The sequence below is a fragment of the Labeo rohita genome, chromosome 21, assembly GCF_022985175.1.
Source record: "Labeo rohita strain BAU-BD-2019 chromosome 21, IGBB_LRoh.1.0, whole genome shotgun sequence".
Classification (NCBI taxonomy): domain Eukaryota; kingdom Metazoa; phylum Chordata; class Actinopteri; order Cypriniformes; family Cyprinidae; genus Labeo; species Labeo rohita.
The window spans coordinates 21,088,882-21,141,563 of NC_066889.1; the positions used below are offsets into that span (position 1 = coordinate 21,088,882).

General features: G+C 36.2%; 3 protein-coding genes across 4 annotated transcripts; all 3 read right to left on the reverse strand.

Moving 5' to 3' along the window:
• Positions 1-3,394: 3,394 nt before the first annotated feature.
• LOC127152203 (beta-1,3-galactosyl-O-glycosyl-glycoprotein beta-1,6-N-acetylglucosaminyltransferase 4) lies at positions 3,395-9,359 on the reverse strand. Of its 2 annotated transcripts, XM_051092701.1 has the most exons (5): positions 9,196-9,359; positions 8,905-8,952; positions 8,443-8,599; positions 7,391-7,494; positions 3,395-7,292 (listed from the first exon to the last, which is right to left on the reverse strand). In XM_051092701.1, exon 5 carries the CDS (start codon positions 7,289-7,291, stop codon positions 6,041-6,043), a length of 1,251 nt encoding a protein of 416 aa, XP_050948658.1. In that variant the 5' UTR covers position 7,292; positions 7,391-7,494; positions 8,443-8,599; positions 8,905-8,952; positions 9,196-9,359; the 3' UTR covers positions 3,395-6,040. The 2 variants fall into 2 exon arrangements, with proteins under 2 accessions (XP_050948658.1, XP_050948659.1); XM_051092702.1 differs by lacking the exon at positions 8,443-8,599.
• A 1,707-nt stretch (positions 9,360-11,066) lies between these two features.
• gnrh2 (gonadotropin-releasing hormone 2) lies at positions 11,067-12,435 on the reverse strand. The gene is made up of 4 exons (XM_051092703.1): positions 12,291-12,435; positions 11,913-12,052; positions 11,474-11,557; positions 11,067-11,334 (listed from the first exon to the last, which is right to left on the reverse strand). Exons 2-4 carry the CDS (start codon positions 12,048-12,050, stop codon positions 11,296-11,298), a joined length of 261 nt encoding a protein of 86 aa, XP_050948660.1. The 5' UTR covers positions 12,051-12,052; positions 12,291-12,435; the 3' UTR covers positions 11,067-11,295.
• A 3,625-nt stretch (positions 12,436-16,060) lies between these two features.
• ptpra (protein tyrosine phosphatase receptor type A) lies at positions 16,061-52,291 on the reverse strand. The gene is made up of 23 exons (XM_051092699.1): positions 51,913-52,291; positions 38,324-38,370; positions 34,190-34,277; positions 33,015-33,404; positions 32,855-32,866; positions 30,533-30,617; positions 30,204-30,277; positions 29,748-29,884; positions 29,462-29,552; positions 29,205-29,281; positions 27,856-27,892; positions 27,660-27,757; positions 27,341-27,460; positions 26,647-26,813; positions 25,384-25,519; positions 25,128-25,277; positions 24,491-24,584; positions 23,701-23,777; positions 20,965-21,099; positions 20,334-20,459; positions 20,067-20,218; positions 19,149-19,284; positions 16,061-18,263 (listed from the first exon to the last, which is right to left on the reverse strand). The coding sequence occupies exons 2-23, from the start codon at positions 38,342-38,344 to the stop codon at positions 18,189-18,191; spliced, it is 2,478 nt and encodes an 825-aa protein (XP_050948656.1). The 5' UTR covers positions 38,345-38,370; positions 51,913-52,291; the 3' UTR covers positions 16,061-18,188.
• Between the last annotated feature and the right edge of the window lie 391 nt (positions 52,292-52,682).

The following is a 52,682-nucleotide window of genomic DNA, read 5'->3' on the forward strand; positions in this document are numbered from 1 at the left end:
AATGATTAACATTTTGCAGATTCTGTAAGGGGTATGTAAACTTCTGACCTCAACTTTATGGTTAAATGAAGGAACTTTAACATCCATGGAACCTAATATTACACAAAATTGAAGCAAGAAGAGTGGAGAGTAGTGTGAAAATCAGCAAAATAATTTCCATCTTAGTCAAGTGGAAGCATAAAAGAGAAGTAGAGAAGATTGCCAAAGCATCTTATACCTTCCCCTTTTTTGTCAAAGTTTTTCTAAAAGCTTCTTCTCCAAACATTCCATAAGAACAGAATTTACGTTATTAGCAAACCTGTGGCCATAGTTTAGGACCATCTGAGCTCAGCACCATTTGGCTTTCAGCCTATTGGCTGACAAGTCAATGTTTTAATTGCAGGGCTAATCAAATTCTGGGAGTGCTATAATAAATTATAGGAAGCCTGCATCATCATATTTGTTGAAGGCAGTTGTGGCAGAATTGGCTGTTCATTGGGATGTGCCCACTGGCACTCCTTTGCGATCATGTCTGCTTATACTTTGTCTGAAGAGACTCCTATCCTATAGTCATACTTATGGAATGTGGCCATGCCCGCCTCTTTATTCGTTTACTCTTATCATTTAGTCATGTTGAGTGGCATAAAACTTGACAAACTTGCCTGACAGCAACTTTCTGAATAAATGTCCCCGTGTGGGTTAATCCTGATTTGCTGATTTGTTTCAGAGAAACTGTAGTGTTTTGATTGGCTGATTTGCTTAGAGCCATAAAAAGAAACCTGTTTGACAGCCACTTTTTTGTGGTAACGATATCTCTTGGTAACTACACTATAAAAAATAAAAAACACAATTTGTTGAATCAGCTTGAAATAATTTGTTACCCCGCTGCCTTAAAATTTTAGGTTCAGTCAACTAAAATAAACTTAGTCAACTTGAAATGTTAAGTTGTACTAAGTAACAACTTAGATATTTGTGTTCGCTAAACTTAACAGATGGGTAAGTAACCCAGCTGCCTTAAAATTTTAGGTTGATTCAACTCAAATATCTAAGTTGTCACTTAGTATAATTTAACATTAAAACTTAGAACTTAAAAAAGTTTAAGGCAGCCAGGTTACTAATTATTTTAAGTTGACTCAACAAATTGTTTTTTACAGTGTTTGAAAACTTGGGTATCAAATCATTTTATTAGTTTGCGCTTGTGAAGTGTAACTTTTCTTCTTCTTTCTTCATACTACAGACACAAATGCCTCAAAATGTTGAGGAAAGGTATGCTATGACCAGTGCTGGGGGTAACGCATTACAAGTAACGCGAGTTACGTAATAATATTACTTTTTTTTGAGTAACTAGTAAAGTAACGCATTATTTTTGAATTTATAAAAAAAATATCTGAGTTACTTTTTCAAATAAGTAACGCCAGTTACTTTTTTCCCCATTTATTGATTGACAAGTCTCCTGTCGGGAACTTGGAAGTAAACATGATGTTACTGTATTCTAGACTAAATGTGAACATGCATTAATTCATCTCACTTACAAAAAACAGATTCAGTATTCCTCAAAATGAATAAACAGTGAAATGCAAATTCAGAATATGATGCAACGCTGCAATAATTAAATATGTTAAATAAAACAAATATCCTTTATGTATGTAATTTCACTTTTTATTAACCAGTGTCTTTGCTGCTGACCTTAGATGATGCAATTTAACCATATTAATAAGCAAAAATTACTTTAGATAAATTAACATTTGTGCTTAATTTTTTTCATAGCTGAACAGTGATCTCCTGCATAAATGTACATTTTTTTCAGCCTGAGGTGAATTCATTTCACCTTTGGTGTAAAAGGGCTTTTACATTAGAATTGTTTTATATTAAAAACAAAGAAGCAAACCCTGCCCAGATTTAAAAAGTAACGCAAAAGTAACGTAACACATTACTTTCGATAAAAAGTAACTAAGTAACGTAATTAGTTACTTTTTCAGGGAGTAACGCAAAATTGTAATGCATTACTTTTAAAAGTAACTTTCCCCAACACTGGCTATTACTGTCCTAATCAATCCAAGTCCAATGTAGTCTAATGTAAACATTATTTCAGGCTCCGTTGCCACCTGCTTTCAGTCGAAAGTAGCTAGAACCGGTTTGAAAAGTCACTAAACGTCAATAGATGATGTCAAACATTCAGAAAAAAAGTCACTAAAGAAGTCTGAAAAGCGGGGCCCATGGCACACCTTTTAAAGGCTATTTTTAAGAGGCTCTGTAACGCACACTGTTTCAGCTACAGTCACAAAAATTTATACACATACAGATCTCATTAGGCTTAACAACTTTCACACTGACAGTCAGTGCTCCGCCGAACAGGAAGTCAGCTATTCAGGGTTTTGTGAAAAACACATGCTGTAGAATGTGATGTATTCCTTCTGGGTTTTTCACCCGTTGCCAACAAACTTTGTCAACATGATCTCAAGACAAGGCAATAAACGTACGCTGAAAAATGAGAAACAGGAAGTGGGTAATAACTTTTGTGTGCAGTGACTGATTTTGATCAAACTTCAGAGGCTTGTGCAGTAAGGCAGTCTGATCACAAAGATGTGACTATGAGTCAAAGTTACTGCAAAACCAGCTGGTAGTAGGAAGTTTCATTTTCAAAATTATTTGAAATCACCCTCTTATTTTTACATGATTTGACTTCATCAGAATGATCTCAAGACACAGGCGATGTAAAACCGTTAAGGGATTCTTGATAGCTTGAATAGTGAGGCCATGGCAATGTGTCACATTTTAAGATTCTTTTCAAGAGTTCAGAAAAGTTTAAAGCACTTAATATGCTATCAGTATTAATAATGACATTGGCAAAAGCTCAAAATTGAGAGTGGAGGGAGGGGCTCTATAGCACAACCTTTTGACAAAATTTGGGGGGTTAATTTTAGCTAAAGTCACCAAACTTGGTACATATATTGTTCTCATCAAGCCAGACAACTTTCTACTTTACAGTTATTAGCTATGACCAACAGGAAGTCTGCTATTTTGGTTCAAAATGAAAATTTTGAAAATTATTTTTTGAAAATTCAGGTTGTGAATTATTACATTTTCCTCCTAAGGGATTCATGCAATTTACCAAACTTTATCAATCTAATGTCAAGACATTGAGGATGCTAAATTGCAAACTAGTTTTGGATATCTCAAACACTTTTGCCATGGCAAATTATTAAAGTAATGGAAAACAAGTCATTTTGATGGAACATGCTTAGTTTCGTGAATTTCTAATCTAAAGACTAATCCTTTACTAATCAGTTTCCATCAGTTAGAAAACTAAGACTACCAGATGGTTAAATGCATGTTTTAGCTGTACACGGTTGTCCTGTAGCAACAATAGAAAGAACAAAAAGGAGAAGTATAAAAAAGAAACTAAAATCTCAGCAAGTCTTAAAACATTTTATTTAGACACAGATCACACATGACTGGTGTGGCTGTGAATGGTTTAACAAGTGAGTTGCAACCCCAAAAAATTAGTTGCACGTTTACAGACAGCAGGTAAAACACAGTCTGCAAATAATGCAATGCAACCAACTATAGCAAAACAAACAGACTTACCAATGTTAAAAAGGGAGAAATGGCATTGCTTAGTTTGTGTTGCCAGAGATTTTGCATTGATAATACACATTTGGTTCACATTCATGTAAACAAATGCCTACATGGACAGGTTGACTTCGTAAAAAAAGATTAATGTTAATGTATATATGTCGGTCACAAACCTGGAATCGCTCTTCTCATGTAACCCTATTGCTCTTAATAATCTGTGTAATCACACCATACAACAACAAACTGAAGTGTATCTTCCCTCTTTGATGCTGAGTGTCATTAGCATCTAGAATTCAGGCCTTAACAATACATATATTTATTCAGTAAATGTATTGATAAATGAAATGGAATAAAGTGCATGTCTTTTCTCTGAAGCCAGCCAAAACAGTTACTGCATTTCAGGTACCACTCAAAAACACACATTACATGAACAATAAACTGAAAGCATGGCATTTGACAAAAAAAATTAATGCACTGTGAAAGTGTTATATTAAAAAAAGACTATATGAAATACGAAGGAATCAACACGTCAATAACCCACAAATGATTATTAAGTGGATTCAAAAGTTGGGAATTGTAAACCCACCCCTTCACTTTGTGTGTAAAAATAGGTATAAAATGTACAAAAATATGTGTGAGAAAAAAAGAATAAACTTTTTTACTCTGCAAAAGGAAGTTCCTAAGTATTTACATTCTGATACAATCATCAAAAATGCTCAGGGGTGAATTCTCAAGAGTTTGCATATGGTTTTTCAGGTTTTTCAACAAAACCTGGGACTAACTAACAACCCTTAATCCAGTTTAACCATTAAGTTATTCATCAAATACTAGTTAAGCAAACTTTCGAAATGTTAAAAAGCTATTTATTTTATATGCCTGGATTGCTAGGTGGGGCAATGCTGTATAACCTCAGAGTAGATCACGGGGCATTTGTTGCAATCTTAAAAGCCTTCAAAACTGGCCTGTAAGATGAGAAATTGCAACATGTAAATGTTGTCTTTTTGCCTTGTTGTTTTATGGGGTTTGTTTACTTGATTTGCATGATTCCTTCTGTAAAATCTAGCACAGTGGCAACCCAGACAACAAGCGTCGCCACACATGCAAATTCATTTTTTCAGTGACTTAAGTCGTTGCTCTGAGCCAACATAAGGTCTTCTTCATTTAAGAAGGACATGTGAAAGATCCAGTGATTTTTAAAAGCTTGAAAATAAACATATTTTTCCCTGCCATTCTAGAATAGTTTTTAAAGGATTAGCTCACATAAAAATGAACATTTGTGAGTGAGTTAGTTTGCTTCTTCATCAGAACAGATTTAAAGAAATTTAGCATTTTCACAGAATCCGCTGCGGTGAATGGGTGCCATCAGAGTGAGAGTTTAAACAGCTGATAACAAGTCTCACAACAACCATCAATAACCACAATAACCTTGTGAAGCAAAAAGCTGCATGTTTAAAATATATATCCATCATTAAGATGTTTTTTACTTCAAACTGTTGTTTTCAGTTTAAATTCATCTGTAAAAAACAATTTGTTGAGTCAACTTAAAATAATTTGTTACCTGGCTGCCTTAAAAGGTTCAGTCAACTCAAAAAAAGTTTATTCAATTTGAAATGTTAAATTATACTAAGTGACAACTTATATGTTTGAGTTGATTCAACTTAAAATTTTAAGGCAGCTGGGTTACTTACCCATCTATTAAGTTTAACAAACACAAATATCTAAGTTGTTACTTAGTACAACTTAACATTTCAAGTTGACAAAACTTATTTGAGTTGACTGAACTTATAATTTTAAAGCAGCAGGGTAACAAATTATTTTAAGCTGACTCAACAAATTGTGCTTTTCAGTTAAAAGTCCCCTATACATAATATTGCTTTTTCCAGGGAAAAAGTCACCTCATCTGAATCAGGAGAGAAATATGCACCTATCAAGCAAGCCAAAAACAGTCCAAAAAAGCTCTAAACAAATATAACAGTGGTTTTTGATGTGGGAAGACTTTTTAGTGGAGGAAACATTATTATGGATAACAGAAGCGACTGTTTCAGGTTAAGAATTTTTGGATTTGTTTCTTACAAAAACTCACCTTTTCACTTCATAAGAGGTTAACTGAAGGATTGGAGTTACATGAATTACTTGTTATCAGCTGTTTGGACCCTCATTCTGACGGCACCTATTCACTGAAGCAGATCCATTGAAGATTAAGTGAAGTAATGCTAACTTTTTCCAAATCTACATCTTGATGACCTGAGGGTGAGCACAGTCTCAGCTAATTTGTTTTTCTTTTTGTGAACTATTCCTTTAAATCTTTTGCGCAGAAAGGTAAAATAGATCACATAACTAAATCACAGATACATACATTTAAAACAAATGCATTTTCTAAATATTTTTACCAGAAACCCCAAATAAATTACTCAACCCCATAAAAAAGTATTGCGTTTTTTAAACACCAATCCAAAGTTTCACCAGTAAAAAATAAAAGTCCTTTTTACTGCACTTTCGGCCTCAGTTGTTTTTCTGAAAGTATCTCCTCTAAACATTCAATAAGAATGGGATCCACTTTTGGATCCACTTTATTAGCAAACCAGTGGCCGTAGTTTAGTAGCCATCTGAGCTCAGCAGCACCATAAATACACACAGCTCGTATACTGACTCCAGTGCATTGTGGGTAGAGATACCCTTCTAAATACGACCACTTCACCAGGTGGGTTTTACTTATTAGTTCTGAGATCTCAGGATCAGATCTTGGCACTTCCCCTGGCACCCCAGGCACACGAACCATAGTCGCCCAGAAATGTTCATCAGGTGAGTATGTGTCCTCAGACCATGCCAGGAAATCTCTGGCTAGGGAACTCTGGTTAACAAAAACCACAAATTCCCTTGAGAGTGTAAAGTATGCGCTGCCCACAAACATTTCGATGTTGTGAGGAGGTGGAGATTTCATCTCAGAAGTGCTTACAGGAGCCTCATAGTACACTGAATTACTATCTTTCAGTGAATGCTGGTAAGTCCATCGGCTTGACTTTCCTCCAGGGAACTTGCTCTCCACCATGTTCTTGCCTTTCAGCTCTTTTAGATCTGACACCAGCTCAGCGTTTGTCCGCAGTGGAAAGTCCTGACCACACAGGTTGATAACGTACTTCCACTTGACTTCAGAATCTAGGAGGTCAGACAGGCAATTGAGATCCGCTTTGAGTCGTGAGATGCCTGCGTACTGCACCCTCTCCAGCTTTGAGGCAATGAAGACGTTGGGGATGCAGCGGGCCAGACCTTTCATTGCTGAAATGAAATCATTTGAAGACTTCAGATCATAATGTATGCAGTAAATGTTATGCGGCATATAAATGGCCCTTAGCATCCTCTCCACAAGAGCCGCATCCTGGTGAACGACCAAAGAATAAGCAAGGGGAAATTCACGCTCAAACTCAGAGCCTTTAATCGCACCATAACCTTGTGAGAAAAATTGCTCACAGTCAAACGTGGCATTCACAACAGCATCGTCGGTTGGCCCTACGTAGGTTTTTTCCTTGCGAATAACTAACGTTTTACCCAGTTCCACTGGTTCCATTTCATATATTGCTGCGCAACTGATGCCATATCGCACTGTCAGCCGCGGGCTCTCAGACAGTAATATTTCATTGACTACTAAAATTGTGATCAGGCAGCAACATACAAAAAGCAGTGCAAAAAAGAGATATATCACAATTCTTTGTTTGCGATGGAGCCGCAATCGTATCATTCTGTAGGGAAAAATGATAGCTTATGTTAATATTTCACATAACTCCAATGTATCAAAAAATTTGATGTTGAGTAAGCCATACTGGAAGCGCAGCCATACCTTCACAATGATTTGAGGTATTAAGAAGAAACTTTTTCAGCAGCATTGGTGTTACACTCTGAATTAACATGAGAATGAGTTCGGGTGAGCATGTGCACCACCACCTATGGTCATAAAAACAGACAAAAATGTTACTTTAGTCTAAATTCAATCAAGTTTTCAAATATTCCAGAATGCTTAATGAATATTATGTTCTGTTCAAAAACATATATAGTAACTGTATTTTACTGTATAAGTGAACCTGCATATTTTTGTCACCAGATTACACACATTAAAACCAGTAGTTAGACACTATATGTGACCCTGGACCACAAAACCAGTCTTAAGTTGCTGGGGTATATTTGTAGCAATAGCCAAAATACATTGTATGGGCCAAAATTATAGATTTTTCTTTTATGGCAAAAATAATTAGCTTTAACAGCAAAAAACTTAATTTTTGATTAGTAATATATATTGTTAAGAACTTTATTTAGACAACTTTAAAGGCAATTTTCTCAATATTTTGATTTTTTTGCACCCTCAGATTCCAGGTTTTCAAATAGTTGTATCTCGACCATACATCAATGGAAAGCTTATTTATTCAGCTTTCAGATGATGTATAAATCTCAATATTGACTGGTTTTGTGATCCAGGGTCACATATTGTTTCCTAATAAAGAAGTGAATGCGTTAAGAACAAAAACAAGAGATTAACAATCGCAAATTATTTCTGTAAACTACAAGAGCCCTAATTAATTATTAATTAATTAATAATAACAAGTAGCTAGCCTAATCTTAGGCTAATGTAAGTCTTTTTTAAATTACCACACATTCTATCAGTTGCTTTTCTCAAACGGAAGTGAATGCGTTAAGATAAAAACAAGATTAACAATCGCAATTTATAAGCCTACTGTAAACTATAAGAGCTCTATTATAACAAGTATTTTATGAGTCAATAATTTAAGTCTTAAGTCTTTTTTTTTTTTTTAAGTTAGACACTATATCGTTTTTTCTCAAAAGTAAGTGAATGCGTTAAGAAAGCGTTTAATCTTAATGTAAGTATTTTTAAGTTACCAAACATTCGCTCATCATGAGTTGGAGCCTGTGAGAATCCATGCATTTTGTTCGAGTCCGGTTTTATAATTTGACAGTGTAGTCCAGATCGGGTTAGTTTGTCCAGAAATGAAACTTCTGTCATCTTTCTTCAAACCCCGTCTGACTTGGTTTCGTTCTTCCGTAGAATCAAAATGAGAAGACAGTCATCATTCACTTCTTATGTAAATCAGGTCAGTGGCGTCTGTCAGTATGTCATTCCTGAAAATCCTTCCTTTTGTGCTGCAGGATGAAGGTCGTATGGGCTTGGAACTACACGAGGGTGTGAACATGCTGACAGAATTCCTCGTTCTTGGTTAATTATTTCCTTAAATGCTCGTGCTAAACCCTATGACAACCCTACGACGTTTTTACAAGTCGCGATATAAATTACTCAGTTATGTCTTACGCATAACTTTAGCAGTTTCATGTGGTTGTAATTACCTCGTTGACGTAATATCGGTCTGTTCTCCCATTACAACTCCAAAGTCCCTTTGGGAAAAATCAAAGTGCTTCATTAGAAAGAAAACGAAAGCACTGTCAGTATTGGCTACATTTGTTCGAATTCGAACTTTTGAGTATCATTTAAAAATGCAGTGTAAATGGAGAATACTCTTTTTTTGCACATTAATGTTGTATAATCATAACCTACATTTCTTTACATTAAACGTTGGCGTATTTGTTTCAGTCGTGTAAATACAAGGAAACTAAACTACACCACTTAGTGAAACTCACAGTTATGTCGTTACATGGTCATCCGAAGAGAAATCTGGAGATTTATGGTTAAAACTGATTACAAAAAAATGTATTCCGCTTCGGAATATGACAAAGTTAACAAAGGCTTTACGTAAATCCAAAAAAAAAAGACAGTGCAGCTCAAGGAGACGTATTCAAGTGAACCAAGGGTACTAGATGTGCTGACATCTCACACAAACCTTCCCCTTTCCAAATCTATTTAAAACACAGCGCTAAATGCAGAAACAAATTCCTCACCGGTGACATACACTTAGTTTAGAATAGCTTTGCTATATGAAAATATTAGGACAACATTAATTATTTTAGTTTGATGTTTTCCTCAAAGGTAAGCATTTAGAAGTTACACTGTATGAATACACTGTGTCTATAACCAAGATTCAGCAAGCTGAAAAATGTGCGGCCAAGAAAATCTCTGACCTTACAGCTCACCTCTTTCGTAAAAGCTATAGGAAGAATACAGGCTATCAAATGACAGTTATTAAATTTCAATTAATGGTGTTAATAGCACGTAGAACAATAAGTGAAATTATATAAGAATTTGAACAGGTAATTCTTGTGTCATTGCTTTCTGGTCCCTCCTACTTCCTGTCTTAGATTAACCACATAATCTTATCTAGATAAACATCTGATTCACAGAATTTATTAAACCATAAATAATGGGATATGGTTCAAGAGGTTCAAACCATTATTTCCAGCTTAAATACAAGATCTTCTTTTATTTGGTTGAACTATTTCTTTAACTGTGCAATAGTGAAACCCCAAATCCCAATATATATACACACAACAGAAGAAAAAACAGAAAAGTCATATGTGTTATTGCAGTAAATATTCTGGTTACTAGTAGTGAACAAAACGCTCTGTTATTTTTCAAGGTCTGTGCCTGCAGCAAGCAGAAATGAAAGTTGGGTGCTTGCCATGTTTTATTTCATTTTTCATTCTGGCACACCATTACATTTGTATTACAAAAATAATGATTGTGATTGTACTGTTATTTGATGAATAAGAAATTGTGCACTTTTTGTATTTTGTGCATGTCTTTCTACTGCATGATCTTTATTTCTTTAGGGAATGTCAACAGTTGCTGGAACCATTGGTTGGAGAACTGTCTAAGCAGACATTTATGTACACTTAAAATGAAAACTACACATGTGAATGCAATGCCTTTGTCCAAGTTGTGTTCAGTGCTGTTTTTCATATGAATGTGGGTCTTGTAAACTGTCACAGATTACTGTGTGTGTGTGCTTGAGAGAGAGAGAGGACATGATGGCAAATAACGGCTTCAGTGTGCTTTCACGCTCAGAATAACCCAGGGAATTGACTGAGGTCTCAGCCATCTCCTTCTCTGAGGGGAACTTGTCTGGATCAGCGGATGTTTTTTCCTGCAAACCGCTACACAGTCCTTGACTATCTCGTAATAGCAACAACCTCAGTACCAGGGTCATTTGAGAATTAATAGGTTGTATTGTCTACATTATTTCAATTCTATTTACTGGTGATGGCAAGGTGGTATCTGAGATCAGTATGTAGTAAAAGAGCTGTAGTGAACATAAAACCCAGCTGGACTTGAATATTAATTTCACAGCATACTACATAACCATATTTGCTTTAGCCAAATAAGTACATGTCTTGCATTGGATTGAATTTAGTTTTTACAATATTTGCTAGGCCTAATGAATTTTGATAAGTATGTACTTTGACGCCATCTGCTGGCTATACAAAAAAAAAAAAAAAAAAAAAAAAAAAAAAAAATACTTACGAATCAAACGAAATGTGTAAGTTTAAAGTCTTGTGCAAAAAATTGGTAAACGTGCCTAGTACGACTAATTAAAAAAGACACTGCACAATTAAAACAAAATACCAAAATAAAGCATTTATTGTAGGAACTGCTGCAAATGGTTACATAGTGTTGGCAGTATAGGTTTACTCACAATGGATATGAGAACAGAACAAAATACAGAACATTAAAAAAAAAAAAAAAAATCACATAATAACAAAATATAATTTGGAAGGAAATGCAGGTCTAATGTGTTTGCTGGAAATGATGTTTCTTTGGACACAGGCTGTTGCGTCATCTTGGTGTCACTTTCTCTTCTGGAAATCCCGTATGATGGCATCCAGCTGTTAATGCCATTAAGTTAGTAAAGCAAGTCAAGTTTTAGTGAAATATTCACAATATCCCGTCATGACTAGCTTATGTACCGACGAGGCTATTTGCTGACGGAAAAATAGAGCCAAAACACGCGTGTAAGTTACTCACCAGTATTGTCTTCAGGATGTTTCTTCCCTGGGGTCTCAGGTAGCTGCATTTTCCTGCCTCACAGAGTTTAATTTCCTCTGAAACCTGATTTTAAAGTAAAATAGAAAGTTACACGACGGCTTAAAGTTATCAAAATAGGCCTTTTCATGAACAAATGCTAATAAACATGTAAAAACAGTACGTGCTACTACGCAAATACAACGTTAACGTAAGACACACGACGCTAAAAAAGCGCAATACACATTATTATTATAAAAATCATAACCTAAGTGACAGTTAAGACATTTATAATGTTAAAAACAATTTCTGTTTCAAATAAATGCTATTGTTTTGAAACATTTTTTACATTGTGCAACACAGCAAAAACACAGTGCTCTGGCAGTATTGTTCTTTCTGACAGATTTAATTTGGTTTTTTTTAGTAGCTAATATTCACACACCTCTGAGGTATCGTAAACGTCTATCTCTCTCTTTCCTCCAGGGTACCAGCCATGAGACCAGTGTTGAGAGCTGGCAAACTGGGCACTTAGACACAGCAACATCCCCATCACCAAAAACAGCCTGCAGATGTGCACCATAACTGAGGGAACAGGACAGAGAGCTGATGAGACCAACAGAGTTTGGTAGGTACACTGACATGTTTCAAAGTCAGTCATGTCTACAATTTCAGGACAAACGTTTGACTGAAAAGCATGATCGTGATGATGTTTAAGAGACAATCAAGCACAATGGAAACCATAAAGTCTAATCTCTCTGAATTACTGTTAATGCATTAATTTTAACAAAATCAACTAAACAAATCAAATCATTGTTATTACCTTGTATCTATTGGCACGTCTTCTCTCGACTGATCTTCTGTAGTATTTCCTCTACTGTGAAGTCCTGGTCTTGTTAATCCTGATGTGGTCTCCTTTCCCTCAAGTGAACGGTTCAGTGAGCTTCTGAGATACGTCTGCCACTCATTCTCTGGAATCTTCCTCCTCCTCTTCCTCACAATTTATGTCTCACACCAGATCTCCCCTCCCTGCCTAAACACACACACACACACACACACACACAGACTGACCTCCCCAATCCTCAAACACTTCGCCTGGTCATTGCAGTTCCATTGGGAGCAGAGCATGTAGAAGATGAGCTCAATTCCAATTATCATCTCCAAACACTGTTGACCCCCACGGGACAGTGTCCTCTTTCTCCAAAAAAACACTGATGTAGATTTACACATCATGAGTTACACCCAGACACATTTGGCAACTACGTCACATGTGCGTAATTTGACGCTATTCAGGTTTTCAACTTCAAAATAACAACCAAGCATGTGCCGAAAGTGCTAATTAAAGAAAAGACAATAAGCACTAAATAAGTGATTGTATATATTTATTTTCCCCAAATGAATTATATCTCATGTTTAACCACTATATAGACATCAAAGCCAGCGGCAAATTACAGAAGATCTGGCCGAGGTAAGGCTGCTCTCGGCGGGTTCATGAGAGCTGAACGCCTGCTAACGCCCTGGAGCTCACATCTCCAAAAACATCAAAGCAAAATACGTTAAAACAGAATTATTTATAAAATTATAGTGGATTTTGGTGTCCACCATGACACTTACTGTAAGATACACTGCAAGCGATACAAACATTGAAACGGGGTTCTGATATCAGTAGAATATCACACACCTCTCAGCCAATCGATTCAAGGACCAGAAAGAACTGTTGTATAAACTAAAATAATGCATATCTATTTAAATTTTCAAGGAACTATACATTGGATCATTGTCGATATTTATTGTACATGTATACAATGTTCTGTCATTTTTCTTTTTTTCGCCAAACATGTCAACTCCAGTGACCCCAATATCACACATTCCTGATGAGCATGTTTTATTAAAAAAGCAAATGTCTTGCTCATTTCCTCTAAGCTGTAAAAAGTAGCCAGCGTGACCTCACATCTGTCGTTTTTGACCCCCTGACCCGCATGAAACGCACACTGGCCCAGAGAGAACAACACTGTGCAAACACTCCATCCTGACTGTGGTCTTAATTACACAAAAGTTCTCCCTCGGGGTGATCGGAGCAGAGAATGTGACGGACGGCGTACAACTGACTCATCGCAGAGATTCAAGTTCTGATTGAGTTCCTGTCAAATGGTGTTTAAACACGCACAGGGGTCTCCGGTGATAATCCATCCACATCTCAGGTCTGACACCGGGTCTAAAGGGGCAGGAAGGATGGGAGACAAGGTGACACAATGAGACGTGACTCTCTCCCTGAATTTCTAACCAAGAAGAAGTCTCAACAAAGCTGCATTTGTTTAAAATACAGCTGAAACAGTAATATTGTAAAATATTGTAAGAGTTTAAAATAACTGTTTTCTATTTAAATATATTTAGAAACCCTATTGTGATTGTTAGAATGGCCAAGGATCAGCAATCTCCATGTAAAACTGATTATACAGACCAAACTGTAAGTTGTAGAGACTTGAAACTTGGAGGGATGGTAGTACTCACGCCGCCTACAACGTGACCAAGGCTCACCCCAATTGGCCTGCCGGGGGTGCTACAGTGAACAAAAGTACGAAATCACTCATAACGTCAGTTGAAGGCTCGAGTGTCTTATGTTGTTGGAATCCTTGGCTCACGTTGGACAAAACGCATGTCTCAGACTTGATCATGAGGTATTTTGGATTTTGTGGAAAAGCTACTTTTAGGAACTAGTCCTAGTTTTTTCACCCGACTGGAGCCAAACCAGTGCAGACAGATTCTCTGGAGATTGAGTATCAATAATTATCAAAAAAAGTTTAAATTTCGATCCTCTGTCGCAAAGGGACGCCAAAGCGTTCGAAAGGGGCACGGCCACTTTTAGTAAAATGCCTATACTGAACGGAATGAGGTATCTTTGCCAAACTCGGAACACATATGCAAGAGCTGAATCTGAGGACATAAAACAAAAATCGTGGAGCTTGGCCACTTGGTGGTGCTACAAGAGGGGGAAAAAACATAAAAATAGCTATAACTGCACAATCATTTGTTCTTTCAACATAAAAATCACTGAGCACGGTCTTGGTCCAAAGTGCCACAAATGCCTATGAGGATATTTGGATGTCTCAAAAAAACATGGCCGCCATTGGCCGATGAAGTTTGAACACCTATTAGACAAGGTTTAAAGGAGGCTGATCGGAAAGAAACTTGATTCAACTCACGGCCCCAAAGGTCTGAGAAATTTGAAAGACATTGGCCACCGGGGGGCGATATCCATTTTTTAAAGGGCGTAAACGATTGTACATAGCGTGGTTTTTCGCACATGTACGCAACACTCGTATCATACGATAGAACTCCTCATTCTGGACAACTTTGCCTCTAGAACCCCTGCTGTCAATCAAATCTTTTGTTAAATTACTGAGATGTTAAAAACCTTCTTTTGTGAACTAGTCCTAGGTTTTTTGCTCAATCTGGAAAAAAACACTGCAGTACAAATCTCTGAAAGGTCAATAATTATCAAAAAAAAAAAAAAACCCTGAAATTTACCCTTTGGGAAGCTATAACATGGTTGTTTAGAAAAGGGGCCTGTCCAAATATACCCAAAATCCTATAAAGCCTGAAGGAAAACTCAACACTTCACCTAACCTTGTGTGCACATGCAACAGGTGATTCTAAACAAGCTTGCAGAGTTTTAAGAAGATCGGACCACAGCTGGCGCTATAACAGTCACAAACGTAAAACAACATAATATTTCTATGGTAAATTACCTGGATTTGCCAAAAATTCTTTTTTTTTTTTTTTAAATCATTGATTTAGGTGGTTACAGGCTTGCTAAATAATGTGTTTTTTCATATGTGCTTAAATGTCTTAAAGTGCTCAAACCCTGCAATCACTGCTTGCAGCTATATTTTAAAACGTAATTTATTTCTGTGATGGCAAAGCTGAATTTTCAGCAGGAATTACTCAAGTCTTCAGTGTCACATAATTCTTCAGAAATCATTCTAATATGCTGATTTAGTGCTCAAGCAACATTTTGCTTCAGGATTAAAGAATTTGAATATATGTAAAAGCTTTTACTGTCACTATAGATGATACCTCAAACTATTCAGACATACATATACACACATATATAAGATTCACAAAGTAAAATGACTGCAGATAAAATCTCAAGCACTTTTATTAGGTTTGAACAGTATCTTGTTTAGAAAGGCCGTTTGGCATTATATAATTATATATAATTTGCATCATATATATAATTATATATACATATATATATTCAAATTTGAATAACAAAACACTAGGAAAAAACAGATGTAAATTAAAAAATAAGATTTTAAGACAATAATACCGAATTAAAACAGGAAAAAAAAACTAATACATTTCAAAATGGTCCCAGTACAGTTTAATATACAAGTATTAAAAAAAGCGAGAGAAAGATAAAAATAAAATAAAAGCAAGGCAACAGATAGGAATGAAATATAAATAACCTTACATTATGTACAGAAGGGTGCATAAACAGAAAGGGGAACGTTTTTAGGACTTATGGAACGGAAAACAGGCCGTAGTCTGAAATTTAGAAATGATCAGATCGAAGAGAGAAGTTTCAGATGAAATCCTCAATTTTTTTTTTTTTTTTTTTTTTAGGAGAGCAGAATCTTTTACTTTTCAGTCTTTGACCTTTCGCTTATCCAAGTGGGCCTATTAAAAGTCACATTCGACAGTAAAATGAGCCTCCAGACACAAGGCTTCCCTTCTTGACCAGATGAACTAGACTGCTCTCCAAACATTAAGAGCTTGGGTTTTGAGGGACTTGACCTGAAGTCTGGTGCTTCCTCCAGTATGCTTTTATATGGTATGTAAGCAAAAAAAAAAATAAAAGTTTGAACACACTAAAAACAGAAAAGCAACCAACCAGTAACCATTTGTGTTCCATTACAGATTATCATACGCCATACAGGCCACGATGTCCAATGTCCCATTGACTGGGAGAACATGGGCTACAAAAGAGCAGGCGGGAATATGCTTGAAGCTACAGGAACGTGATGAGGCACTTTCCCACCTCTGAAGAAGGATCCTGCCCCTGAGAGGCTGCTATTGGCACAGTGTCTCATGTGGAAAGGGTTAGTGTGACTTGAAGCAAATCACAAGAGTCGACTCGCACAATATTCAAGCAAATCCGTCAGCATTTTATGGAATATCTTAAAATGAAGCTGTAATCCGTAATTCATAATTCAGAACATCATGGATCTAAAATAATATTAAAAAAAGAGTTTCCATCGAGAACCCTGTTAACGTGGAATGACACATGGGTGAGCGATTTGAAACAACACCTATTGGGTTTACATACATTTCATAAAACTTACATTTCCTAACACAAGGCAGTGTGGAATGAGGGCTTAAATTACATAAAACATTCGTTTTCCACTGACAATCAGCTTCAGTTGTTTTCACTAGTTGAAATGACAATGTCCTTATTTATACTATAATTTGAAAGTACTCACTGCTAAAGGCTGAAAGCGTCAAATATATAGATCTAACTGGCTCAGTGGAGCTGGAAAGGGCTCGGTGACTTCGGCACAATGGCTGAAGTCCTTTACACGGGCAGGAACAGATGATCAGGTGATCATGTGTCAATCTACTAGACCTTTCTGGATCAACTTTGCATCAGTACCTTGCAAGCAAACGGACCGGCGGGATAATTGATCTTCAAATTAAGGAAAAGTAACAGCCTGTACATTATGAAACCTTATTGTCAAGCACAGTTTTTAAGGCCAATTATCAGACATCCAGATAAGTAAACACATCACTTGCTTGGTTACAATCGCAAATACAGAAGGTGCTATTAGAACAATCTTGAAAAGAAAAGACGTTTGGGGAAAAAGCATGGAATGAAACTTTGTGGGATTCAAAAAGGGTCTTTTACACTCAGGGTTTTCTTTTGTTGGACTTTTTAGGTCTTCTCTTTCTCTACCATTGCCTCGTTTGGACCTATACCACAACGACACACTTAACATCTTCTAAGGAATTCTAAAGTCACGCCCCCAAAAATGGACTTAATATGAGTGTTCAAACACTCTAAATTAAATCTGTCACTCCAGTAAACACAATCGAAAGCACAGTGAAGTGTTTCCTGCGAACGCACACGTTTTTAGTCGCCGATGCACCACAAACGGTTGATTTTGCCACGTTGTGCGTTATGTAGCTACAAGCAACAGCATAATGGGATTGAGCTGCCATTCAAAAAGGTTTCAGTCACTCAACTGCAGAGAAAGAAGGAAGTTCTTGTTAAAACACCCAATAAAAAGCACCCTCATCTTGCTACTGATCTTTCATGTCTGCTTCTATAGCGCCATTCATGTATGCATTTATATGCCAGTAAACTATATTAAGGTCACTCTAAAAACCGCAACAGAACGGCTTCTAAAACCAAACAAATGAAACAAAACAAAACAGAAAAAAAATACAAGAGCATATTTACACTGAGAGAAATGGGTAAGGGCCTTATTAACAAGAGCAATATTACAAAATATTCAAGAAGGCATCTCTAATGGTGTTTTCTTTGTTTGTTTTCTTTCCGTCTTCGGCACCAAACGTGTTCTCGTGCTTGCCGGCCAAAGGATTTTCATTCCCTTTTGCTTTGCGCTGGCAGTCCGTCTCCTTTAGCTGTGTTTTTGTGAAAATGTGGACGTGAGTGCATGACTGGGAAAGTCTGTCTGATCTTCTACAGGTGGGCGTGGCTTTATTTGAAGTTGGCGTAGTCAGAGAAGGCATCGATGTATTCCTGGACCACTTTGTAGCAGAACTCATACTGCTCCTGTGGAGAAAAGCAAGATGCATATAAATGTGTCTTAGCAGTGCTAAAACAATGATAAAGATCCATTAGAATATGTGACCCTGGATCACAAAACCAGTCATAAGGTTCAATATTTCAGAATTGAGATTTATACATTTATCATCTGAAAGCTGAATAAATAAGCTTTCCATTGATGTAAGGTTTGTTAGGATAGGACAATATTTGGTCGAGATACAACTATTCGAAAATCTGGAATCTGAGGGTGCAAAAATATCTAAATATTGAGAAAATTGCCTTTAAAATTGTCCAAATAAAGTTCTTAACAATGTATATTACTAATCAAAAATTAAGTTTTCATATATTTACAATAGGAATTTTACAAAATGCCTTCATGGAACACAATCGTTACTTAATTTCCTAATGATTTTTGCCATTAAAAAAAAATCAATAATTTTGACCCATACAATGTATTTTTGGCTATTGCTACAAATATACCCCAGCGACTTAAGACTGGTTTTGTGGTGCAGGGTCACATATAGAAAATAGAATTAATTCTCTGAATTGCTTTATTAAAAGTAATAAGCCCCAAGAAGCAATGGTTTACAGTGAATTTATAACAGCCCCTTAGCTGTTATAAATTCACTGTAAACCACGGCTTCATGTTATTCCATATACGTAGTAAGGTTTCACAAAATACAAAAAGTTCCTCAGAAACGGTTGCAGCTGCAACAAAGTGGTTGCCAAGCAACACACAGATGTAAACAAAAGTGTATGTTTGTAGAGTAATTTACCACAGCTTCAAACGCAGCTCAGCCAATCAGAGTCAAGGACCGGAACTATCCGTTTTATAAACAGACTTTGAAATCAGTAGGTCAACAATGCATCGTGAGCGACGTATTTTCTCACCAGTGTCTGCACCATGTGCGGTCTCTGTAGTCTTAGACTCTTCACCGTCTGAAAAACGTCCAGAATGCCCTCCGCCTTCACCCGCTCCAGGACCGTGCTCAGAGCACAGAATGTCCCCGTGCGCCCTGCTCCGGCACTGTTAACACACAAACATCAATTACCCACCGCTCTGAGGACTAATGAGTCTGTTTCAGCTTTCCTTAATTGGCTGACCCTGAAATCCCAATGGACACAGCAACTCTATCTCCGTTTGATCATTACCGAGTGCTTTGGAGATGTAATTATGGACAGGTTTTGGTTATACCAAGTACCCGTGGATGCCTTCCAGCATTACAAAACCACTAAACCTTACTTGAGCTGCCAAACCAGTGAAACCTATTAAAGTTGGCATTCCTGTCTAACCAATATGTCCTGTGTACACACTAGAAGATTTATGGTAAGGCTGAAAACTCGTTATGCAATAAGCTGTGTAGTACACTGCTGTAACAACCACAAAAGCATTAAATAACTTATTTCCTGTTTTTGTTTTATGAGTTCCTTTTGGAGCAAAAAAAGGACCTTCAAGTTAAAAATACACTACAAGAGGGTCATTCAGATTTAAATCCACTAAATGTATTTTCTTAACTTATGGATTAACCACTGATGTCACATGGACTATGTCCTTACTACCTTTCTGAGCCTTGAATGTGTCAGTTGCGTTTCTGTCTGTGCAGGGTCAGAAAGCTCTTGGATTTCATTAAAAATATCCTAATTTGTGTTTTGAGGATGAACGAAGGTCTTATGGGTTTGGAACGATATGAGGGTGAGTAATTAATGACAGAATTGTCATTTTAGGGTGAACTGTATTAATACAAATAATGCAAAATTAAGTTTTATGTTTCAGGTTCCTGACTAGCTGGAAGAGTAGGTGGGGCTTACCTGCAGTGCACAGTGATTGGGTGGTTTCCAGACTGCTGCTGTTGTTTCTGAACTGCAGCGATGATGTTGATCATACCCTTCCCGTCAGACGGGATTCCCACCTCTGGCCAGCCGTGGAAATGAAACTGCCTCACAGCGCGAGACTTATTTTCCTGCAGACAGAAAGAGAAAGAGAAAGGTAAATGCCTATTACAATGGCAAACATTAAAGTACAGTGCTAAAATACACATAAATCATGTTTCAGGAGATCTTCTGAAGTGGACTCACTCTGTTATTGGTGACGAGAAGGTCTCTAACAGTGTAGCTTTCATTTTCCTCCTCCCTCTTCAACTCAATGGACATGTCCCCACAAACCATCACACCATCACTAGGCCAATACTGAGCACACTTCTCCTGCAGAGAATGGGGAAGAGAGATTTGTGTCTCTTACTAGCTCAGATCTTTAACTATAAGGCTACACCAGAAAAAGACAACTCTAAAAGTAGGGCTGTCAACGATTAATCGTGATTAATTGCATACAAAATAAAAGTTTGCCTAATATATGTGTGTGTACTGTGTGTTATTATCATGTATATATAAATACACACAAATTAATGTGTATATATGTGAGAAATATGTTATTAATATACAAAACGATTTTATTTATATATAAAATAAATTATATAAAAATTATAATAAATACATATGCTTGTAAATATTTCTTAAATATATACATGAATGTGTTTGTATTTATATATACATAATAATTATACACAGTACACACACATATATTAGGCAAACTTAAACTTTTATTTTGTATGCAATTAATCGCGATTAATCGTTGACAGCCCTATCTAAAAGTAGGGTTAGCATGTTCACAGATGCTATAAACAAAGAGACAGGAGGCAGGTGAACTTACCTGTCCTCTCTCCTCCAGCTCGGTCAGCATAACGATAGAGCAGCTCCTCCACTCCCAGATCATTCTCCAGAAGTCCTCAATGGTGTGCTGCAGTGGCCCCTGACATGCCATGTATGAGTCCTTTTGTCTATAACCCTGCACAAACAAACAAAGTATGTTTACATTTCAGTGGTGCTCTCAGTTTTTTTTTTAAATCAAAAGTAAATTCATGTCCAGTCACATTTTTTGGTTAATTAACCATTACTTATACCATCAGAAAATTGGGGAAAAGTGTATTTTGTATTTTTACATTACCAATGTAATCAATATTTTATTTATTAAACCCAAGTATGAATCTCATCAAGTGTTTTTAAGCATTTTACATTTATTCCAAAATACTAACTCAAGGCATTAACAATTTAAACAATATATTTGATTTGTGAACGTATGTTCAGTTATTCTTTTTAATAGTTTTAACTATTTTTTGAATTATTTGGATCATCAAAGCATGACATAAAGTGGTTATATCTAAGTGTGTGAGTTGTATACTTACTTTTTAAAATTAGTCTTCCCATTAATGTCATTATATTGTTCCTTCAGGCTGATTTGCAAATGCACACGAACACAAAAGGCGGGATTTATCACATGAACCAATCACAACTAAACATAACCAGTCATATCCAATCATATCGCAATGGAGCATTGCCTCCTCTCATGTGACTTCCCCCCATTCATTCTCAATTACCCACCCACCAAACTCACCTCATGACTCAGTGGGCTCAGAAGAGGTGAGAGAGAAATTGACTCCTGCTGCAACTTTATCTGCTGGTGTCGCTGTGTAATGTTTCTTTAGAAAAACGAGTGATTTTTATACACTTTAAAGGGTTACTCCACCCCAAAATGAAAAATTTGTCATTAATCACTTACCCTCATGTCGTTCTAAACCAGTAAAAGCTTCGTTCGTCTTCGGAACACAATTTAAGATATTTTGGATGAAAACCGGGAGGCTTTTAACTGTCCCATTGACTGCCAAGTAAATACCACTGTCGAGGCCCATAAAAGTATGAAAGACATCGTCAGAATAGTCCATTTGTCATCAGTGGTTCGTACGCAGTTTGCGTCCAGCGGATATTTTCCAAAATGGCGCTACGGTGACACAGATGAGACGAATTGTTAAATAAAGTCGTTATTTTTATTTTCTTTGCGTACAAAAAGTATTCTCGTAACTTCATAAAATTCAGATTGAACCACCGATGGCAGAAGGATTATTTTGTCGATGTCTTTCATACTTTTCTGACAGTGGTATTTAACGTAACGTTACTTGGCAGTCAATGGGACAATCAAAAGCCTCCCGGTTTTCATCCAAAATATCTTAAATTGTGTTCCGAAGACGAACGAAGCTTTTATTGGTTTGGAACGACATGAGGGTAAGTGTTTAATGACAAAAATGTTCATTTTGGGATAGAGTAACCCTTTAATGTTATATTTTGTAATACTGGCGTTGTTTTATTGGTGAATTACAAATTTTTCTCATCCAATATTTTGAGGAGGCACTGCCTCCCTTGTTTCTTTGAAGGATTTTAATGTTTAAAAATGTTTTTGAATGAAGTCTATTATTCTCAAGGTTGCATTTATTTGATAAAAAATACAGTGTATGGTGAAAAAACTGTAGTATGATGGAGTATTATTGCAATTCAAAGTAACTGTTTTTTATTTTTATGTATTTTATGTAATTTATTCCAGTGATGCTATTAATCATCACTAACATCTATTATTATCAGTGTTGGAAACAGTTTCAACTCTGATACATTGTTTTCAAAACGGATACATTTTGAATGATTTTTGATGAACAAAGTTCAAAAGAACAGAATTTATTTGAAATAGAGATCTTTTGTAACATTATAAATGCTTTGAAGTCACTTTTGATCAACTTGATGCATCCTTTCTGAATAAAAGTAATATTTTATATGAAAAAATATGGAAATGAATGTACATGATGACTATATTAACCATTATTAAAAGCAATCATAGACCACACTGCTGCATTTTGTAGATTTCTAGCAGTCTTTGGTACTAAGTATTGGTACTTCAGTACTAAGAGGATCTATTCATGTCTGCAGGCACGTACAGTAAGAAAATGTACAACAAAACAGCCTTTTGTTCATCATCTCCCAGAGTGCAAAGTGACTTTGGTTTCCATTATAGCAGCACTGGAGAAGTTTTCCTCTGTTTGATTACCTTCTGATTAAGTGCTTCAGCCACACAAAAAGAGAAGGAAGTGAAAGGGCATTTAGCCAAAACAAAGCTGCCCCCACTCTCAGTGATCTGCGATGGGGAGCTGAACAAATGAGGTCTGTCTCAAAACCTAGTGAACTGCTTCACTGCCTACTGCTTTACAGCTGCCTTCTAAGGCAACATCCTAATCGTCATGCAATCTCATAAGTGATAGAACTTAGTCTAGAATGAAAACAAATATATTTATAATCATTTAATTTAATTGTATTTTTCAGTGAACTGGTCACTAGGTTTTGGAACAGAGAAATGGCTACCGTCCCAAGCTCCTAATCTCAGCATGGGTGTCCATATAACTTCATGACAGAAAAATGTGTTTAAACCACTCCCGAAAGAAAAGAAAAGAACATTGTGTGGTCTCTCAACAGAGCGTGGAATATCGTAGCATTACCTCCAGGCTTCACTGAGCGATATCTTGGCTAGTTGGGAGTAAATGTTGGCTGAGGTCAGACGGGTTTTACTCACATCTATAAAAGAGGCGTTGATGTAGTCTGTGTTCTCCTCCCCTCGTTTTACAGGAATGATCACTCTGTTAAACTCATCTGGAAGAAACAGGGAAAGAATGCATATGCTGATAAATGTACACCTTCAATTTAAAGTCACTTTAGATAAAAGCAGCTGCCAAATAACATGTAAAAGCATAGGAAAGAAATTATATTCTAGAAAAAGTATAAACTAGATAAATGCGTTTTTCCAGCAGAGAACATGTTAGAAACAATTACACTGTTGTTCCAAAATTTGGCGTCAGTAAGATATTTAAAATGCTTTTTTAAAAATTATTCTTATACTCATCAAGGCTGCATTTATGTAAGCAAAATACAGTAATAAAACAGTAATATTGTGAAATATTTTTACAATTTAAAATAAAGAATTTCTATTTTAATAAATGTTTAAAATGTAATTTATTCCTGTGATAGAAGAGCTAAATTTTCAATGTCACATGATCATTTAGAAATCATTTTAATATGCTGATTTGATGCTCAAAACCTTTAGTTGAAAATAACTTGCTGCTTAATTTGTGAAAACAGTGATAAATGTCTTTTTTAGGCTCTTTTGAAAAAGTAAAAATTGACAGCATTTATATGAAACAAGAATCCTGTCACTTTTAATGAATTAAAAGATCCTTGATGAATAAAAGTTTCATTAAAAAAATAAGTTACTAACCTCTAACACATTAATGGTAGCATGTTTTTGATTATATAAAAGATGTTCTCACAATTCACAATCTGGTATTAAACATTGATACACAACTCACATGGAATGATTTGCAAAACACGATTTTTCTTCATGTTGGCAGGCAGGTTCCCTGTTCTCATCTTGTCATTCTGGATTTTAATGGAGGTAAGTTTCTAAAGAGAGTAAAGGATAGTGAATAAAACAGAACATAAGAAAACATTTACTTCACTTTAAGATGGTCTCAGAATAATACGTGACCTTGGACCACAAAACCAGTCACAAGGGTAGTTTTTTTGGAAATTAAGATTTATACATCAGCTGAAAGCTGAATAAAGAAGCTTTCCACTCATGTATAGTTTGTTAGGATATGACAATATTTGAAAATCTGGAATCTGAGGGTGCAAATATTGAGAAAATCACCTTTAAAGTTGTCCAAATGAAGTTCTTAGCAATGCATATTACTAATCAAAAAATAATTTTTGATACAGTTACGGTAGGAAATTTACAAAATATCTTCATGGAACATGATCTTTACTAAATATCCTAATGATTTTTGGCATATAAGAAAAATCGATACTTTTGACCCATGCAATGTTTTTTTTGGCTATCGCTACAAATATAGGCCTATCCGTGCTACTGGTTTTCTGGTCCAGGGTCACATATCATTTCCAAAAAATCCAAAAAGCAGGAAAAAAAAAAAAAACGGTTTGTGCTACCTTGAATTCTGCCTCCAGGCCTCCACAGCCGGCTCCAGGTAAAGGAGCGTACAGCTTATTCAGGTGAGACTCCAGAGACGTCACTTCTAACTCCGTGTCCCCGTACAGGTAGTGCTCTAGCAAAGCTTGGAATATAAACACATACTGCATCTGTAGGGAGAAGGGAAGGGTGGAAGATTAGTATTTTGAGACAAATACTTCATTATTAAAATACAGTTTTATAATGACTTCAATGAGAAGTTTTGTATGAGCTCACATCGGTCTGGACCATCTGACAGCGCTGGGCTCTGATCCGTGTGACAAATCCGAAGACGTCGACCTTTCTCTCTGCCCCCATCATGTCCAGCATAGCATCTATCACGATGAAGGTCCCTGTCCTGCCGACACCCGCACTGAGATGAACAGACAAAAATCAGTTAGTAGAAATCATAACCCTTCAGAAAAAACTTCACATATGCTACTGTTTAAAAGCTTGGGGTCTTTAAATGTTTTTAAAAAGTTTCATGTGCTCACTAAGGCTGCATTTATTTGATCAAAAACACAGAAGCAGTAAAAACAGTAAAATTGTAAAATATTATTAGCATTTAAATAACTATTTTGCATATTTGAACCCTTTTCAGCAGTGACTGTATGATTTTAAGATCCTTCTTTTCACACTTAGGCGATTCATATGCAACTATTACAGAAGGTTCAAGTGCTCACTGATGCTCCAGAAAGAAAACATGATGCATTAAGAGACGGGGGGTGAAAACTTTTTGAATATGAAGATCAAGGTAAATTGTACTTAATTTGTCTTCTGGGAAACATGTAAATACGAAATGAAAATAAAAAATATATATATTTCAACAAAATAAGAAAAATTTGGACATCTTCATCCTGTTCAAAAGTTTTTACCCCTGCCTCTTAATGCATCATGTTTGCGTCAGTGAATGTTTGAACCTTTTTTAATAGTTGTGTTTGAGTCCCTCAACTGTCCTCAGTGTGAAAAGATGGATTTCAATATCATGAAGTCACTGCTGGAAAGGGTTCAAACATGCAAAAGATACTGGCAAACTGAAAAATCTGTGGGACCTGGAGGTTTTTTCTGAAAAACAGTGCTCAGTTTAACTGTTTAGAACAAACAAGGGACTCATGAACAACCATCACAAAACAAAAAAACAGTCGCAGATCATCCAGGTAACCACACACGGTATTAAGAACCATGGGTTCCCAAACTTTTTAAGCAATTTTTTTGTCTCGTGGACTATAAACATCTTTTATGTAAAATATCTTACTCAGGACAGTACTAAATAAAAAATAACATGCATTTTGTATGATCTGTCTTATTTTGTTAAAATTATTCACATTTTCACAGATCCTGCAAGGGGTTCCCAAACTTTTGCACACCACTGATAAATGTCTATAGTCAATTTTTTGATTATTTTAAAGCATCCTTGTTGAATTCAAGTAAAACCCCCAAACGTTTGAATGGCAGTGTACTCTGTCATGCACATACACAAAAGATAATGAAGCTCCTTACCTGCAGTGAACCACAATGGGTCCAGCATACTGTGGATTGCAGGTCTTGACCTTCTTAAGAAACTTCAGCATGCCAATGGGAGTGAAAGGAACCCCGAAATCAGGCCAGCTGGTGAAGTGAAACTGTGTGACCAGCCTCTGGGGCTTCTTACCAGATACATCACCCACCTGAACACACAAACAGACACAAATAAGTTTGTAATCAACAAAATTTCAACAATATTTTTTTTTAAATAACTGCCTTCTCTTCAGTTACACTGCAAAAAATGCTTTTCTTACTTAGATTTTTTTGTCTTGTTTCCAACCAAAATATCTAAAAATTCTTGAATCAAGAAGGATTCTCTAGACAAGAAAAAATATTGTCTTGTTTTCAGAAAAAAGACATCAAATTTAAGTGAGTTTTTGCTTAAAACAAGCAAAATAATCTGCCAATGGGGTAAGCAAAATAATCTTATTTCAAGCAGAAAACAAGATTATTTTGCTTACCCCACTGGCAGATTATTTTGCTTGTTTCATGCAAAAACTCACTTAATATAGACTTGTTTTTTCGGAAAAAGGGGAAAGGGAGCTACCACTTCTTTTCATTGGCCAAATGAGCCCAGTTCAAATTATAAAAAAAAAAAAACCAATTAATCAGCCTGTCCAATATACTGGTCAATCATTAACAATTGCAGAGAAACTTTTGAGCTTCCTACCTGCTGAATGCAGAACTTGCGGATGGTATAGTCCACCAGAACCATCGTGTCCTCCACTGACACGCGGATATTTCCGTAAGTCCAGCATCCTTGATCGGGCCAGTACTGAGCGCATTTACACTGCGGATATGGAGCACAATCTATTATAATCATCATCGCCGCAGTGATCATACATCTTTATTAATGGCCATCTTCCTCAAAGTTGCACTCTAAATCCATTATGTGAGACCGCGATAAGAGCTGAGGCTGTAAAATCAAAGATCAGCTTACTTCTCCTATGACACCAGACTACATCTAATAGATTCCTTTTGGCATTTACCTCTTTCCTCTCTTTGAGATTGGTTACCATGACGATGGTGGCAGTGTTCTGTTCCCAGATCATCCTCCAGAAGTCATTGACCGTTTCCTCTTTTGGTCCTGCAATGAGAAATCTTGAGTTTAGCTTTGTTGTTGGTTAATAAAGTTGCATAAAGTATTTGGATATTTATGAAAGTCATTATTAAAGACATTTTTACCTTGAGCGGCAATAAATTTGTTTTTCTCCTGGTATCCCTGAAAGATTAAAAAATAGTGAAAAGTAGTGAAAAGGTAGTGAAAAAGTCCCAGTCATTTGAGTATCGACGCTTCTTATATAATAACGCATGTTAAATTATTTAAGCAAGAATTTAAGCAAGATTAATTTTTTTTTTTTTAAGAATTCTCTTCTTCTCACCAAGCCTACATTTATTTGACCCAAAATACAGCAAAAGCAGTAATATTGTAAAATATTTTTACTATTTAAAATAACTGCTTTTTTTTATTCTAATATATTTTAAAATGTAATTTATTCCTGTGATCAAACAACATTTTTAGCATCATTACTCCAGTCTTCAGTGCCACATGATCCTCCAGAAATCATTCTAATATGCTGATTTGCTGTTCAAGAAACATTTTTTATTATTATCAATATTAAAACTGTACATTTTTTCAGGCTTCTTCGATGCATAGAAAGATCCAAAGATCAGCATTTATCTGAAATAAAAAGCTTTTGTAACATTATACACTATACCTTTCAAAAGCTTGGAGTCAGTATAATTTTTTTGTGAAAGAAATCATACAAATTAATATTTCTATTTAGCAAGGATACTTTAAATTGACCAAAAGTCATGATAAAGACATTTATAATGCTACAAAAGTTTCCTTGGCTTGGTGAGCAGAAGAGACTTAAAAAAAAAAAAAAAAACATTAAAAAAAAAATCAAAACACTTTTGACTGACTAGTGTACTTGCTCATATCGCCTATTTTTTTTTAAATACATTTTAATGACCTTTCATCTAACACTCACTTAAAATAATCTTTAAAAACACTAAAAGCTAGGGGGAAAAATTCATTGTAATCTTTTACAAAATTACAAATATAAATTTTTCATACAGTAATGTTGTGATGCCCACATTCAATGTTGTTATCAACTAAACTAAAAGCTAAAATGATCAAAATGATTTTTGGCAATTGAAAAATAAAATAAAATAAAATGAGAACATTACAAATGTGTTAAACTTTAAGATAAAATGAAAATTAAAACACTAAATAGACCAAAAAAAACAAATAAACCAAAATTCAATTCAAACTATTAATAAATACTGTAACAGTATATATAATAAAAATAAAGTAAAAGTTTTCCTTTTAAGGTTTTACTGCAAAACCAATAAAACATTGCCTTGTTCTAAAATGTATTAGTTTAAAAAAATAATTTTATGTTTCAGGGATTTATTTTTCTTAACAAAATTATATCAAATCTTAATATTGACAATAACATTTAAATGATCATCCATCATTTTAGTAACAGTGCACTCCTACGTCTTATGACTAGTGTTTGAAGTCTTACATTTATGTAGGAAGCGTTGATGTAGTCTGAGTCGGGAACCCCCTCCAAAGGAGTCAAATGCACCCTAGAATGATCATCTGAGAAAACATGCAAAAGAGAGGTGTAAAATGACAGATAAACTATGAAAAAAAGACAACATTATTGTAATGTTTACTACAGCTATTTTCATATAATGAACTCCTTTGTAGGCCTTGTAGCTCTGATAAAAGCATGCTTTATCAGCTCTGGTTTGGAGATAAGTTGTGGGAAAGCCTTACAGGGCAGGATGTTGACATATCTGTTCTTCTCCTTATTCTCCTCCTTCGAGGCAGCATCACATGAGGCCTGAATGGGACATACAGGCAACGCCTGCAGAGCAAAGAAACAGTCAATCCTATGTTCACATGGGCTGAGAGTAAGACGATGACAAACACACCTACAACACAAATGTATCTGCCTAAATGCGCTCATTTTGGGATATTTTATGCATTTTAGATGCCGTATTTTTTGCGTTATTCTAAAGACTCATGAGCACCACAGCTGTGTGTCTGCTTGTGCACATACGTTGAATTCTTCCCGGAAGAGTTTATTGTCATCGGCCATTCTGCGGTTCATTTCCTCCTCCAGTTTGTCGACAGGAAGAGGCGGGTACTTCCTGTTGGTACTGGGAGAGCGAGCCAATAGCGGCACACTCTGAAGTTCTATGAGATGGGGAAAAAACGGAGTAGAAAAAAAGAACTATTAGAATCTGATAAAAAGTTTTTAATTATTATTTTTTAAGAATGACTTGCAATTTGCCCTTTATCCATGTTGTGTTCCGGACAACCAGTAGGGGGCAACACAGTACAATTTAAGGTAAAAGCTCTGGTGATTTACAATTCACTCAGTCAAGATGTATAATAAAAAGCTGATACTACAATGTCTTTTAATGTTAACTTTAATATATTTGCTACTTTTAAGGACCAAAAATCCTGAGAACGGTCACAGAAAGACACACGTCTCCACGTCTCTTATTCCTACCTGTGTCGTCAGCTCTGCCATTGGTCAGGCGGAAGGAATTGGAGTGGCTCCCTGCCTGCTTGTACTTCTTAAACCTGCCACAACGGAGCGGAACAAAAAGCCAATCATTACCATGGTAACTGGACAATTCAGGCCCGTGGCCCCCTGCTGCCGTTGTAGGTTTCCTGATGAATGGAGCTTTCTGAATGCTTTTTCTCATCTGTTCTATTATGAGTGTGCTTGTGTTTGCTGGTTCTTCTATGCTTTGCTTGTAACTTGCAACTTTGTCTTGATGTAGCTCTTCTGAGCTGGAATCTATGTCGTGAGCACTTCTGAATACTGGGACTCACCTGAGCATATACAGGACAATGATGATGAAGGCAATGACCAGCAGAGAGGACAGGGCAACCAACACTGCCATGACCGCAGTGTCATCTGAGATGAGGACAAAATGAGTTGTTACAAATGTACAAATATATTTAGTAATTTTATTTATTTTATTCAATTCGCAATACTTTTGAATAGTAATATATAAGCAACTCCTAACAGGTTGTGTAATTATGGAAGCTTGTTTCCGGCACTGAAAAAAATTTTATATCACAGAATTCTGACTTTTTTTTCTCAGAACTGAGAGACAAACTCGCAATTGATTTGCCTGATATGAACTCACAGTTTTGACTTTTCTTCCTCAAAACTGCATGATATAAACTCAATCATGAGAAATGAAGTCAGAAATCAGAATTTAAGATGTAAACTCACAATTTTTTGAGTTCTAAAGTCCAGTTTTGAGGGGGAAAAAAAAGACTGATGTTCTCAGAATTGCATTGCGAGTTTATATCTCACAATTCTGACTTAACTTGCAATTGTATGTTATAAAGTCAGAATTGTGAGATATAAAGGCACAATTCTGAGTTTATATCTCGCAATTCTAACTTAATAACATGCAATTGTGAGTCAAGTCAGAATTTGCGAGATATAAACTCACATAAAAAACACTTCAGTCTTGATCCCCCTCAAAATTGGACTTTATAACTCACAATAGTGACTTTATTTCTTAGAATTGCCAGTTTATATCTCACAATTCATATCACACAATTTTTTCTCAGAACTGTGAAACAAACACGCAATTGCGAGTTATATAGCCAGATTTCACTTTTTTTTTTTTTGTTTCAAAATTGCAAGATATAAACTCAGTTGTGAGAGATAAAGTCAGAATTGTGAGATAAAAACTCGCAATATCTACTTTTTCTCAGAATTTAAGATAAACTCGCAATTGTGAGTTATATAGTCAGATTTGCAAGATATGAACTCACAATTCTGACTTTTTTTCTCAAAATTACATGATATAAACTCAACTTAGAGAAATAAAGTCAGAATTGCGAGATAAAAATGGGCAATTCATACTTTTTTTTTTTCAAAATTGTAAGATATAAATATATGTGAGTATATCTCACAATTCTGACTTAATTTCCAATTGCATGTTATAAAGTCAAAACAGTGAGATATATTTCTCAAAATTGCGAGTTTATATCTCACACTTCGTATCACACAATTCTAACTTTTTTTTCTCAGAACTGAGACATAAACTCGCAATTTCAAGTTATATAGCCAGATTTGCCAGATATAAACTCACAATTCTGACCTTTTTTCTCAAAAATGCATGAAATAAACTTGATTGTGAGAAAAAAAAAAGTCAGAATTACAAGATAAAAACTTGCAATTCATACTTTTTTTTTCAGAATTTAAGATATAAACTTGCAATTGCGATTTATAAAGTCTAGTTTTCAGGGGGTAACAAAAAAAGTCTGATATGTTCTCAGAATTGTATTAGGAGTTTATATCTCACAATTCTGACTTAACTTGCAATTGCATGTTATAAAGTCACTGCATGACAAACTCACAATTGCATGCTATAAAGTCAAAATTGTGAGATATAAACGCGCAATTCTGAGTTTATATCTCATAATTATAACTTTATAACATGCAATTGCGAGTTAAGTTAGAATTGTGAGATATAAACTCAAAAGACATACTGTAAAATTCATAGAACATCAGTCTTTTTTCACCCTCAAAATTGGACTTTATAACTTTATTTCTCAGAACTGCAAGTTATTATTCTCAAAATAGCATGATCATGATCACTCAGTTGTGAGAAAGTCAGAAATGCAAGATAAAAACTCACAATTCATATTTTTTTCTCAGAATTTAAGACATAAACTCACAATTGCGAGTTATAAAGTCCAGTTTTGAGGGGGGAAAAAAGTTTATATCTCACAATTCTGACGTAATAACTTGCATTTGCATGTTATAAAGTCAGAACTGCATGATATAAACTCACAATTGCGTGTTCTAGAGATACAAACGCGCAAATCTGAGTTTACATCTCACAATTCTAACTTTATAACATGCAATTGTGAGTTAAGTCAGAATTGTGAGATATAAACTCACATAAAAGATATACTTAAGTTTTTTCCCCTTAAAATTGGACTATAACTCACAATTGTGACTTATTGCTCAAAATTGCAAGTTTATATCTTATAATTCTGACTTTATAACATGCAATTGTAAGTTTATATCTCACAATTCTGAGAAAAAAAGTCACAACTGCGAAGTTTGTATCATGCAATTTCAAGAAAAAGTTTTAGTTTTAGTGGTAAGGATAACAAACTTACCTTGTCCGACATCTTCATTACATAGAAAAACAGACACAACAGCAATAGATTAGAATGACAGAAAACACACTGGAAAGTGTAAACAGCTTTTTAGAAATAATCAGAAAAGACTAGGATAAAAGAACAGTTCAATCTATTTCAAAATGAACTCAAATGGTACCTGGAGGCTTGCTGATGTCAGCTACGGTGGTATCTGTAGGGACAGACGAAGTGCCCGTCTTAGGCTCTACAGTGGACTGAGTGGGTGTCGGGTCAGGTGCAGGGGGCTCTGCTGTAGCCGGAACTGCAGTCACGCCATCTCCAGTTTTGTGTGTGGTGAGAGACGGGGAAGCGACAGACGGGGTTGGGGGGACGGTCGGTGCCTCGGTAGGGAGCACAGTTGGAGCGGCTCTGGGAACCTCTGGGGTCACCACAACCGCAGAGTCATTGAGTCTTGTTGCTACAAGTCCAGGGGACGGTGTTGTAGATGGGGTGAATGATGGGGGTGCCTGGGTGACTATAGAGGATGGTGCGGGAGGAGGGTGTGCAGGTTTGGTGGTCAGGACTGCACCTGAGAGAGATTTTAAAGCTTTCAATCCTAAAAACTGAAAATCATGGCTTTCACCAAAAATACTGTATCAAGCAGCACTAATAAGAAATGTTTCTTGAGCAGAAACTCAGCATATTAGAATGTTTTCTGAAGGATCATGTGACACTGAAAAGTTAATCTTTTGCATCACAGGCAAAAATGTTATTACATTAAAACAGAAAACAGTTTAAATTGTAAAAATATTTCACAATATTACTGTTTTTACTGTATTTATGATGAAATAAATGCAGCCTAGGTGAGCATAAGAGAACGTTTTTTCAACAACATTTTAAAATTCCTACCAACCTCAAACTTTTAAAAGGTAGTCTATGTTTAAAGGAAGTTTGGGACGCTAACAGGTGAACGTTGAGTATCCCACAAAAAATTAGGCGTGTGAGGAAATGCCACTTCCTCCAGGCAATTCCTGGGTAATTTTCTGGGCCTCAAAATATTTAACATTTTTTAGTGGGAGTAGATGTGGAAGCAAGGGTACAACTTCATGCACTTTAAAGTAAGCTTGCCTTTAACCTCCTGTATAGGAACATTCGAGTTTGTAAACAATTAATCTCCATTTAATAAGCTGACATAACAGGTTACAGAAAGTCTCACAAGCCAAGACCAATCTGGGGTAAAAGTGACTCTGCAGGAAATGCATCACTGCCAAAGAATAACTAGTTCCTTGTAAGAGTAATTAATTAGTTTTTTTTTTAATGGAGGCAAGGCGACTACATTAACCAAGGCTTTTGTGTTCCACAAAAGTGTCTTACCTGAAGGGTCAGGGAGTGTCTCGGCCGTGCTGAGGGCCACAAAGGCCACGTGGAGTAGCAGGAGCAGGGGATACACACCCATACTGCCCTGAAATGGAGTAAACAAAACATGAGCCAAAACAATCTATGCCATGTTTCTATCTTATAAACAAGCACTATTTTAAGGTAAAGTCTGTAAGATTTTTTTTGCATCAAAATACTCTCTCAACCATTTTATTGTCTATTGACTACAAGTGCACCATTCATTGCTGTATCTCCCCCAAAAGTGCAAACTGAGCCTGCCAAGCTCCATTAAAACATTTAGCACTCAGCCAAACATTTAGTGATCCCCTAATCTCTGTCCAGCTCAACTATCCACCTTATAATAAGCCTATGGGCGAGACTTCCGGTTCATTAGCCACTACAGGGACATAACGAGAAGAATAACGACGTGCAGTAAACAGTCAAACCGTTCGCACTACAAACCAGTGTGTTCATAATTACAATAACACGTTAAAATAAGATGGTAGAACACACCAATTTGCAATATCAAGCAACAAAAAGAGCTGTTTTGTACAGCTAAAAATAGCTGACTGGATGCCAGACCCATAAAATTTATAAATGCCTGCTCTGACAAGTAAAATAAGACAGTTTGGGGCATAAATACTGTTGCAGGCTGAGACAAAGGAGGTTTAGATGATGTGAGATCACAGCTGACGCTTTACATGGGAAAAGAAATTCAGATTTGGTTATAGAAGCACAAGCCAAATTAGGCAAGATGGAGAAATTTGATGGAATGTTTGGGTTTTGGTCGAACTTTTCAAACCCCAAACTTGGTGATTCATAAAATGCATTACTTGAAGGTTAAAAAAAAAAAAGATTATACAGGTAATACAAAATTAATACCTGTGGCTCTTGACGATATATTGAGGTCTTATGAAGTGAAACAATCAGCCTGTGCAAGAAACTGAACATTGTTTACAACATTATTACTAGGGGTGGGGGAAAAAATGATTCACAAATGAATCGCAATTCAGTCTTCCAGCGATTCGCGTCGATTCACAAATTTCAAAAATTGATTTTCTAGTTTATATAATAATAATAGCATGATGTTGTCGGAGCAAAACAGCTACGGCAATGGAGGAAGAAAAACAAATCCATCCTGCCCTGTTTTTTTTTTTTTTTTAGTGAGGGCAAGTGTTTGGAAAAAAAATTATATTAATTATTGATCTTTTGTTATTATGGGAAGTAGGGATGTTCCCAAATCGTGAATTCTGATTCAGAAAGGCACGAAAATCGCACGTGTTCTATGAAGCCACTGAAGGGACAGAGTCCCTTATATATTAGAGTACATAATATATATTTCACTTACCACATAAACAGAGTAAGTAGAGTCGCCTGACAGCAAGATGGTTGATTTGCAGATCCTGAGCACCACTGACAAACATCTAATCTTGTAAAACATGTGGTAAGAGGGCCTACTGCCGCTTGGTGTGATTGCAAATGAAAGTAAAACGCAAGCGCGCATTCAAAATTGGTTTCAATGCCCTGCATATTAATAACGGCTTCTGATGCCTGCAATTTTTATACTGTATAATGACCCAACTATATAATTGCGAGAGAAAGCAATGAATTATATTTTTTCCTCCCATCTCGTATTTAGAGGTTTCATAGTATGTAATTTCCTTTCTAAACACGATATGATCAGATTCAGACATCTCTAATGGGAAGTGTAAAATATTTTTGATTTATTAGGAAGTTAAGAGTTAATAGGGAACACTGATTTTCTGAGTCAGGACTACCCTTACTATACACTGGTGTGTTTTGTGTTTGATGTCCAGTGTGCACAAAAAATTGGATGAAAAATAGATTAAAAATAGAATATCGTCAATTGATTTTTAACCAAATCGTGACCCAAAGAATCAGTTTAAAAGGAATCATGACGTTCCGAAAGATTCCCACCCCTACTTATTAATCCATAGCCTCAGATGAACAGTCCTGAGTGATGATGGGTTCACAAATGTGTCATTTTTTGGAGAATTTCATTTTCAGTGAACTGAATGAACTAGTTCACCAAAATCGGACTGTAATAATGTTAATAATGTTCAGGTTTTTTTTTTTTTTTTTTTTTTTTTTGCACAGACCATTTTTTTCACTTCCTAAGTAAAATATATATATCTTCAAAAGCCATGGGTATTAATTTTTTTGGACTCTTAAGTGACTAAAGCCACTGACTTGCATTTTCATGAATCACTTTTCACTGTTTTTTTTTTTTTTTTTTTTACAAGGACCACAGTTTCAGCTAAAAACTTTTTAAAAAGTTACCTACATCTTGGATGGCCTAAGGGTGAGTAAATTAAAAGCAAATTTTCATTTTTGGGGGGAAATTATCACTTTAACTATTTAACAGCACTACCAAAATTTTTTTTGCAAGGATTGTCGTCAAAAAAATTAAAGGAGAAGTCCACTTCCAAAACAAACATTCGCATATAATGTACTCACCCCCTTGTCATCCAAGATGTTCATGTCTGTCTTTCTTCAGTTGTAAAGAAATTATTTTTCTCCATATAATGGACTGGTATGGTGCCCTGATTTTGAACTTCCAAAATGCAGTTTAAATGTGGCTTCAAACGACCCCGAATGCGGTTTTAAACGATCCCAGCCAAGGAAGAAGTTTTTTATCTAGCTAACAATTGGTTATTTTCATTTAAAAAAATACAATTTAAATACTTTTTAATCTCAAACGCTCGTCTTGCCTTTCTCTCCCTGAACTCTGCGTATTATTTTGACTCAAGACTCAATAATACATTTTATTTATAGGCGCCTTTCTCAACACTCAAGGACACCGCACAATAAGTTACAAACAAGACAATAGATAACAGACAAGAAATCCCATATACAGAGACAAAACGAAAAGTAGGAGTAAACAATTAAAGTTTAGGTAAGATATGCAACTGTAAACAAATAAGACTTGAGTATGGATTTGAAAAGAGAGTCAATATTTCTGATGTCTGGTGGTATTGAATTCCAGAGCCGGGGAGCAGAGCAACAAAATGCCCTGCTGCCCATAGTGGAGGAACAGTAAGATGAAGAGAGGAAGCAGATTGAAGAGAACGAGAGGGAGTATGGATGTGAAGAAGATCAGATAGATACAAAGGGGCAAAATTGTGAATAGCCTTGAAAGTGAACGAGAATTTTAAAGTCAATCTGAAACTTAACTGGAAGCCAGTGAAACTGCTGCAAGACAGGGGTGATGTGGTGAAAGCGGGGGATTCTGGCGATAATACAGGCTACTGAGTTTTGAAGCAATTGAAGCTTATAGAGGGATTTGTGGGGAAGACCAAAAAGTAAAGAATTACAATAATCGATGCAGGACATGACAAGACTGTGAACAAGAATAGCAGTGGTATGAGAGGTAAGGGAAGGGCGAAGGTGGGTAATATTACGTAGATGAAAATAAGCGGACCGGGTGATATTGTTAATATGTGATTGAAATGGCAGTGTACTGTCCAGGATGACACCCACACTCTTAACCTGAGTAGAAGGAGCAACAGTGGAATCATCAAGTTAGGGTATGTCGAAAAACTCTGATCGTATTTTCTCCCTCAACTTCAAAAATAATTTCAAAATCATCCTACATCGCTGCAGAAGTACCGACCCAGTCTTTACAAAGTAAACATGCAAAGAAGATCAAACACCCTTAACAAAAAAGGTAAAACAGCAATTAGGACGATTTTGAAGTTGACGGAGAACGTGAGATGGAAGTGTTTTGACATACCCTAACTGTCATGAACCGGAACAAAAACAGTCCAGGCAGTGTAAGACAACGAGCGTTTGGCATTAAAAAGTATATAAATTGTATTATTTTTATTAAAATAACCGATCGTTGCGCTAGATAAGACCCTTCTTTCTCAGCTGGGATCGTTTACAACTGCATTTGGGATCGTTTGAAGCCGCATTTAAACTGCATTTGGAAGTTCAAAATCGGGGCACCATGTCAGTCCATTATACGGAGAAAAATGCTGAAATGTTTTCCTAAAAAAACAATTTCTTTACAACTGAAGAAAGAAAGACATGAACATCTTGGATGACAAGGGGGTGAGTACATTATATGTGAATCTTTGTTTTGGAAGTGGACTTCTTTAATAGACTCACCTGGAGAAACGAAACCTGCATCACTCACTCATTCGCACAATGATCTCCTGTAAATGAAAGAAAAGGAGTTTTTAATTGTTAAAACTCAGCAACATCATTAACATTTACACCTAATATACCATACATTTATGATATTGTTCACATAGGAATGTCAAAAATGATTTATTTACTACTACTAACTAAAAGATGATAATGCAATTGGTTTAATTTGTAATATTTACATTAATATTTAATTTGGGAAATATTATAATAAATCAAAATAATTGCCTTAAAATTTTTTGTACTATCAAAATTATTATTGAATAGTGAAATTTAACTGGTATTGTATCAACAAATGATTTTACTGGCCTACTGTCAGACCATTCATAAATGAGCGCATTACAAGCCATTCATAACTGTGCTCTAAATGGAGACAGAGAATGAGTCACTGCTCTCAGACTAACACATCAGAAAGAAATGTGAAGCTCATGCTGTCAATGTGATACATTCTGATTAGACTGGGTTTTAACATCATGACAACAAACACCCTCTTTTTAAAACAGAAACAAAAAAACTGAAAGATTAGACATGGAGATTTGGAAACGATATACAAGGGAATATCCTCTCTTTTACAACTCTCCACTCGTTTGAGCCAAACACGACACACACGGCCACATATCTAGACAAGAGCAACAGGCAACGTCCAAGTGTCTTTATTCATCCAGCAGATTGCCTGCGGATTTGGTCCGAAGGGATTAAGCTCTTCGTTGTGAGATGGTTTGATGTGAGGAGTGAAAATATAATCACAGCATCTGAAGCCAAGATCCAGAGGGTGGCAGTTTGACTGTTAACCCGTGCTGTAATCTCAACGCTGTCTCAATGTCTAAACCGTGATAATCCTCGTGCCAATCTAAAGGGTCAGACCCTGAAATAATCCGGCCCGTCTGTCACTCATCAGACAAGAGCATCCGTGGTACCACTGCTCTTTAGGCGAGCCAATGAGCTTGCGAAGGATTCTTAGCAACGAGCCCCTGTCATCCAAACATCATCAGCAGGTTCCGCCCAATAATCCACCAAGAGCTTTCAGTGGATCATCAAGAGTCAGGGTGAGCTGCTTACATGAGAATTTCAATAATTGCACAGCAATTTGAAAAATGACATTGTGGCGATTTGTATAAAGAAACCTTTCATATGGGAATAGCTCATCCAAAATATGAAAATTGTGTAATTTGCTCACCCTCATGTTGTTCGAAACTCTTACAGGGCTCAACAATAAGAGTTTTGTCTGCCGGCCCAGCGGAGTCAATAGTTCAGATTTACACTTACCCTGCCAACATTGTCACTGGTCCTAGCACAAAAAATGATTTGTTATATTTTTATAGTATACATTTTAAATTTTCAATATATTTTTTATGTGTTTAATTCAATAAAGCTTTCCTTTACTAAAAATTATAGTAATTATATTAATTTAGCAATTTTTGTTTGCAGCTATATGCAAAATATGGTTCTCAGTTCTGTTTTCCCCTACATCTACATAGCATCTATATAATCATTGGTGTGAAAGTGCCCACAATTACAACCCAGTTTTCTGGGGCACAAGTTGAGCAGTGAACACACACACCATGAACACACACCCTGAGCAGTGGGCAGCCAATGCTGTGGCACGCAAGGAGTTTTCATCAGCCATTACTCCAGTCTTCAAGTGTCTCATTAGCCATCAGAAATCATTATTATATGGTGATTTGGTGCACAAGAAACATTTCTTATTATTTTCAATGTTCAAAACAGTTGTGGTGCTTAATATTTTTCTCGAAACGTGATAAAATGTGACCCTGGACCACAAAACCAGTGATAAATCACACAGGTGTATTTGTAGCTATAGTCTACAACATTTTTCTTTTATGCCAAAGATCTTTAGGATTTTAAAGATCATGTTCTATGAAGATATTTTGTAAATTTCCTACTGTAAATATATTAAAACTTAATTTCTGATTAGTAGTATGCATTGCTAAGAACTTAGGACAACTTTTCTCAATATTTTGATTTTCTTGCACCCTCAGATTCCAGATTTCAAATAGTCTTGACCAAATATTATCCTATCCTAACAAACCATCAATGGAAAGCTTATTTTTCAGCTTTGTATAAATGATGCATAAGTCTCAATTTCAAAAAACTGAACCTTTTGACTGATTTTGTGGTCCATGGTCACAAATTTCTTTTCAAGACTCTGATCAATAAAATGTTTTAATGAGCCGTACTTATTGTTTTTAAAAGGATAGTTCACTAAAAAATACGAATGCTGTCATTAATTAATTACCCTCTTGTGATTCCAAACCTGTAAGACTTTCATTCATCTTTGGAACACAAATTAAGATGTTTATATTAAGGTTGAACCACTAATGTCACATGTACACTGTAAAAAAACACAATTTGTTGAGTCAGCTTAAAATAATTTGTTACCCTGCTGCCTTAAAATTTTAAGTTCAGTCAACTAAAATAAGTGTATTCAACTTGAAATGTTAAGTTGTACTAAGTAACAACTAAAACTTAACAGATGGGTAAGTAACCCAGCTGCCTTAAAATTTTAGATTGGTTCAACTCAAATATCTAAGCTGTCACTTAGTATAATTTAACATTTCAAGTTGAATAAACTTTTTTTAATAAAATTTGAATAAAATTTTAAGGCAGTCAGGTTACAAATTATTTTCAGTTGACTCAACAAGTTGTTTTTTACAGTGTAGGGTTTTGCTAATATAGACACTAATATTGTGTATCGACGATAGTCAGAGCTATTGCCTGTTGCTGATACCTTTGATGATAGCAAGACGATTATTATTATTGATTGTTTTTTTTTTTTTTTTAAATCTATCAAAAAGAATGTAGGCGACAAGCATTTATTGTCTTTAATTTCACTTCTGCTAAATTTAATGCACACTTGCTGAAAAGTATTAATTTCATTTGGGGGAAAGAAGTATTTACCCCAAACCTTTAACCCGTAGTTAAAGGAGGAACCTGAGGCTGTAAGAAATAACCTAGCAGAAACCACTCAGAACACCTTAGCAATTGTGCATCAAGGCCTTGGCAACCACAAACAGTGTGACAGTATCATGTCAGCGATTTTTCCCAAACAATGTCTTCGTTTGTTGGCTATCATTTCATTTTGTCATGCTGCCTTAGCTCATTTTGAGCTATGAATGGCTACATGTAAATCTGTGTCCCTCGCGCGTTAATTCGGATGGAAATCTGCAGTTAGGTAATGCAAACAGCTGACCATTTCCATACAAAGAAGTTACACTCACAGTCACATCCATCTCTGACAATTTAATCAAATCAGCCTCGCCACAGCGGCCGTTCACAGCCCCGTTATTCTACTGCCAACCACACGAATTCTAGAAGCTCGTTGTCAAAAATAATCTGTGTAAAGGCTGAGCATGCACATGGCTGAGCATTCTTCAGGTGGAGGGCAAATGTGAAACGATTTGAGACGTTTTTGGCTGAGCCCGCAGAAATCCTTCAGATGGGAGGGACAGATGGTCTCGTCTCTCCTCTCCTGCTCTCTATACATTCATCGTCGGCCTCTATCTGTTCCCATCTCCCTTTCTGGAGTTGGCAGGAAAGCCGTAAACCCAGGAGAGCACATTGCTTCCTTCCTTCCTTCGCCGCCTGTCTGATTGCCTGCCAGATCCGTCATTCAGCGCAAATGTCGCCACACCCTCACCTAACTAACACATCACGGAAAGCAAAACAGTATTTTGGGAAAAGTGCCAGGCTGTTGCATAATTTTCGTTTTTGTTCAACAGGTCAAATATGCATATGCAAACTGCCTCATTTACTCGTTTGAAGACTGATGAGTCAGGTCTAGTTATCATCCTGGCGAATTACAGAGGAAATGGCGCACCTCTAATAGATGACACCCATAATAGGGGTTTTCCTCTGAGATCTGACATCATTTATTTTTAAGTGCACAAATGGCCTCTCTCCAGCTCCACCAAGAGGCTTGTTCCTAAAGGACGAGCCTGCTGAAGTCTCACGTTCTCCAGGCAAATCAAAACACAGACTTGGGCGTGAGCTGAATATCTGCATCCTATAGGGAGAGTTACATCTCAACTGCATTAGATTGCACCTCGGAGTGAAAGAGGGTTTTCATAACATGAAAACACACTGGCGCAGAGGTTGCACGTTCCTCTCTTGCACAAAAGGTTCCTGTTAAACGTTGCACCAGATTTGAGTCGAGATAGCGTTTCTTGACCTTTACAGATTATCTTGCTGTTAAAGAAACAGTTCACACAGAAATTAAAACGATAATTGTTTACTCATACCATAACGGTGAGTCTTGTGTGAGATAGAGAGCAGACTCAGAGCCGTCACACTGATTTGAAACAACAATGATTTAAAATAAAGGCACTAGTTATATAAGGATTATATAGCTGTAATTCATACATATGTCATGTTTTCATTAAAATAACTTATTTTAATATATTTTTAAATGTAATTTTTTCCTGTGATGCAAGGCTGTTTTTTCAGCATCATTACTCAAATATTCAGTATCCAGGACCCCATGATTTCCGCAACGTGGAAAAGCGGACAGAATAACAGAATGCAGTCATAAAAATGGAACGTACTCTACAATACAGAATGTCACCGAATTTTCAAATTTTGGATGAATAAATCAAAAGTAGGTCAGTACATTAAATCAAAATGCGACAAGGACTAATGTCTGTGAATATTAAGCTGCAAAAATACTATTATTTTTCACACAATGTTTACCAGAAAAATGATTGATCAGAATTTACCACAAAAATGTAAATACACAACATTGTTTTTAGTATGTCTGGGGGAAAAAAAAAAATATTATTTTTTTTTTTATATATATTATTATTATTATTTTATTTTATTTTATTTTTTACAAAAATTAATTATTTAGAGATGATTTTTGATTATAACAATTTGATTTTGAGAAAAAAAAATTATTAAAAAAGTGCCTTAGAAATTTAATTTTTGTTCAACTTTTAATAAATTGCTGTTAAATTGTGTATATTTCATAATTTCATATAACTAGACATGCTTTTTGATTAATAACATTTAACTTAACCATTAACACAGAGTCTAGACAAATCCAGAAAAATTTAAATGGAAAAAAAACAGAACAGGATTTCACAGGGCCCTAAGTTCAGAAATCATTCTAATATACAGATTTGGGGCTCAAGAAACATATTTTATGAAAATATTAATTAAATAAAATTATTTTTCAGGATTCTTTGATAAATAGAAAGTTTAAAAGAACAGCATTTATTTGAAATAGAATGTCTTTTCTGTCTTTACTGAATCCAACTCTTGACCTTGGCATTGCAAGTGTAAAAGCTGACTTTTTGAGCAACATGAAAACTAGAAATGAGGAAGGAAAAAACACTGCAAAATACATTGCAAAGTCATTTTAGCCCAATTCAGTTTGAATGTAGATTGATCATTTTGTTTTAAGTTTGTTCAAATCCTCATGGTGTGCTACTTTTCCCATTTCATTTGTGACCCTGGACCACAAAACCAGTCATAAGGGTTGATTTTTTCTAAGTTGAGCTGAATAAAAATACACTTTCCATTTATGTATGGTTTGTTAGAATAGGACAATATTTGGCTGAGATACAACTATTTGAAAATCTGGAATCTGAGTGTGCAAAAAAATAAACATATTGAGAAAATCGCCTTTAAAGTTGTCCAAATGAACCTCTTAATGCATATTACTAATCAAAAATTAAATTAATACATTTATGGTAGGAAATTTACAAAATATCTTCATGAAACACAATCTTTACTTTACATCCTAATGATTTTTGGCATAAAAGAAACTTATTATTTTGACCCATACAATGTATTTTTGGCTATTCCTACAAAAATACCCATGCTTTTTTAGACTGGTTTTGTGGTCCAGGGTCACATCTGTGACACATGCATGTGTCAAACCGTGAAAAATGCGCTTGTTGAGAATAGGTGTGATATTACTTTTCTAACCAGAATTATCTAAACATGTCAAAGTTGACTTAATGAGGAACCGGAGGTACATCTTGAAGCAAGAAAAAAACACTTTGAGGCTCTTCTGACCAGGTGTTCTGACTTGAACATCTTAACAACCACACAGCAACACGCTGACAACATGATAACATTCCATGTGCACTTCCTCTATCTTGAAATGGCCAAAACTGATGACTGTGATTGTCCAGTCCTAAACACATACCAGAGAAGTCATGCTTTAAATACAGCCACACTAACACATACTTCTGCTCTCTTTATCTGTCTAAATCTCAAGCCTGAGGGCATCTCAAAAGAAAATAAACCAGTCATAAGACTGCCATTTTCCTCTTTTCTACATCCTCTAAAGTACGGCAAACCATCACAATAAACAGTACAGCTATTATATGAACTACCAACCTGTTAGGAAGTGAACAGGTGTTGTGTACTTGCCTTTAGAAACCACAACTTTTTTAGAAAATAAAGAGTTGCCAACAAAGTCAATACACTTCTTATACACTGTAATGATTTTGTAGAAGTTGTAAATGCAACAAAGACTGGGTATTGGAGTATGTTTTAAAAGATATTTCACTTTGAATTCAATGTGTTACTTGACAGTTCTTTTGTGAAACTTTCTAGCAATTTCTGAGAGAAAACTATTACACCAATTTGTTTTTCAGTGTACACTGCAGTTGAGTTCGGGTCAGCAAAACTGGTCCTACATCAATGCAACGGAGGTCCTTTCTGTAGCCGGAGGGCATTTCCTAAGGAGAGATAATGGGTTTCTGTCTGTTCCCATTCACAGTTTATTAATACGCTGCTCTGCACCCTGGAGGAGTGTGCAGTGTGACAGGAATAATCTCAATGCCCCTCTTCATCTCCCTCAAACTGGGACAGCCCAGCGGACAGGCAAGATGACACTGCATCCGCCACCGTCACAAGAAGAACCCAGATGATGTTTCACAACACACACAACCCACCATTCCTGCAAAACTTCCTGTGTGCCACTTCCAGCGACTCATTTAGAGGGATCGAATGATTACTCAAGTTACCCGATTACAAAATAGCTAAGGGTGAATTTCCATTCTCTGGTAAATTCACACTCCAAAAAAATGCTGATCTCATGAATCACAAAACAGACTCTCAGCTCAGACGAACACAATTCACCATCTTCTAGACAAGCTACGCAAAACCGTGCTCTTAATCACATTAGATTATGAGCGTGATTTTGCATAGCTTGTCAGTGATTTACGGCTCTGTGTATTAATTGCCCATCCAGCTGAACTCACGTGATGGAGATTAACTGCTAATCAAAGTACCGGCTTTACTGACTAAACACGCCTGACAATCGCATGCGATTTATCATGCAGCCCTATTTACTTCTAATTCACATATTTCCCACCAAAATCAGCACAGAAAATGCAAAAAACATTTTATTTGGGCTTGGCTGTGCCTACTTTTGTTGACTAGTTCACTAAAAGTTAACTAAAATGACCTGCGTGAGATTATATAATGATTTAGCATAACGTTTGTAGGGCTGTCACTAACGATTATTTTGGTAATCGAGTAATCGGGCGATTATTTTGATGATTAATCGAGTAGTCAGGTTGTTGTTTGTGGCAATAAAAACAGACCTGAACAATAGCCTTTATAATTACTCAAAATATATTACAGCTGTCAATAACAATTATTTTGGTAAGAGTAATCTGTCGATTATTCTGATGATTAATCGCGTAATTGGATTTTATGTTTTGCAGTAATAAAAATAGACTTAAGTGAACAACAGCCTTAAAATGACTAAAAATACATATATAATGGCATATAATAGTTTTATTGATCAAAACTGTTAAAACTAGTGCTGTCAAACGATTAATCGCAATTATTCACATGCAAAATTAAAGTTTGTTTACACAATATGTGTGTGTGTACTGTGTATATTTATTATGTATATATAAAGACAAACATGCATGTATATATTTAAGAAAAACACTTGCACAATTTAGTCAAAAAATTGACTAAACAACTTAATTCACATGTCCATTTACTCTTTAATATTTGACCATTTCTTTACAACAAAAATGCTACAGTTGCTGTAATTTCTTGAATATGTGGACATCAAAACTTGTAAGCTTAGTGAGGGTTTAAACTTTTATTTTGAAATCACGGTAAACAGTTAGCATATTGTGAAAGATATTGATGTATTCTCATGTGTTTGTGTAGGTTTATAATAGGGCTGTCAAACGATTAGTCGCCTAATTTATGTGTGTGTGCTGTGTGTAATTATTATTTATATATAAATACAAACACATTCATGTATATATTTAAAAGATATTTACAAGTATATGTATTTATTATAATTTTTATAGAATTTACATTATACATAAATACACTTTTTTTGTACATAAATAACATTTATCTTAAATATATACATAAATTAATTGGTGTGTATTTATATATACATAATTACACACAGTTCACACACATATATTAAACAAACTCAAACTTTTATTTTGTATGCGATTAATCACGACTAATCATTTGACAGCCCTAGATTATAAATGATTTACCTTACAAATCTGATGAAATGGTGCACGTTGCGTTCCCAGATGAACATTATAATAAATGCAAACTTGCAACAATATGCAAAGATGGAGATAAGTTTGTGTGGACGAAGCTGCATACATTTATTTAACTGAATCATAGCGTTTATGAATTCAGAACAGCATGATTTATTATGATTTTTAAATGGGTTTAATATATCATTCAGCCTTGGAAAATGGTCTAATAACGCGTTTAATGGAACCTTGTCTATGCGTCACTTCCGGTATTTTGCCGGACACAGGCAAAAAGCAATCAAGGATTTTTAAAATCCAGTACTCGAATTGAATCGAGGAATCGTGACAGCCCTAGATGTTTGTAAACTGTTTTCTAGTTCCTAGGCCTAATTTGTCTTAAATATCATATCTTAAATATCTGAGAGTCACAAAGAGTAGCTAGAGATATGAATACTCCATCACTCCCACAATATGACTTGAGAAATTCTGTGTAAAGTACTGAAATCAGGGTAAACAAATAACTTTAACCCATCTAGGGGGGGAAGGGGTGGTGCGGTCTATTGCTGGCAGTCTTGTGTCAGGGTTTCCCAGAGAATGCTCTGGTCTAGCCACATCACACACAGAGGGCAGGAAGTGGCAAAGATGAGGTCAGTATTTAGCACACAGTCAGACTGAGCCACACAGTGAGTCCACACATACAGTGGACATCCGAAAAAGCGCTCTCTCTCACAATATGTGTTTCGCTCTCAGATTTGACACAGAATCTGAGGGGAAAAAAACATGTGAAAACAATCCGTCATGATTTACTCTCCCTCATGTCATTTCAAACCTGTATGACATTCTTTCTTAAACAAAAGGTACAATATCCTGGCTCGGTTTTCAACATAATTAAAGTGAATGAGAACTAGGGCTGTTAAGCTTAAAAAGGGACACAAAATCACCAAGTATCATAAAAGCGGTTCCCAGGACTTATATTTCAAGTCTTCTGAAGCCACAACAGTTTTTGTGTCACACTCATCTGTTAACTTTTCTGATTTGTAAAATGTATTTTTTAAAACTCATTAATTTTCATCTTTTAAAATACATTAAAGAAAGTAAGACACACGTTTAAATTGTCATGAGGATGAGTAAATGACTTTTTTGGGGTGACCTGTCTCTTTAAGACAACAAACTTCATTGAGCAACAGAATTCATTTCCTATCAACTCATCAAACCCGATCAGCTTCAGTGAGATGTTTTGCAAAAACTCCCAGGATCCTTTGCTGATATAAACTGGCATGCATTCTGCCTAGGCCCTTGTGCTTACTGAAAGTTCGGAGGAAAACAACGCCCAAGACGCCACCCTCTCGACTGATCCAATGGCTTATCCTCTCTGACATCTGTAATTGGCTAAACTGCTTCTAAGGACAGGACTTCAAAAGTCTCACTTTAAAAAGCAGACGAGAAATTACTAATCATAGAAACTGGATCAGAAGTTCATCATGCCAGGAAGAGCCTTCAGGCCTGTTACAATATTTTATCACGCTATAAACTAATTTAACATCATTTGCGATGTTTATTTTGCTAAAAAAACACTTCTTAAATGAACACTTCACCCAAAAATGAAAATCTGCTTAAAATTTACTCATCCAAGATGCAGACGAGTTCTTCATCATAACAGATTTGGAGAAATTTAGCATTACATCATTTGCTCAACAATGGATCCTCTGCGGTGAATGGGTGCCGTCAGAGTCCAAACAGCTGATAAAAAGCAGAATAATTCACAAGCATCCACATATCTCCAGTCCATCCAGGCTAAATTTCTCCAAATCTGTTCTGATGAAGAACCAAACTCATCTGCTTCGTGAATGGCCTGATGGTGAGTAAACTTTTAGCAAATGTTCATTTTTAGGTGAACTATTCCTTTAAGACACCTTGACTGGATTATTACACAACTCAAATCTTTGCAACCAGCGCAATGAGAACATAAAGCACGTGCATTCATGTCTATTTTGCTTTACTTGACAGTGCATGTTAAATGAACCCATTATGATCATGATGATGACACTACAAACAAAGTACATACCAAAAATGGGCATGTTCATACTTCTACAAAATCATAAAATGTCTATTCTTCTAGCTATGCATTTCAGAAATGCACTTTGTCAGAATTGCGTCAGAATGCATGCAAAAAATACCTTATGCCTGTGATAATTACACTGCAAAACCCACACAGGTATTGCAGGTGCTGTAATGCCATTTAACTACTCACTTAGATGGTTGGATCATCGCAAAATTTAAGCTGAGGGAGAACTACAGGGCGTCATCTCTAGTTTCTCTGGTTGCGGAAGGTGCAGGTCTATTTCATAACCTCATTGCTTTCAGGAAGAAGTAATAACAGGTCCAAACAGGATGAGTCGGTAGAGAAACCCAAGCCGGGTGAGACTAGACTGATGACATCAAATATATTATGACACCAGCTGAATAGTTAAGAATATGGAGAACAAAATTTACAAAATAAGTTTTGCTGATTTGGAACTAATTGACTAAGAACATCGCAGGATTCCACCTTGAACATACTCAGCTGAGACAATTAATATTTAAAAAAATGTTAATGATCTGACTGTACTCAAGTAGACACTATCAGATGAGACCACAAAAACTTCAACTGTTTTATAATTGAACTTTCCAACACTGACAGTGTGACTGAACTAAACTGAATCAACACTGAATGTGAATTGAGCTGAATAAAGACACAATTGTCTTCTGTACCCTGGTGAAAAAAACAGCATATGCTGGTAGGTAGGTTTTGATGCTGGTTTAAGCTGGTCCTTTGCTGGTTTAAGCTGGTCCTTTGCTGGTCATGTTGCTGGTCAAGGACCAGCTTAAACCAGCTAAGGACCAGCTTAAACCAGCATCAAAACCTACCTAACCAGCATCAAAACATAGCTACCAGCATATGCTGGTTTTTTCACCAGGGTAGTGCTGATTCACAGATAAAACTCAAGTTGTTTTGAAACTGATGAATTTTGCAACATTAACACGTTGTTTTACCTTATTATTGTGAAGCTGCTTTAAAGCAAATGTTAATCTTTTAACTGTCTAATTCTACCATTATATTGTACAGTATATTCTCGACGCTTCAACAATAACCAAATACCCTTATGTATCATAAAATCTGAGGTGCACTGCATCAGCTAACCAACGTTGTGTCTCACAACGTATTCAAAACGCAAAAATACAATATAGAAAGTCTCTTTATAGACATACAGCTCCTTAATATATTTGACAAAAAGGCACGTTTACAGTAAAAGAGACTAAAGCTAGTGTACCGAGTGACTAGATTTTCAATCTAGTATTCTCAAGGCATGCTAGCACTGCAGTGGCGGGCAAACTACGACCGAATGGAGGCGAAACTCCAATGTATAAAGCGGAAAACGGACGAATTAGCAAGTGAAGACAATAGATAGGGCACTTGACTGGACGTCTGAGCGACATAATTCCTGTGTTTGTGTCCACAAAAGCTCCTGATCTACCAGCACCCTCGCGTTCCCCCTCCCCTCCACATAGCCCACCCTTTAAAAACATGTAGCGACAAAGCGCTGATCAATATGTTCACTTTCAGCGCCTACAGCGCGTGACGCGAACGCACTGGACTCCCATTGTCTTCCCATCCGTTATTGTTACAATGTTTAGAATGTATCCAGTCTGGAATGATTAATATCGCTACAATGTATCCAGACAGAAAGAATATGCATGACTACAATGTATCTAGCCTGGAAGCATTAATAGTTAGAATCACTCATATTACTACAGTATAAACAGTCAGTTACTCACTCCTAATATTACAATACATCCAGTTAGACAACATTGACATAGCTATAGTTTACTCGTCTGGAACCATTAAAAAGTGAAAATTTCCAGTCAGAAATCATTCATATTGTTACTAGTAAGAATATATATACATTTTATTAGAATATATAGAGTAAAACATTAATATTACAACCATGTCCACTACAGGACTATTCAAAATTCTACAATATATTCACTCGGAAATGAACGTATCCAATGTTTCCAGTCAGAAAACATTTACACGGCCACAATTTATCCGGTCTGGAACCATTAATAGTAACAATTTATCCAGCCAGAAAATATTCATATTGTTACAATATATGCAGTTATTTATTTCGGAAACTACTTAAATTGCTGCAGTGTGTCCAGTTTGAGATAATATTATTAGAATATATCCAATATTGAAATGATATTGAAACAACATATCTAGCCAGAAATCATTTATGCTGCTACAATATATCCAGTCTGTAAACACTGATATTCCTAGGTGTCCAGAAATAATTGATATTGCTACAATATATCCAGTCAGAAATAAATACTGGTACAAACATCCAATATTGTTAATATTTAACGAGTTCGAAATCACTGTATACATTGTATCAGGATCAGTCATAAATGATTAATATTAGTACTGTTTACATTGTTACACTGTATCTAGTCGAGAAACATTCACTGTGCTAAGTACCAAGTTAGAAATAAGACTGCTAATAAGTACTCAGTTTGGGATCATTTTTTTAAATCCTGTCAGACATCACTTATAATTTAACAACGCACTAACACTGACATGATGTATCAAGTGAATAATCTTTCATAACGTCTCATTGTATCCAGTCAGAAATCACGCCTGCGTTGTGGCGCACAATCTGCCTGACTTCCACTAAAAGCTATGCGTGTCTCTCTTCCTCTCCCCCTCCCTTTTCTCGGCAGACCCCCCACCCCACCCCCTCATTTTTCCCTCCTTGCCTCCCAGCTAGTTCGGCAAATGTTCGCGTTGCTTCAAACATTATTGGGTGCGCTCCCGAGACACCCGTGCGCGGTGCGTAAACGTTACATAAATCTGCGTCTGGGTCTCGGATGTGCCACAAAGGGCTTTGCTTTCTTTGGCTAGACGACCCACAAACGTGACAAAACCTGAGTGACACAAGGGTTAGATATCAAACTGAGACGATGAACAGAAGTTTGCGCTGTTAATATACTCAGAGAACCAGCGATGTAACTCACCTTGACAGCCCTGTCCCACACTACGGAGTCTGATGTTCCAGATAAAGTGCGATTGTTTTCCACTTCCCCGGCCCCTGTCTCCACACCCCAGGAACCGAGAGTGTGTTCGGGGTGGGGGGCCTGGGTGATAGGAATGATCTCGGACAGCCAGCCAATTTGGAGTGGGGCAAAGCAACGAAGGAGCTTACTGGTATCCAAAATGCATGTCTCGGGAAGTCTTAAAGGCGTGCGTTAGCTTTCCGAAAAGCCTATATTCCTGGCTTCTCCGCGACACGGGGAATCGGTATCCCACGATTTGTTCGTTGTATCCGGGCGCGTCGCTCGCCTCCTAATCCGCCATGTTGTGCCCCTGCGCCTGGAATGGGAAGCAGCGGATTCCCAGGCCAGGCCCCTCCTCTCCTCTTCCCACGCAGAGACGCCGCGACATCTGGCGGACGACTTGCTTCCAGGAAAGGGGAATGTGCAGGAGGCGCTTAGGTGCAATGCGCCACGCTGCGGCCGGTTGCGGTACTACGGGTAGGAGAGCAGTCTAAATGAAACGCCAGTGGAGCATGAACGTAGATTATGACAGAACTGCAGGGATTTCCTTCAAATCTTCCTCAGTGTTCAGGGATTTAGCGTGAATTTTGAAAAACCGCTGATAGATTTTCTCAGTCAGTATCAGTTTAATTTGAAATAACTTCATGTCATTTATCTCAGAAGTGGATCTCTCTTGAAAAAAGAAATACACCTTAATCCCATCTAAGACGTTTTGCTGGTCTAACTGGTTT

Excerpts from the sequence above, each read along its gene's own strand:
- LOC127152203 (XM_051092702.1), bottom strand. The coding sequence starts at position 7,291 with ATGATACGATTGCGGCTCCATCGCAAACAAAGAATTGTGATATATCTC.
- gnrh2 (XM_051092703.1), bottom strand. The coding sequence starts at position 12,050 with ATGGTGCACATCTGCAGGCTGTTTTTGGTGATGGGGATGTTGCTGTGT. Across the intron at positions 11,558-11,912 it reads ACGTTTACGATACCTCAGAG|GTTTCAGAGGAAATTAAACT; the intron begins GTGTGTGAATAT and ends CTTTAAAATCAG. Across the intron at positions 11,335-11,473 it reads ACATCCTGAAGACAATACTG|CTGGATGCCATCATACGGGA; the intron begins GTGAGTAACTTA and ends TGGCATTAACAG.
- ptpra (XM_051092699.1), bottom strand. The coding sequence starts at position 38,344 with ATGCAGGTTTCGTTTCTCCAG. Across the intron at positions 25,520-26,646 it reads CCCATTGTGGTTCACTGCAG|TGCGGGTGTCGGCAGGACAG; the intron begins GTAAGGAGCTTC and ends TGTTCATCTCAG. Across the intron at positions 18,264-19,148 it reads CGCACATGGTGCAGACACTG|GAGCAGTATGAGTTCTGCTA; the intron begins GTGAGAAAATAC and ends TTTTCTCCACAG.